The sequence below is a fragment of the Cupressus sempervirens genome, chromosome 5, assembly GCF_028749045.1.
Source record: "Cupressus sempervirens isolate cs-2001-9-10 chromosome 5, ASM2874904v1, whole genome shotgun sequence".
In the NCBI taxonomy this organism is placed as follows: domain Eukaryota; kingdom Viridiplantae; phylum Streptophyta; class Pinopsida; order Cupressales; family Cupressaceae; genus Cupressus; species Cupressus sempervirens.
The window spans coordinates 728,686,655-728,758,743 of NC_143122.1; the positions used below are offsets into that span (position 1 = coordinate 728,686,655).

A 72,089-nucleotide genomic window follows, 5' to 3' on the forward strand; every position below is an offset into this window, starting at 1 on the left:
TCCTTCTGGGAGATTTCAATATAAAATAAAATTATAATATTTTATCTAATGTGTTCTAGACTTCTAGGAGATTTATGGGAGGAATTATTTTATTCAAACACAATGGCATTCCCCTTTGAGCTTTCTATTGTTAACCCATGTTCAAAGGTGTCTGATATGTTTTTTCCAAGAAATCGTCACTTTTTGGTGGCATTGTAAATGAAGTGCTTCTCATCTCCCCTTCCTCCTAAAATTCTTCAACCTATCTCCCTTAGCTATAGATATTCCCAATAATAACTAATTAGTATGTGTTTTCCCATTCAACATAGTAGATGACATTATTGTTTATTCTCACTATTCTACACTTGGGCTTAAAGCTTGTCATCATGATTAGTATGTATAGTTTTATGGTATCATATCTGTCGTTGGCCAAGTTTCTACAAAATTGGAATAGATGATGCATATTTTGGTATTATTATTATTATTTTTTGTTTTGAACTTTATATTTCTGATTTTTTGGTGGATACCTAATGAAGACTATTCATTTGAAAAAGTAGACTTTGTATCTCATTTTCATGATTGATGAAGTTGCTCTTTATATCAGCTTTCAATGTTTTATGTTGGAGCATGTAGTCAAACTAAAATAGTAGAATCTATAATTGTAAATCATAGGAATAATTATATTCTTATATAAATAATGGAATTTTTATCACCATGTTGAGATATTTTGAATTTTTTTAAACTTATAGTGCATATGGGGCTTCATATTTCAAAACTTTCCTTCATCACATTTGGCCAAGTGGAATGTTATATTTCATATTAGTTTGCTTGAAAAAAAGAGAAAGGAAAAAATACATTATTTTTGGGTTGTGCCCTTCTTGAAACTGTGAAACAATGTTTAAATCTCCTGCATCCATTTTTCCATGGAGATAAGCAACAATACATTGAAAAATTACCCTCCAAAAAGAACAAACAATCAAGCAACCTTTTTCTATAAAAGAAAGATAATTTTATAATATCTTGACAAAGAATTTTCCCTCTTAACATTTATTTTTCTTGCAATGAGGGTTCATGCATCCCTTAAGCATGCATTACAATCCCAATATGAGACCCAAGTGATGAGTAGAGTGCAAATGTAATGGTAGTTCAATGCAATCATATGCAATTGATCATTCTCCCTTTTAAATTGTACTTTGAGTAAGGAGTTGGGATATTTGGGTTCAATATTTGCCACTTCTCCTGGATGAATATTATGAGAGAATGCATGGAAAAGGCCAATAATGGCTTAATTTTATTAAGTGGTCCTATTGAGGTGTAGGTGGAAAAGAGTTTAGCTTGTTTCTCATATAATGAGTGCCTATCCCTAAATATCCAAGGATGCTATACAAAAATTTGTGGGTTGAGGTGTTAAAAATATTGAAGACTACTTTCAGCTCCTATATTGTCACTAATCACTTGGGAAAAAATAAGCCATGATTTAGTCAAACACAAGTGCATAGGTAGAGAGCACTTGATGTTGAGAATACACTCAAAAGCATGGAAGAACCATTTATGCCAAGATTGAAAACTAGAATCATTTAACTACTTGTCATGCTTTTACATATGAAATGGTTCCCAACAACCTAGATGATCACCCTGCTCAAATTATGTTGGGTAAAAGACCTTGTACCTTTCTCTATATTTACTACTCATTCATTCTTATTTGTTTACATTAGGCCACACAAGAACTGTAGGACAAAATGTGTGAGTTTTATCTTCACAATTTGGTAGTCCCTTACTATTTTAGCTAGAATTCCTTAATTAACATAGGAGATTTATAGCTCAAGGCTATTGCATCTTACCTAGGGAATAAGTAAGAAATGGGAAAGTCACTTCACACATGCCAAGAAATGGAGAAGTTTGCAAATGAATGAATTGATTTGATTTATAGAAGGAAAGAGGTTGAAGGGTTTGTCCAATATAGAATAGAGGACTATCCAAGGTTCAAAGAATTTGTGGCTATGTAAAGTAGGGAAATAAAGAAACATTGTCCGAATTGATGGCATGAACTTACCCAATAACTCAAAAGGGAGAAGCCTCACTAAATCTACAACTGTATTGTATTAGAGTCTTATTGGTCATTTTTGCCTTCCCACCAAAATCTCCATATTTGAATTTAAATGTGGTAATGTTTGCATATTTTATAATTCAAATAAAGTGGGGTGTAGAAATACTTCATACTAAACTTTAGGTTATGTTTTATTTCCTAAGTGGCTATGCACTTTAATATTTTATGGGCCTGCAACTTCCCCCTAGTCAGATATTTTTATGATCTACAATCGTTGCTATGTTGCCATGCAGAGTTACATGACCTTTGTTTCATATGACAGTGATGGGTTGGTGTACCCCTTCCTATCAAATCTTGTCGGCATTTTGTTTATTTTTCATTGGCTAGGGTAATTACTATGCAAGGTGTGGGCTAGTTCCTTCAGTGCACCTTACTTATCGTCATGTCTTTCATCATCTATGATTGTTGCTTTGTCACTTTGTGCAGTTGCACGTTCTTTATGTCATATGACAAAGTCAAATCATGCCACATGTCTATGTGGATTTGAGTTTCTTTGGTGGGTCATCTTCTGACTACACTAACATGTCAATGTCGTGTTGTGTGGGTCACAAGGTGACAAGGAGATGAGTCAAATTGAGCTAGTGTATGGTGGTAATCTCATTTTCCTAGCCTCTGATGTGTTGAGGTCATGGGCCACATGTTCTTGGTTCTACCTTCTACCATTTCATACAAAAAAATTAAGGGTCCTGACCTTGTCACTTAGCAAAGTTGGTCAATTTTTAATCATAGTGACAAAGTGACAAGTTGACATTTAGTATGGTTGGTCCTCTCCTTTTGTGGGTCATAGTGTGATGTGGGTGAAGTGTCAGAAAGGTTGGAAAAGGACCATGTTTCTATTAGTCAATACAATGATAGGTTGGGTGTACCTTTGGGGCCATTAGATTGAGGAAGATCAACATCTCTCACTTTATCACTATAGGAAGTTTTTTAATGGGAGGTTAGAATTGGTAATCTTTCCTTGGTTGTATTAACTTATTAAATGGGATAAACCAAGGTATCCCTTATGTTGTTTGTCCTCTAGTCTAGATGTGAGGATAAATATTTTTTGTAATTCGTTTATTAAGGAAAATACTTTATTCCTCCTTAAGAGGATTATGACACTTTTTATGCACACACTTATGAATGTGGCAATCATTCACTTGGGAGTTACAAATAACTCCTCTTCTCATCTCTTTATAGGAGATGTTTCTCTCTCATTCTAAACACACAATCATGATGTAGTTCATGTAATGAACCCTATGGCTACACATTATCTCCTCTCTCTCTCTCTCTATCTCTCTCTCTCTCTCTCTCTCTCTCTCTCTCTCTCTCTCTCTCTCTCTCTCTATTCTTAGGCATTTGCCTCATTCATATAATTCACAAGGGGTTTTCTTTGCTTTCCCCTTTCAAAATCCTTTTCTCCTCCTTATGTTTTAATTATGTTCATCAAAAACTATCTTGGATTAAATTATAATTCTTTATTTTTAGTTCATTTCATTTTTATTTTTTCTAACATGGTATTAGAGCCAAGAACTAAACCTAAACCTATTGCATGCCTAACCTTTTAACCTTTTCCTCTAGATCCAAACCCCTACACCTGATTAGTAGAACACACTAACTCCACTATAATCCCTATGTTGTCATCCCCAGAAGAGGCTCTCATTTGAGGATGAACTCTTTGATTTTCATAGTATTGGACCACCAATAAGATTTCATCAAATAATGCATATGTCCTAGCCACCATATCTGTTGGTAGGAGCCCTGCAATATGAATCATTTCCCTTTCAAAATACATGTGATTACTTAACCACAACCCTCTCCTCATAGTATCCAAAAGGGTCATTTGTACCATATCCTCATCAAACTTCTTGATAGGAATAATTCCTCCCACCCATGCCTTTGAACCATGGAACATATAACTAGTGATTGCTTCATCCAATATGGCTGCATTCACAAAAATAGGATTAATATAGATCTCTGAATCTTCATCAACATCTTGTACTCAGGTAACATATCATATAGGTTTGACTACAATATGGACAATACTTGAGTTTGATAGATAGGTCACGGTGCCCTTGGCCTCGTCACTCCATCTCTTATTATGCTCCTTAATGCATGCTCCACCTCTCTAGGCATTGCTTGAAATAGTTCATCAAAATCTCTCCTCAGGTATGTTGACTCCAGTAGAAATTCCCATGTTAAAATGGGAATCATCCCTCAGAGATTTAGCACTTTGTGATCCATTTCCTCTCTGCAACCTGCATTCAAATACATAAGAAATATAAGTTTTCTTTCATGACAAAAAAGATACTTTTGCATACTCTACCTTAATATGATTTACCTTCACCTAGAATCAGCTCGACTGAAGTTTTTGAGTAAGACTCTGAATGCTTCTCTCAACTTCATCCTCTTTGTTTGCATCTTATACAATTTTTTTTCCTTTTCTATTCGATTACACTATTGATTGCCCAATGCATGTTAGGAGATTCCTTTTTGGCTTACATGCAATTGTCTATTCTAGTTATATTCCTTTGTAACTGCTAAACTTCTATCATTGCTTTAACGTCTCTGTTCATATATGCATAAAAATCAATTTTTTTGTTGTTTATGTTATATGCTTTTTTTTCTTTCATCATTCTAAAAATTTGGTTATGTTATTTTTTTAACAAAGAAGTACTCTATTTTCTTTGGCATCCATTCCTAATGATAATACATTTCTTTGATTTTTATTAGATTTCACTATTTCACTTTATCAAAAATTACTCTTTAAGACATTTGTCTTTATTCAAATTATTCATTCTACTTGAGATATATCCTCTCAATGATTTTTATTAAAGAAAAATATTGTGACTTATCATATATTTGTTTAAGTATATATGGGTTCATGCATATATACCTAGATAAATATATAATGTTATTAATGACTATTATGATTCAGAAAGTGTTATATACCTTCACAAAATGAATTAAGTACCCATGTTTACCCTCGAAGGAGTTTATACCTGATATCCATACTTTGTTTATTTTTCCATTGATCTTCCTTCGATACCTACATTTACCTTAAATAGATTATGAGTTATCCTACACATTTGCCTTCATTGTGATATTTTGATATGCACTTAGTTGCACTTTTATGCTTTTATAGCATCATTCTATGCCCATGTTGGCACTTTATGGTTTTATACCATTGATCTACTTTATTTATATGATATCTTGTTTTGAGTTGCATAGGGAGCCAATTTTTCAAGGATAACTATGTAGGTCCCCTCAGTATTATTGATACATAGTTTCCTTATCTGGCCCATGGAGTACCCCTCCATCCTATATTGGTGTACACTCATTTTATATGGAGTTTCCTTCCATTTGATCCTATTTTTTCTACTTTTATAGGATTGATATTTATATGGAGTTTCCCTCCATTTGGTCCTATTGGTTTTACTTTGAAAGATTGATATTCATATGGAGTCTCCCTCCATTTGATTCAATATGCTCTCCTTTGAAAGGTTGATATTTATGGGGTTTCCCTCCATGTTGTTCCATTTTGTTCCTCAATGAAGAGGATACTATTATTGGAGTTTTCCTTCCAAATTTAGATGATTTGATCCAATTTGAAGGCAATATGTTGTTAAACCCTCATAATCCATTCATTTGAGTATCCTAACAAAATCATGATAATACTAATTTGATTAACATTTCTTTCCTTTTACATTATTTTCATATATTAATCTGATAATGATCTGCACACTTTATTGCTTAGATCATGAGTCATGCATGTTATGGATTGATCACCCATTAACTTGCAGTGGGTTGATTCATTAAGTGGATTGTCTATATCCACATGATTAATGCAATGTTGATGCAAGTATCATTAGTTGGCCTTTTCTGTGGTCATTAATACATTATTATAATATACTTTTCATGAGAACACTAACCTGATATCAGGTTATCTCCATTACTTTGTGGTAACATGTTTTATTTTCCTCATTGTTTCTCTATGAGAGTTTTATTATCCTTATTCAAAAAGATCTCTAATTTGAATATAAGATGAAATATTTCTTGTGGATAGTTGTCTTGTTTCTTGTGTCTATGTTTTTTGGGTAATCTATCCAGGCACATACAAGACAATATTATTTGGTGTACTTTAATGACCTATCCACTTCTCTCTTGGCTCTGTGAAGATCTTTCTACACTCAAATGAGACCTTTTACATAATTGAAAATATTCTCAATGATCAAGTTGCTACTATTTAGAATTTCATTGTAAAAGTTGGGTTTAATACCCTTTGATGTAATCTCCCCAAGTAAAGATTAAAGGGGGTGTTAGAATTGGTAATCTTTCCTTGGTTATATTTACTTATTAAATGGGATAAACCAAGGTATCCCTTATGTTGTTTTTCCTCTAGTCCACATGTGAGGATAAGTCTTTTTTGTAATTCCTTTATTAAGGAAAATAGTGTATTCCTCATTAAGAGGATTATGACACTTTTTATGCACACACTTATGAATGTGAAAATCATTCACTTGGGAGTTACAAATAACTCATCTTCTTATCTCTTTATAAGAGATGCTTCTTTCTCATACTAAACACACAATCATGACGTAGTTCATATAATGAGCCCTATGGCCTCTCTCTCTCTCTCTCTCTCTCTCTCTCTCTCTCTCTCTCTCCATTCTTAGGCATTTGCCTCATTCATATAATTCAAAAGGGGTTTTCTTTGCTTTCCCCTTTCAAAATCCTTTTCTCCTCCTTTGTGTTGATCTTGGAAAGCTCTTATAAAGTATGGTAATTATGTTAAATTATGTTCATCACAAACTCTTTTGGATTAAATTATAATGATTTAATTTTAATTCATTTCATTTTTATTATTTCTAACATGTTGCTTCGTCACTTTGTGAAGTTGCACGTTCTTTATATCATGTGAAAAAGTGACATCATGCCACATGTCTCTGTGGGTTTGAGTTTCTTTGGTGGGTCATCTTCTGACTGTAGTGACATGTCAATGTTGTGTTGTGTGGGTCAAAGGTGACAAGGTGATGAGTCAGATTGAGCTAGTGTATGGTGGTAATCTCATTTTCCTAGCCTCTGACAGGTTGAGGTCATGGGCCACATGTTCTTGGTTTTACCTTCTACCATCTGATGCAAAAAAATCAAGGATAATCACCTTGTCACTTAGCAAAGTTGCTTGATCTTTAATCATAGTGATAAAGCGACAACTTGACATGCAGTATGGTGGGTCCTCTCCTTTTGTGGGTCCTAGTGTGATGTGAGTGAAGTGTCAGATAGGTTGGAAAAGGACCATGTTTCTATTAGTCAATACAATGATAGGTTGGTTGTACTATTGGGGCCATTAGATTGAGGAAGATCGACATCTCTCACTTTATCGCTATAGGAAGTTTTTTTATCTTTAGTCATAGCGACATAACAAGGTGTTGCCATGTGTGTTGGTGGGCTCAAGTTAAGTTGACATCATAGTTAAGGTTGACAGTATTGTAAACTGTCATGGTTAAGTTTAAAGGCAGTGTGGTTAGTTAAACATGATATGGTCAAATGAGTGAAGACTTCATGAGGCGGCAAAACGAAATAATACAATTGGTCCACATAGAGGTTTCTAGTTGTTTGACTAGGTTGACCTAATGACCATGTTGATTTTGTAAGCCAAAAATGGGGAAAGATTGGGTTTTCTTGCACAATTTAATCTTTTGGATTGATTTCAACCACTTCGGAGTTAATGCTAAGTTTTAATAGTGCAAAGGACACTCTTCTCACCATCTAATCATCCTTTTCAAGGATTTTTAACATTGATTGGAACCACTTTTTCACTTTAGGGTTTCTTCCAAGTGAGGGTTTCATGATTTTCATGCCTCTATAAGTGTACCATATAAAATCTAGTGTTTGGGTTACCTTGATTGTTCCCTAAGAACTCAATGATAGTAGTCATGGAGTCACTTCAATTGAAAATATCTTAGTTATGCCTGAGCTATAAAGGCAAATTTTGTAATCTTTGTAAGGGTTGATCTTTCTCTAATTCTCTAGTATTGCTTCCATGCATACTACTATAATTTCTCATGCCTCTGAGCATTTTAATCTTCTGTTAAGTTTCTTTTAGCCATTAACACACTATGCAAGTTCTCTCTACCTCTGGTTAATGTTTTTGTCTATATTCTGTAATTTGCATGATTGGATCTACTTTTGACATTTGAATGATATTAAGTGAGGACCCTTCCTATAACATTCTTTTGTTGTTTGATCTACATGTGATTTTTGAATTAAGAAAAGTCTGAATCTGTATTCTTTGAGGTTATAACTAGTTAATTGTGCATTTATGGATAGGGATAAGGTCAAACACTCTATTTTTTGTGCATCACCCCTTATGTTAGAGTAGATAGATTTTCTTTTAGGCATTACTTCTCCCTTTTCCTCTCGAAGTGTAGTTAGGTGTGTCTTGATGGTAAAGGAAGCTGACCTTCATCAGAGACTCAACCTCATAGTTCAAGTCCCATAGATTGGAGGTTGTTTCCATGGTTTACAAGGCTTTTCTTAGGTATAAAATTTGGATAAGGATGCAAAATATTCTGACAATAAGTCTTGAGTAACCATTTACATTAAGGCTTCATTGGACAATGAGGTCAGTTGGCTTCCACTCATCTTTCATCCTCACTCCTATATCTAGTTCCACATTATTCAATAGGAAAGTTAGTGGATATGGCCAAGGAAAGAGAATAACAAGAGGAGATTATAATGCAAAAAGGTTTTTGTATGACACAAGACATCTCTCGGACTATGTATAAAGTCTAGTTTTGCCAACAGTTGGTGGATCAGCTAATCCACATGTGATATACATAAATGCTACCTTAATTTTTGATTCGCTAAGTTGTTACTACAACTATGTACTATGTATTATTTTAGAGGAATAAAGTGAATCACTTGATGATGTGTAAAGGTTACTCATAAGTTTGAGGTTACATCTCCTCAAGTAATGACTACTTGAGGAAATGCAATTCTCTTGTAGTTAGATTCATTTAATTAAGAAATTAAAAAAATTTATTGTTTTATGTGGAATAACTATTATGCTTAGTGATATAATCTAGTAATGAAGTTAGTAGTTAGAATTAGAGGCTAATTGTTGGGTAGCCATTTATCATTATTAAGACCAATAATCCACAAATACTTATCCTTTGTAGATTATGGCATATGCTTCAGACATGAAAGATGGTAATAGCATTGAGAATTAGAAAAACTCAGACAAAGAAGAAGCATAAGTTAAATTGGAGCATCTTCATTCCTCCCAGCAAATTGAGGGCACCAATTGTCTCCATACAATTGTGTCGGAGGAGATCAAAGCATTAGGATATGTGCCTCACTCAGATCACTGAGAAGAAACGGTTGAGGATAAATAGTGGAAACCCACACAGGTAATACATATTATTTAAGTTTTTGGGCATATTTTGAATTTTCACTCTTACAAAGGTGTAGATTATAGTGCTATCTGATTATATATTTTGTAATAGATACTTGTATTTGATGATGTATTTATAAAGCGATGTATCTAAGTGGTTTGTAAATTTTTGTTTTTTATAAATAAATTAAATCTTGTTGTATTTGATTATTCTGATGGATTGGATTCATCTTGTTACCTTTAAAAAAATTAATATATTAGTTAATTAAGTGATACAAATTACGCCATTTTAAATTTTTTGCTTTTGAAAATAATAATAGCTTTTGTAGAATTTAAATTTATGTTTTTAAGCTTTGCAAAATAATTTATATTATAGACCTCAATTTTTTAAATATATTTTAATTATAAAAAATAGTATGTCTATATCTATATTTTTTATATTAATTTAGATTTATCTAAAATATGTGACTATCCTCAATAAAAATGTAGTATTAAATTTAAAGAACAGTTTAAAGAATAAATATTCATCAAATTTTGAAAAAAAAACAGTTTATAGAATAAATTTTTACCAAATCTTTTATTTTAGAAAATAACAAGAAAATAAAAATAAAAATCACCAAACTTTGACGTTTTTTATGGTCCAGCGCCTTTTCTTAAGTTCCACAAAATTCATTGCCAAGAATCTTTCATAGTTAACTAAATTTATCTTTGTAATTAAAATACTTTCTTTAGAAAATGTTAGATATTTGTATGATTACGAAATTCCATAATAATGTAAACTGCATGATTACGAAATTTCATAGTAATAATAATAATCGTTCAACGGGAAATCGTAAATATTATTCTATGTACAAATTTATTTTGATATCAGTGGTCGCGGGATCGAAGCCCGTACGCTCTCCGATAGAGGGTATTAAGTTAACAGCAACGTGCATGCCTATATTAAATCTTTGTAAAACATTCTAATTATAAATAAAAATTAAATAGATCAAATATCATGATTGCAGAGTTTCACCACATTTTTCCCACCACTGATCAAGATTTCTCATTTCTTTTGCCCGGACTTGGCTTTCTCCATTACATTGTTGAGTTTACCCTTGTCAGATAAAAGCTTGAAGAAATTTTCAAAAAAGTGTGCATAGTTATGCTTCTTAGTTTCATTCTCCCTCTTCCAACTTCTCATCTTCTCATCCTCCATTGATATCTTCTGCTTCAAATTTTCAATCTCAGATTCTGTCTCTGCTTCCTTCGTCCGTTTTCCCTCTCAATTCCTCCACAACCTGATCTTTCCTGCTCTAGAGATTCTCCAGACGGGCAACATGCTCTTGTTTCCAATCTTTCATAACACCCAACACGCTAAACTCTATGTTGCTTTCCATGTACTTCTCCAATCTTTGTTGAAATTTTGGGCGAGCAACATTCAACAATCCAAACCATCCGAAGCTCCATCAAAGCGGCCAAGAGAGATGGGCCCTTCTTTCGTCCCATCTAATTCATAAACAATGTTATCAACTGGCAAATAGATAATGAAAGTAAGCCCATCAATTTGAGACGTAGAAGCAGCAGCCTCTTCCTTGGCAAAACTGTTGTGAGCTTTCATATTAGCAGTGGTGTTGAAATTTCTACTGTACTCTTTCAAATTAGAGAGTTGTGGACCAATTTGCACATGAGATGGAGAGTTCATGAGTATGGAAATTATGGCCTGAGTTGGGCACGCATTGTTGAGTTGTTGCTTTGAAAAGAAGATATTCGGAAGATCCAATACAGGCTTGTTATCATTCTCTGGTAATCTATAGTTGGGCAGGAAGATAATGCCATAAATGGGTAGAAGATCATTTAGACATTGCGAGTCTACAGAATGTAATTCCTCTACTCTAACTCCCTTCACTTCCATTTCTCCAATGATTTGTGTCAGAACACCTGGTTCACATTGAACTGAACGCCAAGACATTTTCAACTGTTGGTAAATGCAAATAATGAGATTTAAGTTGCCTTATTTAGAGGGTTTTTGAGAAGTAGGGTAAGAGTGGTGCCATCAATTATAAATAGTGTATTTTTTTTGGAAATAAATGTTGAGGTAATTAGTTTATTTCAAATCCACATAAAAATTAAACGCATTTTTAAGGAAAAATTGAAGTGATTTAGATTTCAGTTAGAAATAGAGGAAGTTTTAGAAATTACTATAAGAATGTTTCTTTAAGATGATCAATGTAATTAAAATAATTTCTTTAGAAAAGATTAGATATTTGTATATATAATATTATATAAAAAGTAATTGGGATATTTCTAATAGTTTGTAAAAAATATTAAAATGGATAGAAAATCATTTAGACAATTCCTCTACTCTACCTCCCTTCACTACCATTTTTCTAATGACTTGTATGAGAACACCTTGGATAGAGGGCGATGCAATAATTTGGATAGATTTCAATTATAAATGGGGTCAGTTTTGGAAATTAAGGTTGGGGTAATCATTTTATTTGAAATGTCAATATTAAAATTAAAAGTATTTTTATGGGAAAAAAAGTTGAGCTGATTGACATCTCAATTGTAAATAAAGAAAGCTTTATAAATTATTACAGGAAAGTTCATTTAAGATTATCAATGAATTTTTTTTTTTGGGGGGGGGGGGGGGGGGGGGGGTGGCAGAGGGACACTTTTAGTAGTTCGAGGAAAATATCAAAATAAAAGGATTTAAAAGTTCCTTAATATTTTTTTAGTATTATATTTTTATACACTTTTGTACAAAGTTCATAACACTAACTTTGAGAGTAAACTTTGTATTTACAGTTATACACATAAGTTTCCTAACTTGGACACTTTAAGAATTTTAGTAAAATGTTTAAATAATAATATTTTTCCAAATATTTTTAATATTTTATTATTTAAAATTGTAGACTTGGACTTTAATTATAGGTACAACATATGATGGAATTTAGATATTAATGTTTAAGTTAAGGGGATCAATTTATTTCAAATGGACATATTAAGTGAATCCATCTTTATTCCAAATAAAAGAATGGGAGATATTGATGGATAAAAAGAGAATTTGAATGGGGAATAATTGTAGAGAATATTTTTTATTCTTTATTTGGTACAATTTTTGTATTTTATAAAAATTCAAAATATTAGCATTTTGAAGGTCTCAAGTTTCAATTTTCTCCTACTACAAATAATAATATTTAGAGGGTCTCAAATATTTATTAATTTTAGTACTTTTAATTTTTCATTTAGAACACTATATAAAGTTTTAAAACACCCCAATTTGGGAGTGAATCCCTTATTAATATTTATAAAGTTAAGAATGAAATAACAACAATCACTTGCATAATGTAGGGTGCTCTTTTTTGGATAGATGGATCACCTATATTACATAGGCAATGGTTAGAAATGGCCATGACTACGAGAGAAATTATAAGTACATTTGAATTATGGTTGCACTTGTAAGTAAGTAGGTATATGAAGGATCATGAGGGGGCATACTAAATGGTTATGGTACAATAATTTTTTTGAAAAATGTAATGGTTGGAAAATTGTAATAAAGTTATTGATTATGCCATGGGAATATGGTTGTTATTGCTCGTAAGTCATTGCATAGGTGAAATCATTGTTGTGAAGTTACACTAGGTAGATGCAATAGGTAAATATGAATAACCTACCAATAAAAGAAAGTAGTAAAGACTAACAGGTCTATTAGGCAATGTTGATAAAGTTATATAGGTAAGAACAAACATGTGAAGTCTTACTGGTGAACTAAAACACAAGATTTATTGGTGCATAGATAGACCAATAGGTGAAGAGTCAATAGGTAAAGACTTATCGATAAATAGTGGATATTGGTGAATAGGTAAATACGATAACCAATCAATCTCTAAACATGTGAAGTTTATAACAATTTTGATAAATTTCATGTTTGATCACAATGGAGCAAGATTTGGTGAATCTTAACAAAGGGTGAAACTATCTACATATATTATAGTGCATAATGAAACAGTTTATGGGGATGTGTGAATAGATTTTTTTGTGAATTCAACAAATGTGTTAGCAAATAAAATAAAAATATAGTGAACGGAAAACAAATATTGTGAATGACAAACAAAGAAAGATCAATTTGATATGCTCAAAGATGTAAGAAGGCTTGAATAAGAAATGGAATCTAGAGGAAGCTATTGAGGAATTTGGAACCCTAATTAGGTTTTCTAATTGAAGGCTAGGATTGAATAAATAGAGTCAAGGATAACAAAAAATAGTTTATAAGAATTAAGTGTTGATATGAAGAATTGTAGTAGAATCAATGAGTGGTCACAGATATGATCTCCAAGGGGACATAAAAGGATTGTATTGATAGATACAAAACATGAAGGATCTAATGAGCTCTTGAAGAAGGTACTTACATGTCAAATATTTTTTGTTTTGCTAATAAAATCAACAAGTTGCTAAGATCCTTTAAGCAAGGTATTTCTTAACATTACTAGTCAATAAATCCCTTAACTAGTTCAAGGCTATAATAGGGGGATAATATACCTTACTAGGATATTCTTTGATAGGGATTCTAGATACACATAACAATATATTAGTCACTTCTAATGGGGTAATCCATTTAGATGGTTGCAACTTGTAGCTCCTAATAGGGAAGAACTTACCTACTATAGTAAACTATTATTATCAGTAAAGAATATTAAATTGGTGATGATATGTCCTTGTAGTTGTTGGGAAATTTTTGGAAAATAAATATAAGGAAAACCTAATAAATTTTCACCTTATAATTTTGATGAGTGATTTCTGGAGCTAAGTGTGAGTGCATATTGTGATCTACTAAGTCAATTATTCAAGAGTTAAGTATTTTCTGAAGATCAAATTGATCATTTGTTAACCCAATTTGAGTAGTAGAATCAAGCGACAAACTTTGTAGAAAGGATTGAAGTTAAAGACAAGATTTCATAGGATCACCATGGAAGTGAATGTTGGTATCGCACTATTGTTTGAGATTATAGAAAATACCCTATATGAATACAAACTCTATCCTTTCAAGGTAGTAGAAGTTGATAAAGGCAATGCCCTATCATCAATTCCTTTCCAACTGATAGTAATAGAAGATGTCAAGGTATTTGTATAATGCAAAATTATAAGGCTAAGACATGTAGAGATCAAGCAGGAATATTTGTAAATGTGTGATGAGAATAGATAGTTGAAGGGAGTTTTCAAGTACCTAGTACTAAAGGGTCTAACTCATTTAGCTAATCTACTAAAGGTTTTCAAAGAAGGATGGATTAACTATGTGTTGATCAATACCATGGTAATTTCATCTAGTTGGAAGGTCAAAGACCAATCAAATTCATCAAGAATTTAATCCATTTACTAATAGTTTATTTGATAGATGATGAATAATACACCATAAGACTTATATAAATGGATGAAGTTGAAAAAATCACAAAATCCACATAAGAGAATAGACCCATGATTATTTATGACATTTGTAAATTTTATTGCCAGATTTTAAATCAATTGCTGACTAATGGACACTTGTATTGTAGGTATGATCACTAATCCCAATGGACTAAATCACTTCTAGAATCTACAGAAGTTAGTGTAGTAATAACAAAGATAAAACATTATTGAACTCAAACTTTCCTTTGACCCTTTGAAATGCTTGCATTAATAGATTTCAATGTCTTGTTTACTTTGGGTGGATTGGATATATATCAAGTGGAAAGGGTGTGGTGATGAATGGTCATGTCTCCGAATGGAGACATGGACATTCATACTCACACCCATTCGATGGTAACTAATCTTCATGATTTCTTACAAACTTAAACCAAATTAATCAATGTATTACCAATCATTAAATCTGCAACTTGATATAAAGGATAGATCGATCATGATCTAAATATCAAAGGATTAAAAAGAAGATTTCAGCATGCCTTAAATATCTCAAAAAATATATATATGTCATCGGTTTTAACTATGCATATCACAGTTATTGTCAGACCGAAGCTACATGCTTTAACAACCCCTCTTAGCTAGGGAAGATAAAGTGCTTATATATAAGTTCTCCTTATTTAAAATTGATATCATCCAAATATATTTAAAAAAATCAAGTCTAATGATATCCTTTTCAGTTATGGCGTGTACATAGATATCAATTCTCATGATATCCATCGTAAGGGATCATGGTATATCCATATTACATATCTTGTGATCACATAACACATGATATGTAGTATCATCTAACCTAGTTTCAAATATCACCTACCATGTGATATGAAGAATCACTTAACATGTGATACCTTGTTTTACATATGACCTAACATGTGATATGAGGAATCACCTAACATGTGATACCTTGTTTTACATATCACCTAACATGTGATATGAGGAATTACCTAACATGTGATACCTTGTTTTACATATCACCTAACATTTGATATGAGGAATCACCTAACATGTGATACCTTGTTTTATATATCACCTAACACATGATATGAGGAATCACCTAACATTTGATACCTTGTTTTTCATATCACCTAACATGTGATATGAGGAATCACCTAGCATGTCATACCTTATTTTACATATCACCTAACATGTGATATGAGGAATCACCTAACATGTGATACCTAGGTTTAGATATCACCTCAAAATGATATCAAAGATATGGTTTGACAAAGAATATCATGTCTCATGATATTCACCATAACTCAAATGTTAAAAGGTAATATACACTTACCATAGGAACAGTCATGATCTATTGTGATGTGTTTCAACCATCACACAATGTCTATCACAATCTAGAAGGTCATCTTCTATTTTAGGGAACTAAATCCACCATGTTATAAATCATATATCATGATCTATTATAGCCACCACACGATCTCTATCATGTGTGTAAGATCATCATCTTCTAATAACATTAACAAATATGTGATAATCGTATGGAAGTCGTCACTTCCTCATTATTACCATAGGGCCTATAAGGAATTAAATGATCTCATTAGTATAATAATAAATTAAATAAAGTTTACCTCATAAGTATTTCACCTTCAATAGCGAAACTCCCTCTCAATCACTATGATTGGGATTGTCACAATTTGATTGAACCCATCTACTCCCACTAAAGCTCGAGTTCATCAACATTTCAACTTGTTTGAAGATGCCAAACTCCCTTTTAATCTGAATTCCATATGCTTTTATCCTTGTATTTCAAATATTTCCTTTACATAAAGTGAGCCCATATAGGAAATATAACTCATGAATCCATTTTCATCCTTCATATAATATTAATTGTTTTGACTCTAGCATCCACTGATAGATTATAATCCATCTATATACACTTCCCATAATTATAATATAAACCCATCATATGCTATAGTTTTCTTCATAATGACCGACTTATGGTTCTTTAGAGTGATGAAGCCACATTGACTAGTTTTTGTTCTACCACATTGACTAATAGGAGGTCAACTAAAGTTTTTTTTCTAGTACTTAGATCATTTTGCATATGATTTGTGCATTACATGACAAGGATTCTTCTCCAAAGTTTACATTGATCATAACATCCATCTCTAACTTACTTCACAAAAAGACATTATTTGCAATCAATTCTCGCACTAGCACCTTCCATGGAGTTCTCATGAGTCAGAGGTGAATGTGAGAGAATAAACTTGGTGACAAATTTAGCATATCCATTAGGTAATCATAAGTATTGTTAGTGTTCATGTACAGGTCTACAAATTAATATTTTAAGTGTAGGAAATTGATAGCTTGAATGGATCGATGAGTCATCAGGTCAACAATCTAGAAGCCCATGAACTTAGATTTAGGTTTTAACCAAGTTGCAATGCCAAAGGCCATTAATAAATAATTTTCTATCTCAATTCTCATCTCTACTGTTGAAAGCATCCCCAACTTCCAATGAAGGGTGTATGTTTGCTACTCTTTAAGCTCACATTTAATTTCCACCAGTCTAGGCACACTTAGGATGTTGCTTGAAGAACTTCCTCAGCCTAGTGCTAGGTAAATAAGCTCACATGACCTATGAAAGAAATGAGAGTCATTCCCACCCTAACATTGTTAATAAAAAAATGTCCTAAAACACAATGGGAAGATGATCCACCAACACATCTCCCACAATTAAGAATGTTTTTCCCCACAAAAACTCAAAGTGGAAGATGTTATAACCACTTGTAATCAATATAGGCTGAAGATCTCAATTCCTTTCATGTTCTATCCTTCTAATAGATTCTACTTGACTTTTGTAAGAAGATAGTACTCACAAATCTTCTTGGAGACTGAATGCTCTACAATGACATTGAATCATCTTCTAGCTAAGAAAAATCTAAGTGGGCCTTTTTAGAAGTAATCTGCTTATTCATAAGGAAATTGTGTATGTTTTCTATGGGCAGCAGATAACTCATTCCTTCACATACTTGTGGTATACAAGGTCCTCGAAAAGATACAACCACAATCCATCAGAGAAGAAAGAAAGATTACTTTCAAATGGAATTATAAGCAATAACAGTGGCTTGATCATCCATTTGTGGAATACTATTCATTATTTTAATACTTCTAATTTGCAATCGTCTATTGTAGTCATCAATGTTTGAATAGAAGAGAGGAATTTTGTTTGCGGACTCCTCTTTCCAATGGTATAGATGTATCTCCTCCTTCTATGAATGTATTGTCACTTTCTTCTCCTTTTATCCATACCAAACCAATGTTCGATGACTTAGGTTTCTAAACTTAATACTCTGATACCATGTAAAGTTTATTAACAAATTTTAAATCAATTTTAGACTAATGCACATTGGTGTTGTAGATATGATCACCAATCCCAATGGACTAAATCGCTTCTAGAATCTATAGAAGTTAGTGTAGTGATAAAAAAGATAAAATATTAATGAACTTAGAATTTCCATTGATCCTTTGAAGTGCTTGCATTAATAGATTTTGATGCCTTGTTTACTTCAGCCAGATTAGATATATATCAAGTGGAAAGGGTGTGGGGATGAATGGTCATGTCTCTGAATGGAGACATGGACATTCATACTGACACCCATTCGGTGGTAACTAATCTTCATGATTTATTACGAACTTAAACCAAATTAATCAATGTATTATGAATCATTAAATCTGTGGCCTAATATAAAGGATAGATCGATCATGATCTAAATATCAAAGGAATCAAAAGTAGTTGTGATCATGCCTTAATGATCTCAGAAAATATACATGTCATTAGTTTTAACTGTGCATATCATAGTTATTGTCAGACCGAAGCTACATGCTTTAACAACATTTGATATGGAGAGGTAAGTTTTTCTTTGATTATTATTGTTGGTTATAAAATTTATCAATACAATCAGTTGAACAACCTTGAGGATCTAAACTTAACCTATAAAATTGTAAAACTAGGAAAGTGATATGACCAAGGTAAGATGGTAAGGTTACAACTAATGATCAATCAAGAAGATTTAACTCAACAAGAATAGAAAGAAGATAATTCTTAGAAAAATGATTAAAATATTTTTAGTGTGAAGTAAAATAAAGATATATCTCCACTCTTTCATATGCTCATTCTCCATATACATTTTTAATTTATTAATTGTCAAAAAGTTAACATACTTTTAATTATGTTATTCAATTAATTTTTATAAATTTAATAAAAAATAAAGAAAATTAAAAATTATATTTTGAGAGAAATTATTATGAAAATATTAAAGGGAAAGATTACTTCTTCCTAAATTGTCATATATAGAAATTTTATAGCACTTTCTCTAGTTTTAAGGGTTTTAATTTTTTTGCATTCATGTAAAGTAACATCTCACTCTTTTCACATTTTCAAAGTAATAGCCTAAATTAATTGATAAATAAATTGTAATACAAATATAGGCCAAAAGAAATTCTAAACTATCTATACAAAGAAAATGTGTCGTGAAAGTTTTAACTTTTATATTGGAATGGTTTTAGGAGTTTTTACTCAACCAAATGTTAGAATAAGACCCGACCAATTTGTGAAACATAGGGTTCCAAATCTTCCATTTAATTCAAAAGTAGTTTACAAATGATATTTGTGGAATCCCAATGTACAATATTTAGAAAAGGGGGATGAGGATAATAGTAGAAGAGATTTAATAGAAACATAAATTTCCCTAATTTTGGAGAATTTTGTTACAACTTATAATTAGGAGTTGGGAGAAGAGAACAACAAATGATCCAAATCAAGAACTCTATATCAATATCTCTATATAGAGCCCCCCAGCCTCTCTCCCCATGGACCTTTCTTTACTTCTGCTATAGGAGTTGTTAACCCAATGCTTAAAATGTTTTATTCTGTATACATTGGCGGTATTGGGATGGTGTTTCTCCCTTCCTCTATCTCTTACAATTGTGTCGGAGGAGATCAAAGCATTGGGATATGTCCCTCACTCAGATGCAATAATTTGGATAGATTTCAATTATAAATAGGGTAAGTTTTGGAAATTAAAGTTGAGGTAATCATTTTATTTGAAATGTCGATATAAAAATACCTCTCTAAAAAGCCTAGATATTTGTACACATAATAAAAATTTAAAAAAATTGTGGGGAGGAACACTTTTAGTAGTTCATTAAAAATCTTAAAATAAAAGAATTTACAAGTTCGTTAATATTTTTTAGTATTATATTTTAATACACATTTGTACAAAGTTCATAACACCAACTTTAAGAATAAACTTTGTGTTTCTAGTTATAAACATGTTTTTCCTAACTTGGACACTTCAAGAATTTTAATAAATTGTTTAAATAATAATATTTTGAAGTTTCCAAATATTTTTAGTATTTTATTATTTAAAATTGTAAACTTAGATTTTAACTATAAGTACAACATATGGTGGAAATTAGATATGAATGTCCAAGTTAAGGGGATCAATTTATTTCAAATGGACATATTAAGTTAATCCATCTTTATCGCAAATAAAAGACTGGGAGATATTGATGGATAATAAGAGAATTTCAATGGGGAATAATTGTAGAGAATATTTTTTATTCTTTATTTTGTACAATTTTTGTATTTTATAAAAAGTTAACATATTAGCATTTTGAATGTCTCAAAATTTAATTTTCTCCTTCTATAAATAATAGCATTTAAAAGGTCTCAAATATTTATTAATTTTAGTACTTTTAATTGTTCATTTATGACACTTTATAAAATTTTAAAACACCCCAATTTGAGAGTCAATCCCTTATTGATATTTATAAAGTTAAGAATGAACTAACAACAATAACTTGCTAAATGTAGGGTGCTCTTTTGGGGATAGATGGATCACCTATATTACATTGGCAATGGTTAGAAATAACCATGACTACAAGAGAAATTATGACTACATTTGAATTATGGTTGCACTTGTAAGTAAGTGTATATATGAAGAATCATGAGGGGGCATACTAAATCGTTATGTTACAATAAATTTATTGAAAAATGTAATGGTTGGAAATTTTTAATAAAGTTATTGATTATGATTTGGGAATATAGTTGTTATTTCTTGTAAGTCATTGCATAGGTGAAATCATTTTTGTGAAGTTACAAAAACATAACCATTTTTCCTATCTACATAAAAATTTAACATCAAAGATAAAAAACCCAACCAAGCAGTACACACTTGAAACAACAATAACAAAATAGAACAATACATCTTGAAGATAATACAAGCAACTAAGGCATCCTTTCATAGCCTATCAGTGTGCAAAAAAACTTATGGGATTAACATAATGGTTATTATGACATTTCTTCTTGTGCCTTATGGTTCCCCTTTAGCTTGGAATGACTTATTGTTTTGGTTAGATATCTACTCCCTCTATTGTTGATTCTTTCCATTTTATCATAAATTCATAATCAACAAATAAATTCTTTTATAATAATAAGAAAAAAAAATAATAGCAATAGTTCTCTAATACAAGCAACAGTTCCAGAAGATAAAAAAAAATTAATTCAACAAAACTCAAGTTGATCCAAATGACAAGTTAGTGATGCATACAAATTCTGAAACAATGAAAGAAAACATTTGGACTTCACGGTGTGTGTGTCTTGCCCTATTCATGAGTATCAAAAAGCATTCAGAAGGGCCCCAAAAGAAGTGATAGGTAAATCTGGTAGGTAGACATGCAACCTATAATTAGAGAAATACTATGATTCAAATTCAAAATGCAGTCATTTCTTGTCCTAGGAACATTTCCCACTCAAAATGAAAAGTCCACCAAGAATTGTGTTTGCCTCACTTTTATTCTTTTTTTCTATTGACCTGATTTGGTAGAAATTTTTACCAAATCAAGCAAAAAAAATTTTTTTAAAGTATTTATAGGCCATTAGGCCTTTGTTCAAAAATTAGGGGGAAATTTGCTAGTGATATATATGATTAAGAATGGACTTAGTAGAAGCACTAGTGAACCAACACTATACACCAAAGTCAATCAGGAAATTCAAATTTTGATTGTTTGCTTTTATGTTGATTATTTGATCTTTATAGGTAATCTTTCCATTGATATGTTTAAATTAAAAATGAAGAAAGGATTTAAGATGATAGATTTGGGTTTGATGAAATGTTTTCTTGGTATTGAAGTAACACAAATTGACAAGGATCTGTTCATTTTTCAAAATAAATATGAACAAAATGTTATGAGACAGTTTAGAGTGCTAAATTGTAGTCCAATCTCTACACTTATGAAAATGGGCACAAAATTAAGTAAAGACAATAATGAGACTAAATTTGATTCTACTCAATTTATAATGTTGGTTGGTAGTTTGATGTATCTGACAACAACTAGACGTAATATTATGTATGCAGTGAGTATAATTTCTAGATTTATGGATTCACCTAAGAACTCACATTGGCAAGTAGGAAAGAGAATATTGAGATACATTGCAAGGAATCTAAATTATAGCATAATCTATTCTTCTTCAAATTATTTTCAACCAGTTGGATATACTGACAGTGACTTTGTAGGAAGTATTGATGATAGAAAGAGCACATCAGGATATGCATTTCATCTTGGAACAAGTGTGGCATGGGCATCAAAGAAGCAACCTATCATGACTATTTCTTCAACTAAAGTAGAATATGTAGCTTGTACATCAGCAATATATCAAGCAATATGGATGCAAAGAGTCTTGAAACATCTAATGCATGAGCAAGAGGATTCTACTACAATCTATTGTGATAACAAGTTTGTCATCGCACTATCAAAGAATCATATTTTTGACAAGACAAAAAGCACATTGATATTACATATCATTTTATTCAACAATTGGTCATTAATGGAGAAATCAACATAGAGTATTAATGTAGATCCGAAGATCAATTAACAAATATATTTACAAAGGCATTAGCACAAGAACAATTTGAATATCTAAGAGATCAAATGAATATTATAAACTTTGATATAATTAATGGTGGAAATTAGGGGGGACTATTGGCATGTGGTAATTTCTACAGTGATCAACAATCTAGAATTTGGTATAAATTTTTCAACCACCATATTTAATATGGAAGCTTCCCACCGCCCTTCTATATACATTGTTCTCTTTCCTCTTTTTACCTGTGATTTTTGACTACCACATATTCTAGATCCTATCCTTCCTATTGTTAATGTGTTTGGTTCTAGACCTCTATGAATAGAGGCAGATGTAATCGATAGAATCATCAGACAAATAAATGATAATACAAAGCTTTCTCATTTTATTTTAGTTTTCTCTATCTTTGCCCACCTTCAAATTAGAGGGAATGTTTCGTGGTATAAAGGAAATAATTTTTAAATCCACATTTAGAAATTAAAATTTTTGAAGCAAGCTTCATGTTTTCAAACTACTATCTTGTCTCACCAAAGATTAGAATCCCCTCATCGAATATTTGCAAAAATGGTCACCAAAACAAAATTAGAAAATTATTTTACTGCATTTTGGGATTTTCCTCTTAAAACACATTCAAATATTCGAATGTGAATTTAAAATTAAAATAAAATTAGCAATGAGAATATTCAACCATAAATCAACCACTACATAAAATTAAATAAAGCCCCAGCTCTAATTTAGCCATGCCACCTCCAAATTAGTGGCACTAATGTTGGCAATTTTTTATTTTTTATTAATGAATAGTGTCCTTTTCTATTAATAAAATATACCTAGATTACAATTCAAAACAAAGGGCCATTGGATACAAGATCACCTTGCAAATGAGTTTGAAACTGAACTAATAAAATAGCCATAGTTGAAAATAGAAACTATTGATAAAAAAAAACCATATAAGGCAACTTTAGGCTACCAAAGTAGTGTCAACCAAGTGTGGTGAATCATCTTTGTCTTGAAACCCCAATCAGCTTTAGGATTGGGGGACAGTCTAGGAATAGTCCAACCATCATTAGTAGTAGTAGTAATAGTGGCAACCTTCACATCTTTGACCTCTAGCCATAGAGGAGAGATCACCAAGTCTAGGCGAGGTCATTTCCTAGAATGTGCACGATGAGTACCAAAAGGAGGAGCTAGGGACCAACCAAAACCACCACAGGGTGGGGAAGCTGAGTGACACCTCCATCCACCATCACCACCACTATAGACTGGTGGTGGGAAGCCTAGGAGCATAGGGTGTGTGAGTGGCAGCTAGAGGAGAGGTGGCAAGGATGGTGGCCACGAGCCATCAAGGTCTCTACTAAGGCATTAGGGGAAACTCTAGCAATAGTGCATGAAGCATTGCCCCAGTGATTAAGAAGCTCCTATAGGTGAGCTACCTTGAGTGCAACTTTCTTAGGTTGTACCTAAATTTGCATAATTACATTATTACAAATGCATGCCTTAGTGTACATAGCAATATTAACATTCAAAAAATTGTGTAAAAAGAATGGCATTCCTATATTTCCAAAGAGAAAATAGAATCTCCAGACTAAAGGTATGCCAAATTTGGGAAAAATTTTGAGAAAATATGGGAGAGTAACCCAATAAAATCATGTGCCAAGAAAAAGACTCAGGTTTGAATGGCTTAAAAAAATCATGGATCCAATGCCAATAATTCTGAGCATGCTTACAAAACTAAAAAATATGCAAGAAAGACTCTGGTTGTCCATAAAAGGGGCATCTAGGATTAGGAACCTCAATTTTTTTGAGTCGAGGCCCTAGGATAGGACCTTGGAAGGCCATGCACCAAGAAAAAGTGCAATCTTGGGTTTAGTTATAATATTCCATATGGTATCAAAGTGTTTTCTCCAATAAGAAAGAGAAGATTGCAAATGCCATTTGTGGTTTAGCATATCCACCATCAGAAGATGAGGAAAAAGCCATTTGTAGCCCAAAATTGGCTTGTAATTAGAAAAGGGAGTGGCAAGATATCACTTCCAATCAAGCCACCAAGGGCAAACAAACTAAATCCCTACTTTATGAACTAAGTAAATAGGGATGGAAGAAAGTAGAAGCTCAAAAGTCTACTTGTCTAAATGGATAAGGCGGTATTGTACTTGCATATCTTTTTGGGTCTTGAAACTCATTGTGACCCTTGAAAAGAGGTCCTTAGGAGTTTTGATGCCACATTAAAAAAAATGTAGAGCATTGACCACTTGAGTCTTGGTGAGGGGGGTACGCTGAATGGAAAATAGGGGAGACCACCAAATGTTCTGTTGATTCAAGAAGAGGCCATTGCAGAATTCATCTCCAGCCCATCGAAGCCAAGGCTTAATAGCCTCCCAAGATTTCCAAATTCTCTTGATGACAAAGAGCCTAGAATGGCCATAGGCTCATGCATGATGAGAAGATTTTGAAAATCAATCCCCTTCCAAGCAAGGCTGTTGACAAGAAAGTTGAAAGAAATGCACTGCCAAATAAGAATCTTCCAAGCTTCATCTCCTGAAATAGCACTAATAATCCATTTTGCACAAAGAGAAAGGCCTTTTTTATAAGTGGAAAGTACACCAAGACCACCAGACTCTTTTGGGAGACAAAAAAAATCCCAGTCCACTCTATGGAAGCCATGCTGATCAAAACCAAAGGCCCAGAGAAAATCCTTGAGCAATCTTTCCAACTTCATGTAAGAAGCTTTGGATGGAGCCCAGAAGGAGGAGTAATACACATGAGTAGTTGCCAAAATCTTTGAGCAAATCTAGAATTTTTTAGTGAGGGAGAGTAGCTTTGTGATCTAGTAGTTGAGCTTTTTACTAATCTTGGCCAACACAGCAATCAAAAGTTCCAAAGGTGATGCCTGGAAAGCAAAAGGAATGCCAAGAAAGTTGAAGATTTCCCCATGAGCAACCCATTTCCACTCAAACTAGCTGAGCCAAGGTGGAGCTAGCAAAAAATACTAATAGAAGTAGAGAATTTTATGCCATTGAATGGCAAAACCAAAGGCTTAACAAAAGGTGTTAGACAACTTAATGCATTATTGATGTTTTCTTCATCCTCTAAAGAGAAAGAAAAGAATCATTGACAAACTTTCTAGTGAATAATTGGGAGCATGATTCAAACAAGGAAATGCCATGTACCAGTCTTGAGGACACAAAATGCGCAAGTAAATAGCCAAAACCTTTCGCAACAAGGACATAAAGTGCAAGAGCTAGTGAACAACTTTTCCTAATGGAACCCAATAGTCCAAAAGCCTTAGATTGCAAATTGTTGATGGTAATGCAAGCATTAGCATCTCAAAAGAGCATCTCCATGGACTGAAGGAAATTGGGGCCAAAACCCAAAACTCAGAGGATAGCCAAGATGAAGGGCCTTTCAATGCAATCATAGGCTTTAGCAAAATCTATCTTAAAAAAGATAGCCTTCTGATTGGACTTGTATGCCCATTCCATTCCCTCCCAGACATTAATGATGTTGTCAAATATATATCTGGACTTGATGAATCCAGTTTTCTCTGGCCACAAAAATTCTGGGCAACATGTGCTTGATTTTATGATAGAGTGCCTTGGCAATAATTTTATAAGACACATTCAGAAGGGTAATGGGTCTCCAATTGCATATGTCCTCTAGATCGCCAGCTTTAGGTATGAATTTGTTATTTCCTTTGTTTATAATGGCTCCTAAGCTTTTACAATGATAGGCTTCAAGATAAACTTTGTGCAGATTAGGATCTGTATGCTCCCAAAGGTGTTTGTAGAATTCACAAGGAAACCCATCACACCCAAGGGACTTGTCATCCACCATGGAGAAGACATTTTTTCTTTAAGGTCTTAGAGGGAAAGAAGTTGCTCACAGAAAGCACATTGCTCAACTCTGGCGGTTTGGAGTAATAGAAATACACTTTCTGAGACCTTCCTCCTGAGCAACCAAATTCCCCTAGGAAGCAAACACATTCTCATAGTGATGAAAAAATTCTTGTAGGATGGTAGGGAGGCTAGATAGAACAACATTTCCTTGTTTAATCTTTTTAATCACAACATTGGTATGACAAGCACAAGACCTTGATAAAATTCCTTCAAGGCTTTGTCACCAACCTTCAACCAGTGGAGATGGGCTTTGATTTTGGCTCCACAACCAGCAAAATTATTAGAAATTTGTTTTTCATGATGAAGCTCAGCAAGCTGAATTTGTAAGTCCACATCAAAGGGCTTGAGGGTGAGGGATTCAGAGGCTTTTTTGAGGGCAAGCCTATTGGCTTCATATGACTATTTTCTAAACATAGCTAATTGTCACCCATAAATGCATACGAACTGGGTAGTTCTAGTAATGGCATCATTCCACCATTCAATCCATCCCCTTTGAGAATGCAAACATGGTTCCAAATTCCAGACACATAGGATGTGCAAGATGGTGGAAGCATGCATCAGCACTAACGTGTTGAGGAAGAACTAAGACTTGGCCACCTTTCAGATAGCTGTTTGCCAAGAAATGACAAAATAAATGGGATAGTGGTCAAATAATGTCACATCTAATAGGGGAATGATAGGTAGAACTCGATCCTGAGAAAAAGAGAAAAAAGATTGCACAGTGATCATAGCACAATTGAGGCATTTTAATATGCAGTCAGAGCCAGCTCAAAAGTTAGGAAAAGTGTGCCAAACTCTACTATCTTGGCGGTGGTTGGCATTGGGATAAAAAAGGCCAAATTTATTTCACATGTAATACCAGGCTTGTCTTTCTCCAGCTATCCAACAAAAAGGTAGAATGTCATCTTTGTCAAACACCACTTCAACCATATTAAAATCCCCACACATGACCCAAGTATCTAGAGGCAAGTTGTTAGCCAACCAACCCCACATCTAGGATCTTTCCATAGCACCATTAGATGCATAAATATTAATGACTCCAAAAGAATGATTGTTAGTGGAAAGCAAAAGCCAAATAATTCTATGTGTGGGATCAAAACTATGCAAAATAATAGTAGAATGAAGGTGAGGTGATAGGAGAGTAACTACACCTTGACCAGCTTCATGCTAGGAAGAAAAAATCATGGTATCATGCCAAATTATGCAGCATGCCAAAGAAAGAATGAAACTAGAAATTTTAACTTCTTGTAGATAGAGAAAATCTAAATTACCAAGTCTATGATGGACATCCCAAACATAGTACTTTTTGGGGATGTCTATGAGACCTCAAACATTCCATGATAGGAAGTTCATGAGAACTCTTCCATATCATCATCATCCTTAAGAGAGGAGTAGCTATTCTACAAGAAGGTAGAAATATGGTTGAACTCAGATAGAAAACCCTCTGGACTTATAGCCTGATATTTCACCTCTGGTATCTGCACACATCTAGCAGCAATGAAAGAATGTTGCATCACTAGTAGTGCTATGGAAGAAGCAGTATGAGGAGTATGCACCCTAGCTAAGGCAGAAGCCTTGGTAGCTACCTTAATCCCTTGTGTAGCAGTAGGGTTTGAAACTTGTAAAACTCTGGGAGTACTTCCTTTTTCCGCCGCTTGCATCCCTATGGTGATTGGAATTGATGCTCCTATAGGCATAGGAGGAACTGTAGCGATCATAGCATAGGACTACTTGGGGGGCAAGGGATTTGAGGGAGCCTTGCCTTTATGCCCAAAGTAGCCCATTCTTATTTCTTCCCTTCGACTTGTTTGAAAGGAACCTCTTTAGGCATGGGCTTGACCCTAGGCATAGCCAGAGGGCAGTCCTTGATTTTGTGTTTTGTGGATTGGCACCTATAATATGTGCTGGGGAGGTTCAAGTAAAGCACCTTCTGGGGGAAGGTTTTAGTCCCAATCTGAATTTCCACATAATCCTCAAGATCCATGAAAAGATCCACATCTATGCAAATGCATTGTTGCAAGTAGGCATTAAAATTTTTCTCAAGCTCCTTAGTGACAACTTGCCAAAGGCTTTGGCAATGGACTCAATGAAAGGCCAACATGGCAGGGGTAAACCTGGGAACTCGACCCACACAGGAACCCTAAGCTTTTTATCATCTAAGATTGTGAAGTCTCATCACCATTTTTGAAAAAGAAGCAAAGAAGAATGCAAAGACCAAGGACTGTTGTTAAAGACCATATTTACTTGCAACGAGTTAGGGAAGAAAAAAAAAAAAACCTTTGGTACGGTTTAGCACAGTGTCAAGGCAAACTCCACGAGGAATTCAACTCTTGTTAACCCATTCTTGGAGCATAGCTTCATGGGGAGTCCTACCCACAAAATAACCCATCAAGGTGTGTTGTTCTAACCAATCCCATGCAGCATCAAATTCTTCCAAAGGAAGGATAATGTTAGGATTACCTTGTGAAAAACCTTTAGGAAAAACTTATTTGGACATTTGTTCAGTGCCGATGCCATGGTAGACTAAAGCAGCAATTTTGAACACCAAAAACAACTAGTTCACCATTGGTTAGAGCCATTATATCCTAGCCTAAAAAACTCCCATAGCCTTAAAAACTCCCAAACATAATGAAGACAAATTTAATAAATTACCAACTTTGATAAAGTCCATCCAACCAAAGTGAGCGCTCAACACATAAGGAAAGAAGAAAGGTGGATGGGACATGGGGGAGCAGGGTGACGTCATGCCCCACCCCGCCCCCCCCCCCCCCCCCCCCCCATGTACATTCTAACTTGCATAAACAAACTTTTGTTTTTTAAAACCTTATTAAAAATTCATTCCAAATCTGACCTCCCCCAAGGATGGGAAATGCATTTATGTTAAAAAGTTTTATAGGTAGAAAAATAGGATTTTTAGGATATCTACTATAACTATGATATTTTTATTTTCTTGATGTTTATTTTAATATTGATTTTAATTTTTAATATAATTTTTTTAATAATCAGAAAGGATCTTTTAAGAGAATCTTTTGATTCTCTGTTCCCAAAAGAATTAATTTGAATCATCATACAAAAGGTAGAGAGTTTTACTCTCTTAAAACACTTTTTTTTTGAAAATTTATCTGAGTATGGATTTTAAAGAAATGTATATTTTTTTTTGATAGATTTAAAAAATAGGTTTAAAAATTGCAATACCATAATTATTTGTTCTCTATATAACTTGGATTGCAATAATTCGATCTTTGTCACAAATTTCTTTATAAAGCAAACCTATAAGGACTTGTAATAACCTTAACATAATTATCATTTTGAACATATAAGGAGCATATAAGTGACTTGGAAATTTGCTCAATTAAACCATCATGAAAACTTCTTATTCCTAATGTGCATCCATCTAATGAAATTACAATTAAATCACAAGACAAGCAATTATACTCAATCACTAATTTTATCTGGAAACCTGATTCAAGGGCTCAGCCAGGAAAGAATCAGGAAGAAAACCCAGCTTCGTTGCCAATCCAAAAAAGTTTGAAAATACAATTACATAGGATTTCAATCCTGAATTACATCACTTAAATTAAATTTCCTTCATGACCCTCATCAAAGGTTCCATATCAAATTCTGCAACACATTACTATGAACCGAGGAGGAAACAAATATCTGATCGAGTTACAAACAAGCATAACCAAGAGACAATCAAACAAGCATAATCATACATGGTTTACACAATAGGATTTACACTGAATCAAAACTAGGGAAAGGTGGATTCTTCCAACAAGGAGAAGTCAAGCACAACACCAAACAGATGCCCAATTGGTTCTATATACCAAGAACTTCCATTCTTCCATTTCAACATACCAAAATCATACAAGGTTTGTGCTCATAGGTAGGGGCCCATAACACCCTACCCTTTCTCCCTCTTCTCATCTCGAGAAGAGACTCTACACTGGTTGGAGTCTGACTAAACAGACCTTTCCCAAAATTGGTCACTTTTGCCCTCTCCAAGGGTGAGTAATACCAAAACACGCATGCAAGAAAAATCTCAAAATTTCAAACATAAATAAGAAAGGAAATAATCCAAAAATAACATGATTTTCAAAGCTTCCCAACATACCCACAAACATACAAACATTGAAACAAAAACAAGGTAGCATAAGCATGAAACAAGAATAAAATCTAAATAAGGGAGATGAGAAATCCAACCTTCACAAGGAGGTAATGGCAATGAACAAGTTTGAGTAGAGTTTCCCTTTTTTCTTCCTTCAATCTTCAAGAACTCCTCTCTAAATTTAGAGATTTGGTAACAACCTCCACAAGACCAAGAAGGGCCTCTAAATAAGCCTCAAGCTCAACCACCAAAGGGATCAATAACTACCCCCCACCCACTTGCAATTCTAGAAACTCCTAACTCAACCTACACTATGATTAAACCCTAAGTGGAGGTGGGGTAATGAAACTCATGGTAACCACAAGCAATTTTCGCACAATGGAAAAAAGGGACTTTTTGAGTGATCTCCAAAGTCAACAAAAGGGGCTTAGGGGTTGGAAAAGACCCCTAACCCATACCCATACCCCTTGGGTATAATTATTTCATGTTTTGAAGCCTTAGGAAAAGGTTTAGAGCTAAACAAAAGCTAGGAAATAATTAGGACCAATTAACAACTCTAAAAAGTAGATTAAGCACTAATTCAGATTAAGGATGACTAAACTCGATTAACAATCAAATTAGCAAACTGACACTCACTTAAACCAACTAAGGTCCAAAGGGTACTCAGCTAACCCTAATCAGCATGCTGAAGATCATACACAATTCATGAGTGTCAAGTGACACTAACAAAACATAATTGCGAGACATTCACATTTACTGAACACGAAAAGATACATTCATACATCTCACAATACAATACTTGAATTATGAACAACAAGGTTTACAAATTTAGCACACAGAGATTAGTTTTGTTCCTCTCTCAGTTTCCTTGACTAAAATATTTGCACACTCATTGCACACATCAGTAGTCCTGAAAATCACATGTACATATATACGTATCAGTAATTCTCATAAATTGAAACATACATTAATAAGGGTTTCTTCATCCTACTTAATTCTTAACCATTTAAAAACTCTTAAATCAAAGTATCAATCCTACATTTACTGATTTCATCAATATACATATACATAAAACATTAAATAATGAACTCAAATATCTAAAAATAACATCATACAGCATGAAATAATATAATATGTTCAAGTATCTGATAATGTCTCAACATCTCGAGTCATGAGTAACAAAAAGATAAAGTAATAACTAAGGCTACGAAGGGTCGGGGCGAGGCCTCACATCCTCCCCCACTAGGCATGAACTTCCTCCTAGAGTTCATCAAAAGACAAGGGTATATAGATTGCATCCGTGCTACATCCTCCCAAGAAATCGTGACCTCATCGTAACATTCCCACTAGACCCTAACTTGGTCCAGCTCTCAATCTTGAGGAGCTAGGGTCTATTATGAAATAATATGGATAGTCTTTAGCACTAACTAGCCAACCAACTCCACCTGTAGCCTCAATAACTGTACCCTGATGTTCAATCTGGCAGAAACTCTATGGAACTTGCCCATGTCTCCAACTGTCAGCTCTGAAAAAGCCCCTCTCTGACCACTCGATGACTGCCCCTGCGGAGACTCTCTAGCTATATGACCCATGCCACCACAAGCGTAGCATGGCCCTTTGGTATAAGATCGTGTACCCTATGATCCTGACTACTGTGGGCCTCTTGATTTGCTAGACCCACTATATCAACCCCTGGAAGACTACTGAGTCTGCACTGCCTGTGACTATGGGGTATGTACTTTCTGATCCTACTGTAACTGCCACTGCTTGGGCTTAGAGCCCTGATTTACCTATGAGGGTTCGTATTGCTACTGCTGAGACTGTTGGCCCTTAGAGGACCCTGGTGTATAGTTTTGATTCCATTTCCAAGGGGGTTTTTGTAGGGTAGAGTTTTGGTTCTAAGACCAATCCCATGATTCTTGTCTACCCTGGGTATCCTCTGCCACTAGTACTATCTCCACTACCTGTCTGAAGGTGGTAGGGAAGGCCATCTGAATAAGACTTTGAAGTGCAAAATTAAAACCCATGATAAAATGATGTACCCATAGTTTCTTTTCCTTCATGCATTCCACATAAGGAATGAGCTTGAGAAACCTACTCTCATTTTGAGCCACTGTAAGACCTCTCTGATAAAGATAATGGAACTCCTCTATCTATTTTTGTCGAAAATGCTCTAACAAGTACCTCTCTCAAAATCTTTCTAGGAAAGACTCCCATGTGAGGGTATCCATCCTCACTCCACCTATGATCTCCTCCTGATGCCACCAATTGGAGGCATCCCCTCTCAATTGATGAACTGCGAGGCATGCATTTAGATTACTCCCATATGGTCATAATCCAAAGCACTGCTGTAGGTGCTGCAACCATGCCTCTGCTACTATTCCCTCAGTGGAACCCATAGATAATGGTGGCCCAAGTCGAATCAATTCCTTGATATCATCTCCTATATGTCTAGGAGGTCTGACAAATGGGGGTCCTCTCTGGTGTATTGAATCACCTTCATGCTCATCCTGCCCCTCTAACTGTCTTGGTGGGGGACTCCTAGTCCTCTCTCTACCTCTGGGCCCACCTCCTCCGGGTCCCTCTACTTCCACTATTGAAATCTACTGATCTGGCTGAACTATCGGTACTACCCTCTATTGAACTACACTGATCAAAGTCTGAAGTGCATCTATAATGTCCTAATTTGGGTTCAATGGTGTTGGAGGTGGAGGTGGTGGTGGTGGAGGTGGTCCATCCCCCTGTCCCGCTCTACCACCTCTCACCCTACGACCTCTGCCTCGTTGGTTGTTTCGAGTAAGAGGAATGCCCAAACTACGAGGGCAAAAACACACACAATTTAATGTTTAGTTTAAGTTTCAGAAGCATAAGTGTTTAAGGTTCCTAGTGTTGAAACATGGGCACTGATATTTAGCTTGTCATGAACAACATTGTAGGGTTTCAATTTTAAATTTTTTATGGATAGTTGTTCAACATACCAATTTCATTGGGAGCCGCTATCCTCCTTACAAATTGCACCATTGACTATATTTCAAATAAAGGAAAATTTTTAAAATGTTGAGCATTTGATCTTTATGATCTATATATTTTGTGATCGCAAACAACAAAAAAATTGTGAAAATTTAGAATGAACAGACAAGGATAAGCTCCCGACAAATTGCCAAAAAAAATGCCAAAAAATAAAACAAATTTGTCAATTATATTAGAGGTGACTGTGAGAGCAATGAGAAGAAGTGGTTGTTAGCTAAGCTAGGGCTCAATCCCTAGCCTGTGTCTATTGTGTGCCCCTTTTTGCTATTATTCTTCCCTATTCTTTTTGGGTTAATGGTTTTTGGAAAAATTTAGTGTGGGATTTGATTCTTCAAGAACATTTGAAGAAAATTTTAGATTGGGTTTTTTCTTGTTTGCATAGCAGTGCCTAGGATTTCTTCTTCGTTACTGAGGATGGATGGTTCTTCTCCAATTGTGCATGCAATGAGATTTGAATCATTTTTATTCAAGGAAGAGCTCGAAGATGAAAAAATATAATGGTTGTTTTTCACATAGCCATGATCACCATGTTCTGGTTACTACTCCAGCAGCAGTGATGGAGGACATTAAATTGGACCAAGCATGCTTTGATATGCAAATTTATTGGAATCTAGATTTCCTAATCTACTCTTGAGGCATGGATCCACTATTCATGGTAGGTGGAAGGAGATATGGAGATCATGCTAGTAGGGAATAGCTATTATTTTCTTGTATTCTCATACATGTCTGATTGTGATCATGTGTTGGAAGGAGGCCCTTATTTCTACAACCATGTCAAGTTATTTGTCAAACCCTAGCATTCAAGATTTAATTAACCTAAGGATATCCCTTCAACAGTTCCAGTTTGGGTTTGCTTACCTTGCCTTCCCCTGGAATTCTAGTGAGAAGAAATCCTCTGTCAAAATGCTACTTTACAAGGAAAGAAGACTGTAATTGTGCATCAATTCCTCAATAAAAAGGTTATTTCTTTTGCTAGAGTTTGTGTTAAAATTAATTTGAATAACCCATTACCAGATTCTTTGGATATTTCTCTTGGGGCTTCCTCTTGGGTGCAACAGTTAGATTATGAATCCCTCCGTTTCTAGTGTTGGATATGGCATGAGAATGGTCATTTAAAACATCAATGTCGGTGCAACTTGACTTCAAAAGGAGTGAATGGTTCAATGGTCGGCAATGGTGGTGGTTTGGAAGATATTGTAAGGAAAGGACAAGCTTAGATGGATAATATGACCAAGGGGAAGTATCATTCGAATGCTACATGAAAGGGAAAGGCTCAAATGCAGGATAAGGATGGATTTACCCCTGTTCACCCATGAGCTAAGGGGTGTGGTCAGAAGAGGGCATTGAAAGATAGATTATCTGATTTGGGTTTTAATCACTTTGAGGTGCTAGATAGAATGGTTCTAGAGGAGGCTATTCCTCATAGTGTCTCTTTTGACCTAATTTTCTAAGATGAAGGGCTTTTACCTAATGATGCTTATGGGGCATCTCTGGTTGTGGTACATCAGAACTATGAAGTCCCTATAGCTCTTATGTTGGATTTTGTTGTGACACCTATGGTTTCAACGGATAATGATGTTGTTCTGGCCAACTTGGTTAAGGATATGCTAGCATCTGGTAAGGGTCAGGCGTCTCCTCTCCCCTTAGGTTTGTTTCCTAGACCCTTTAGGTGGGTTTCCTTTACTCCTCCTCTAAGGAGTGGGCACAAAACAAACCAAGAGAAGATTAAACTCACAAGAGATATATTCATGGAATCTAGGTTAGTGAAACCATTGGATGCTCATTTTCCTCATTCTACTCAATGATGATTATTCTCTCGTGGAAAGTTAGGTGGTTGAGTAGTATCCCTAGACAAAAGGCTATTTAAATTCTAGTGGTTGATCATTCTCTTAATTTTTTGTATCCAAGAGACTAAGCTCTCTATGGAGTCTATGGTCCAACATGCCTCTAGTATTTGGACTCGTGGGCAATGCTAGTGTGTTAGGGCTAGGGCAGTGCTGGTGGTTTGGCTATATTTTGGGATCCATGGAAAATTTCTCCCCTTGGCTAGGTGTCTTCTCGCTTAGCTCTCTCTATGGTGTCTTCTACTTTGGAATTAGGAGAGTAAATCATGATTACTAATGTGTAGGTGCCTGTTGATTTTGTGGAAAAGGAGGAACTTTCGAGGCATATTCAATATGTTAGAAATTGTCACCCTTTTCATCCTTGGGTGTTAGCAAGGGACTTCAATTCAGTCTTAAGTCTAGAGGAGAAGCAAGGTGGTTTGGCTAGATTGGGGCCTTCTTTTACTCTTCTTCAGCAACATATATCACTTTTGCATCTCTTTGATGTTAAGCCTTTTAAAAATCTATATACTTGAAATAATCGAATGACTAGGGTTGATGCTATCTCAGAACATTTATTTCTGGTTAGTGGCACCCTTAATCTCTCTTCAAAAATCCTAAATTGGAGGGGTTCTCATAATTGGCCAATTAAATTTTTTGCTACTGGGGCTTCTATTCCAAAGTGTCCACTGTTTAAGTTCCCATTGATGTGGCTTCATGACTCCTCTCTTTTTTATTTTGTTTTATGTTGGTGGAGAGATGGCACTCCTGCACATGGTATAGTTATGTTTTCATTTTTTAAAAGGATTCAACATGTTAAAAGGCAACTCAAGATATGGAATAAAGAATTTTTTGGGAACCTTCATTCTATGAAGAGGCTTTCTTAGAAGATCTTGATGTCATCACAAGGCCGATTAGAGATCGAGATTTCTAAGAGGATCTTGGAAGGGCTGAATACCTTGCTTCTAGAGCTCTAGAAGAATGGGAACTTCATGAGGAAATTTTTTGAAAGAAAAAGGATAGATTTGATTGGCTCCAGGAAGGTGATCAGAACATTACTTTTTTCCATAAAACAGTGCAATCTGACCAGAATTAGAGAAATATCTATTCTTTAGTTAGTTCTAATGGTACCCAACTAACTTCCTTATTAGCTTTATTCTATGAGGCTACTTGGTACTTTTATACTCTCTTCTTTGAGGACTCTCCCCCTACTGATAATGAAGAAAATATTATTTTTTCTTGTATTCCTTCCCTTATCACTCAAGAAATGAATGATTATCTCATGTGACCAATATCTTTGGAAGAGCTGGAGCAGGTGGTATGTGGCATGCCTAAGGGAAAGGCTCCTAGTCTTGTTGGCTTTCTAGTTGAGTTCCTTTAGGAATTCTGGGACATTATTAATCATGATTTTTTTGGGGTGGTTAAGAAATTCTATTCTAGCAAGCAAATGCTTTGGGCATTGAATTTGAGTTTCTTGACTCTTATTGCAAAAAGATAGGGTATTAATCAATTGAAGTTTTTTTGACTAATTGCCTTATGTAGTGTGGTTTACAAAGCCATTACTAAGTTGATTGTTGAGAGAATTAAAATTTGGCTCCCCATTATTATCTCAGAGAAACAAGGTGGCTTTCTTGTTGGAAGAATTTTTTTGGATGGGGTGGTTATTGCTATTGAGGCCATTCACTCTATGACTAGTTTAAGGAAGAGAGAAATGTTTGTTAAGATGGATATGGCTAAGGCCTATTATGGAGTTAAATGGACTTTCCTAAGGAATATTCTTCTTACGTTTAGATTTAGCTCTGATTAGGTGAGTTAGATTATGAGTTGTGTTACTTCTGGGTCTTTTTCAATTTTTCTTAATGGTCAACCTTCTTAACTATTTGATGGCTCCAAAGGCCTCCACCATAGTGACCCTCTCTCCCCATATCTATTCATTATCATGGATAAGGGCTTGGGAAAATTCATTAAGTATCAGGTGTCCTAGAATTCTATACAAGGGTGGTGGTGGGGTAATGGTTTACCTACTCTTTCTCACCTTCAATTTGTTGATATTCTTCTCTTGTGGGTCTTGCTAGGATTAAGGAAGCTGAAGCCTTTCGACATACACTAGATATTTATTTGAAAACTTCAGGACAAAAAGCTAATGAGCACAAATCTTCCATTTACTTTTTTAACAATCCTAATTCTATTTAGCAAAGGGTTGTTGATATCCTACAATTTCAGATTGGGTCACTTCCTTTGACTTATCTTGGAATCCCTATCGTTGTTTCTAGGCAACCACATCTCTTCTAGAAATGTTTGATTAAAAAGCTTTAGGATAAGGTAAATCATTGGACCTGTAGATGGATTTCTATTGCTGCTTAGGTTACCCTTCTTCAATTTTTTATCCAAGCTCTTCCTACTTATAGAAGAATGGTTCACACTGCTCCTATTTACTTTCTCAAGGAGTTTTTGGTCTTTCTCAAAAATTCCTTTGAAGTGGTAATTTGCATAGCACTAAATGGAGTTTGATTAGTTGGGAGACTGTTTGTAGGCCTAAAAAGGAGGGTGATCTTGGTCTTTGATTAGCTCTCTTGAGTAGTCAAGTGTTGGCTGCTAAGCTTTATTAGTGATGGTTCTTTGCACAACATCAACATTGGGCTTGTATTATTACTCATAAATATTTGTGTGGTGTTGATCCTTTCTTTTTTTCTACACTTCCTCTTGAAGGTCATTGCTCAATGGTCGGGCATACTCTGAAGAATTGTGTTGTGTTAGTCAAGAGACATTTGTTCTAGATATGTAAGGGAGGCTTTGAGCCTTTTTTTTCGTCTGATGTTTGGGATGGATTCCCATCCATATTGTCCATATACCCATATCTTTAGAATCTTTGTGATTCTTTTCATGCTATTGGATGGGATAAAGTGGTTCATTACAAGACTCCTTATCAATTGGGACCTGTTGTTTGTTATAGATGGAATCACTCTTCTAATTGGCCTCCTAGAGGCATAGATGTAGATCATCAGGAGCTTTCTCAAATTTTGACCTCTAGGGAGTGTTCCTCTTTGCTAGGTCTAGATATTTTGGCTTGGGGAGGTACCTTGTCTAGTAAATATCATGTCTCTGCAAGGTATCATGAGATAGCTAGACAATTATTTTGGGATGCTATGGTCCCTTGGTGGAAGCAAGTTTGTAATAATGTTTCTTGGTCCAAGTGCATTTTTTTCATATGGCTAGTGGCTCATCGCCACTGTCTTAATGTTGATTTTAAGGCCCCTCTTATTTTGTTTTGTATGGTAATGGGTAGGAGTTTGTCTCCCATCTTTTCTTCCATTGCTTCTTTTCTACTCAGCTATGAAACCTTTGGTGGAGTGTTTGGGGTTGCTCTTGTAGGCATGCTTCCTCTTTCCCTAAGTTCTAGGCTTACTTGGGTGGTGCTCCCTCCAATTCTTCTCCTCTCCATGCTGCTTGGATTGCTGGCCCATCATTCATTCTATGGCATATCTAGATGGAGAGGAATTGACAAATATTCCAAGATTTTTTGATTGGTGCTCTGCATCTTTGGTGGAAGATCTTTAGGATGAGGTTGTAGCTCAAAGCTATCCAAGCCCTACTGTAATTGGTTGAGTGGCTCGTTGTAGTTTCGGTGATGTTAATTTTTTTTTCTTAGTGCATAAGGGTGACTAAACTAATAATTTGATGGAAGCTTAGGCCATTTTATATGTTATGGAACAATGTTGTTTGTAGGGATGGTGCAAGATTATCTACGAGACTGACTCCCAAATGGTGCTGAACTTGCATTCCTCATAGGAGTTTGATTATGTCAATTGGTAGCTAGACACTATTGTCAGTTGGATTCTTCTCTTTTGTACCTCTCTTGAGTTCACTAGGTTTACTTACATTCCTCATGAATGGAACAAAGTTCCTGATTGTTTAGCCAAATGGGCTTTTGGTCATGCTCTGGGTTAGAATATTATAGGTGGGGGGCAACTTCCCTTTGAGATGGTGCAAGAATTTGATGAACTTGTTGCTTAGGATAGAGCTCCTTGTTGAGCTCTCCTTGTTGTAATCATTTCTATCTTAATAAAATTTTACCCCTCTTTTTCCTAATTTCAAAAACAAATTAAGCACTAATGACTCTAAAGTGTATGATTACAAAATTTCATAATAATAATAATAGTAATCTCAACAAAAATTGTGAATATTATTTTATGTACAAATTTATTTTGATTAGTGGTCGTAGGATTGAAGCTCGTGCACTCTCTGACAGAGTGTATTAAGTTAACAACAACATAAATTCCTATATTAAATCTTTGTAAAATACTCTATTTATAAATAAAAATTAAATATATCAAATATCATTGCATAGTTCAACCACATTTTCCCCACCACTCATCAAGATTTCTTATTTCTTTTTCCTATACTTGGCTTTCTCAACTACATTGTTGAGTTTACCCTTGTTAGACAAAAACTTGAAGAAATTTTCAAAAAAGTGTGCATAGTTATGCTTCCTAGTTTCATTCTCCCTCTTCCAACTTCTCATCTTCTCATCTTCCATTAATATCTTCTACTTGAAAGTTTCAATCTTAGATTACGTCTCTATAAAAATCATCATGAGGCTTCCTTCATCCATCTTCCCTCTCAATTCCTCTACAACTTGATCTTTCCTACTCTGGAGATTCTCCAGACGGGTAACATACTCTTCTTTCCAATCTTTTATAACACCCAACACAGTCAACTCAATGTTGTTTTCCATGTATTTCTCGAATGTTTGTTGAAATATTGGGTGAACAAAATTCAACCAATCCAAACCATCTGAATTTCTATCAAACCAAATAAGAGAGATGGGCCCTTCCTTCATCCCATCTAATTCATAAACAATGTTATCAACTGGAAAATAGATAATGAAATTGATCCCATCAATTTGAGACATATAAGTAGAAGCCTCTTCTTCTTTTGAAAAATTATTGTGAGCTTCCCAAAGTACATTGTTATTTGTAATAGAAAGAGATTTGAGTAGTGGTGTGTTAAAATTTCTACCGCACTTCTTCAAATTAAAGAGTTGTGGACAAATTTCCACATGAGATGGGTAGTTCATGAGTATTGAGATTATGGCATAAGTTGCACACACATTTTTGAGTTGTTTCTTTGAACAAAAGAGATTCACAAGATCGAATACAAGTCTATTATCATTCTTTGGTAATCTGTAGTTGGGCAGGAAGACAATGCCATTAATGGGTAAAAGGTCATTTAGACATTGTGAGTCCAGAGAATGTAATTCCTCTACTCTAACTCCCTTCACTTCCATTTCACAAATAATTTGTATCAGAACACCTTGTTCACATTGAACTGAATGCCAAGATATTTTCAACTGTTGGTAAATGCAAATAATGAGATTTAAGTTGCCTTATCTGGAGGGTTTTTGAGAAGTAGGGTAATAGTGGTTCCATCAATTATAAATAGTGTATTTTTTTTTAAATTAAGGTTGAGATAATTAGTTTATTTGAAATTCCGACATAAAAATTAAAAGCATTTTTAAGGAAAAAGTTAAAGTGATTTAGATTTTAGTTAGAAATAGAGAAAGTTTTAGAAATTCTTATAAGAATTTTTCTTTAAGATGATCAAAGTAATTAAAATGCCCTCTTTAGAAAAGGTTAGATATTTTTATACATAATATTATGTAATTTTTTTGGGACATTTCTAATAGTTTGTAAAAAATATTAAAATGGGTAGAAGATCATTTAGACAATTCCTCTACTCTACCTCCTTTACTACCGTTTCTCTAATGACTTGTATGACTTGTATGATTTATTTGTCTCACCTAAGAAATAATAAAATAATACATGATAATAAATTAATACATTGACCTAAGTAAACTTAAGTAAAGTGTAAAAAGTAAATACTTATTTACACCGACACCTCCTTAAGTACAACTTAGGGGAATGCACTTAAGCTTATGAAAGGTAGGATGAAATGAAAGATGGGCCCCAACTAATAGGCCATGCTAGGTACCCATGTACAAAATTTAATGAAATCTCTCATTAAGTGGAGAAAGAGGGAGAACCTCATGGGAAAAATGATCCCCCAAAAATAGAGATGAAAAGACAAGATGCATGAATGGATGGAGTAATCAAGACCCTCCCCCACCATTACAACATACATCAAGTATATACAAAAAAATTAGTATAAGAAGAAAAAAACCCCATAAGAGGAAAAAGTGCCCTCATAATAGAGAAGAAGAAGAAGAGAGACAAGATAGTCCCCCACCCCCTGAAATGTAAAGTGTCAATCAGTGATAGTTGCTCCAAGGTAGAAGCTAGTCCATCAGTGCTAAATAATGTTCCTCCCCTTTGGAAGAAACAATGGAAAAGGTACAAGTTAGACACTTTCCCTATGTGTAGAAAGAATGTCAATGATGATTGGTGTCTCTGAAACTTGCTTAACTATCCCTATGTTGATGCTACTGGTTGCCCCTTCCAAGACTACTAAAAAGAATGAGTGCAAATCTAGCAAGGATAGATGTAGAACTTGTCCCAAAGAACCAACTATTTCCTGAAATGATAAAGAGAACTCCTACAACTATTGTACATAAGGATCCACAATCATATTAATCTGTGAAGATTGATAATGTAGATAATGGACAAGAGGGTTAGGGTGAACCCTCACAACAATTGAAGAAGGATCGTCATCATAAAAGAGAAGATGTATATCATCGATGATATCCCCCAAGTTTTCTATGTATGATTCCAAAAAAAAACCTAAAATATCTGCTATGTAGTCATCCCCTATTGCTAGAGCTAGAAGACAAGGTGTACCATGTTGTGTTGGACCCATCACTATGGCAATATATGCATGTGGAATGTGTCAATGTTGCAACTACAAACTACAACTATCAATAGGATCTCACATATTTGAATCTATTGAATCACTATCACTACTGTCATTATCAATTTCCACAATGTATGAAGTACGAAGAGGATTAGAGGATAAGCTGGGTGAACTTTCCTCAAAGTGAACATTCCCCTCAATGAAAATCTCATGTGTCTTAGGATCCATAAGTCTATATGCCTTAACACTCTCTTCATGTCCGATGAAAGTACAAGGCCTTGGTGGTGGTGCCTTACATTCCCTGGAAGATATGTTTGCCCATGCTAGACAACCAAAGACTCTAAAGTTTTTCACAACTAGTTTTATGTTGCACCATGCCTCAAAAGGAGTCTTCCCATCTAAGGCATTATAAGGAGACCTATTAAGTATGTGATTGGCACTACTTATAGCTTCAATTTCAAATGTAGGATCAAGAGACTTAACTTGTATCATGCAACTTACCATAGATTTAAGAGTCTGTAACCTCAGTGCTGCAACATCTATCTTATGTAGACTGAATGTTGGTGGATTTTGAAGATCAATACCCTCAAGTTTACAAAAGTATTTAAGTCTTGTGTTCACATATCTTCTTTCATTGTTCATCCCAAGAACCTTGATGGCTTTTCTTGATTGTTGTTCAACATGAGTTTTGAAGGCTAGAAACTTATCCAACCCTTCATTCTTGTGATGAAGAAAGTAGACCCATGTGTAGCATGAAAAATCACCAATGAAAGAAAGTATGTAGCAACCCTAGCTTAATGATCTCATTGGAAAAGGACCTACTAGTACCATGTGAACCAACTAAAGAACAACTGGTGCTCTTGAAGACTTCCCTTTATCAAACTTCTCCTGTAGATTCATATCTACTGAACATGTTGAACACTCACCCTTAGAATAGTTAATTATATGTAGACCTTGCCCATGTCTCTTGAACAAAGTTGCTAAACATAGTGGAAGGAAAGATGACCATACCGCTCATGCCATAATTTAGTTTGTGAATAAGATTGAGTTAACAAGGCATGTGAAGGAGACTTAGGAACAAAGTACGAAAAAGAATAAAGCCTTTTTTGATGATTGACTTTACCCGCTACAACCAATGAATCATCTTTTAGATTTTTCACCATTATAGAATCAAGAAGGAACTCAACTTGTTTACCATCTCCAAGGTGAGTGATTTGGTAAATTGAGAGGAGACTAGAGCTAAGGTTTAGAACATAGAGAACATCTTTGAATTCCCCATTTTGCATCTTCACATGTCCTTTCCCTTCAACTTCCATTTTTGTATCATCTCCTACAAAGATGTGTGGTACCTGTGACTGCTTCAATGAAGAAAAGTCTCCCTTTGAAGAACCCATATGATATGAGGCACCTGAGTCAAGAATCCATTTCGATAACGAACTGGAACTTACCATAAGTACTTTCCATTTTCCCTTTGAGGTGGGTGGAGTTGAATCCTTGGAAGCATCAGCACATTGATTTTGTTCTTCTTGAGTAGGTTTTCCAGCTCATCGATTCTCTTAGTCTTGCAATGATACTCATCATGATTTAGTTTCTTCCAATATGCACAAATTTTTTTGTCCTTTTCATTGTTTCCCATTGTTTTGGAAGAAAAACTGCCTTGTTGTGAAAAGGAAGAGCGTTGTGTCTCAAATTGTGGTTTTTTCTTCTGCTACTTTTTCTTGTTGTTGTTAGAACTTTTTCCACTTTTACTTGATTGGTTCTCATCACTAGCCACATTTTCTTTAGTCTTTGATTACTTGAGAATTCTCATATCTATCAACTTGATTTGTTCAAAAATTAACATTTTTAGAAATGCATCAAATGTAGGCCTTTGGAAAGAACTTTCCATGGTCATCCTATGAGTGTTATAACTCAAAATAAAGGAAGCATACTATAAAGGTAGTCTCTTCAAGATGTGATGAATCAATCGATCATCCTTTATGAGATTACCACAATCTTTAAGGAGTGTTCTAAACTCATTGGCTTTGTTGATCTAATCTTGAATTGTGTCAAAATTCTTAGGATCCAATAGAAGTAGATTGTCCTCAATCTAGAATCCCTTTTCCTCATCCACATTACCATACAATGCTTCAAGTTTGTCCCAAGTAGGTTTGGCTTCCTTGAAACTAAAAATGTGGAAGAAGAGATCTCTATGTACACAACTCTTGATAATTCCTAAAGCCTTTTGGTCTTTAATTTTCCAATCAAAGAGTGTTGTAGCATCAGTGGGTTTTGGAATTGTACCATCAACATAAAGATTTAGACCTTTTCCCATTAATCTACTCCATAAAATATCTTTCCATGTAGAATAATTGTGTTAGAAGTGGACCTTTAAACAAACCCATGATGCAAAAAATGAAAAGAGCACAAGAAAGAGACACAAAAATACAATATAGACCCCCTTATTCACTCAATCAAAGAACACACCCCCCCCGGCCCAAAAAAAAAAAGAAGAAGAAGATGATTTTGTCACTTTATATGTAATGCGTGTAAAATAGGCCACTTGTCAGAAATTAAAATGTACAAAGTGGACTTATGATTTTGTTATTTGCAACTACCTTTTGAGACTCAAATCTATCACTAAGTATTGTAGCTCAGATATAGAATAGTTTTGAAAAGTAATGAAAGCAATACCATGTAGAAAAGGCCCTAAGTCTTAAAGTGATATTTTTGTCCACACAACCCTGTAATTTGATTGCAGATCTGAAAAGTAGATGAAAAATTAAACACTTTCAAAAAAAAAATAGAACCTATTTTCAAGTCAAAATGAACCTGTATGGAGTGTTTCAAGTTGCAAAATGTAAGATTAGATAGATAGAGTCACCACAAAATGTAATTTCTAACAAATCCATGCACCAAAATAAGAAATGAATAGCCCCACTAAAAAGTACAAGAAATTTTACCCAAAATAAAAAACATTACACCTGATTTGGAGTCTAGATGACTGAGTTATACCCTTCCAAAGTCAGACTGCCAAATCAAAACTACATTTGGACAGGGGTCTAGGAGGAATCTACAAGGTTAAATTTGACATTCAAATAATCATCATAGCAATTAAAAAGTTCTTGAGAATGATGTTCAGATGACCATCAAATTTAGTACCATGAAATGATGATGTTAGCAAAAAAAATCACCCTTGCTAATGTGGCAATACAGATTGTTAATTATATGTACAGTCTTGACACATGGCAATATACAGTTGGTATGACCTATCCTATGTGTCACTGACATATAAACTAATGAAAGTTGTTGGAGTTGACATAGTCGTATCCAAGTTGGCAGACAGGTGTATAGAGGGTATCCACGTGTATGCAGAGAGGAAGCTACAGCTATTGCTGCATGGTAGGTTGTGTGTGCTGACAAGGCACGAGGTGGCTCTGCATAGATGTTTCGAATACAACTAATGTGGCCTTTCAACTGGTAGTCCACATAGTGAAGAGTGCGATGCTACATAGCAGACACGAAAGTCGTTGCAGTTGATAGTTGGATGCCACATGTTGCAGTGTTCGCAAGTATTTCTTGTCGACATGGCCTTCGCCAAAATATTCTTGATAATTGCCAAAAAATATGCTAGGAGTTAGGGAGTCTAGTGGTCGAGGTTAATGGTTTTCAATTGGTGTTTTTTATGGTGCCAATTTAATTGCTATGGGTGTCAGGTTTTAAAACGATGGTGGGCAACGATCCCACATGTATGCAAGGTAAATACCTATAAGACTTTTTAAAACCCAATAAAAAATGCTTACAAATAAAGAGGCACCAGTGCCAGATTCTAGTTGGCCAGTTGTTGTAGAGTTTTCTAGATTTGTTCAAGGTCAATTATGATGTGAATGCAACCAAAATAATATGATTCACTCACCTAAAATATTGAAGGAATATTCTAAAAATATTCCCTATAGGGAATAGGGTGTCACTACTTGGTTCTTGCAAAAAAAAAATTCCGTGCAGCCCTAATGGGCTGAATTTTTTTTGAAATCATAGAGAAAATTAATTTGATCTAAAAATAAAACTGCATATCTAAATAATGATCATACTAGAGTTGCAAATTGGACCTTCGGGTGTAGATTTACAAAAAAAAATTGCCTCAAAATTTACTTTGGGCCAACATAAGAGAATTTATCACTGATTTTCAGCAAATCGACGTTCTGGATGCAATGGTGAGGTCCATTTTTGGCTCTAGATGCTCCCAATGATTATGATACTCCAGATTTGGGTTGAGGTATTGAAGCAACAAGATGGTCTCAAACATATATGTGAAGATGAATTCTCCAAGCTTTGATACCATGTAAGAATTTGCCTTAGGGAAAAATTCACCCAAAGTCAAGGAACTCAAGCACAAGCATAAGAATCGACTAGAAGAGTATGATTAGAATAATAATATAGTATTCAATTCAATGTGAAAGTACACTAGGAGTGCTTCCTCTAGAATCCATCTAAAATGCCTTGAAGTTAGCAACATGATAGGTCATACAACTAGGCACATGTCCACAAAGTTTGGGTTATCCTCCATTAAGCATACAAGTGCGATGATGAGAGGATAAGCCTACAAAGGTGTAGTATGCAAAAGTATTTTGTATATTCCATGTACTAGAATAGGAGTGCAAATAACTATGTTTTCTACATGACAACTCAATTTATTATGCAAACTCTAGCTTTGTAGATACCATGTGCTAAATTAGAGTTGTTTACTCTAGTGTTGTCAACATGACAACTCATAAGAGTATGCAAACTCCTAAGTGTCTCACCTAAGAAATAATAAAATAATCTATTCACCTAAGTAAACTTAAGTAAAGTTTAATAAGTAAATACTTATTTAGACCAATTTGCTATCCTTTCAAGGTAGTAGAAGTTGATAAATGTAGTTCCCTATCATCAATTCCTCCCATAGTGATACTAATAGAAGATATCAGGACATTTGTATAATGTAAAATTATAGAGCTAGGAGATGCAGAGATCAAGAAGGAATATCTGAAAATGTGTGATGAGAACAGAGAGTTGAAGGAAGATTTCAAGTACCTAGTACTAAAGGGTCTAACTCATTTAGCTAACCTATTAAAGGTTTTCAAAGAAGGGTGGATGCATTATGTTTTGATCAATACCATGATAATTCATCTAGTTGGAAGGTGAAAGACCAATCAAAGTAATCAAGAATATAATCCATTTACTCATAGGTTGTTTGGTAGATGATGAATAAGACACCATATAACTCATATAGATGGATGAAGTTGAAGAACTCACAAAATCCACATAACAGAATAGACCCATGATTGTTTATGACATTTTTAAAGTTCATTACTAGATTTATCTCGATTGCAAACTAATGCACAGTGGTGTTATAGGTATGATCACTAATCCCAATGGACTGAATCACTTCTAGAATCTATAGAGGTTAGTGTATTAATAACAGAGATAAAATATTATTGAACTCAGGATTTCCTTTGATCCTTTGAAGTGCTTGCATTAATAGATTTTAATGCCTTATTTACTTCAGGAAGATTGGATATATATCAAGTGGAAAGGGTGTGGGGATGAATGGTCATGTCTTGGAATGCAAACATGGACATTCATACTCAAACTCATTCGGTGGTAACTAATCTTCACTATTTGTTATGAACTTAAACCAAATTAATCAATGTATTATCAATCATTAAATTTGGGGCCTAATATAAAGGATAGATTGATCACAATCTAAATATCAAAGGAATCAAAAGTAGTTTTAATCATGCCTTAATGATCTCAAAAAATATATATGCCATCGGTTTTAACTATGCATATCACAGTTATTGTCAGACCAAAGCTACATGCTTTAACACTCCCTCTTAGCTAGGGAAGACAAAGTGCTTATATATAAGTTCTCCTTATTTAAAAGTGATATCATCTAGATATATTTAAGAAAATCAAGTCTCATGTTATCCACCATAAGGGATCGTGGTAAATCCATATTACATATCTTGTGATCACATAACACATGGTATGAAGTATCATCTAAGTTAGTTCTACATATCACCTAACAAGTGATATAAGGAATCACTTAGTATGTGATACAGATCTTGTTTTACATATCACCTCACAGGTGATATGAGGAATCACCTAACATGTGATACCTTGTTTTACATATCACCTAACATGTGATACCTTGTTTTACATTCACCTAACAAGTGATATGAGGAATCACCTAACATGTGATACCTTGTTTTACATATCACCTAACATTTGATATGAGGAATCACCTAACATGTAATACCTTGTTTTACATATCACCTAACACATGATATAACGAATCACCTAACATGTGATACCTTGTTTTACATGTCACCTAACACGTGATATGAGGAATCACCTAACATGTGATACCCAATTTTAGATATTCACCATAACTCAAAATGTTTAAAGGTAATGTGCACTTACCATAGGAACATTCATAATCTATTGTGATATGTTTCAACCATTGCATGAGGTCTATCATAATCTAGAAGGTCATTGTCTATTCTACGAAACTAAATCCACCATGTTAGAAATTATCTATTATGATCGATTAAAGCCATCACACGATGTCTATCATGTGTGTAAGATCATCATCTTCCAATAACACTAACAAATACAAGTCATAATCATATGGAAGTCATCACTTCCTCATTATACCATAGGGCCTATAAAGTATTAAATGATTTCATTAGTACAATAATAAATTAAATAAAGTTTACCTCATAGTATTTCACCTTCAACAATGAAACTCCCTCTCAATCACTATGATTGGGATTGTCACAGACTGATTGAACCCATCTGCTCCCACTAAAGCTTGAGTTCATCAATATTTTGACTTCTTTGAAGATGCCAGACTCCCTCTAAATCTAATTACATATCCTTTCATCCTTGTGTTTCAAATATTTCCTTTTCATAAGGTGAGCCCATATAGGAAATATGACTCATGAATCAATTTTCATCCTTCATAGAATATTTGTCGTTATGACTCTACCATCCACTAATAGATTATATTCTATCTGTTGGAGTTGAGGAAAGCCAACTCCAAAGATGCCAAGATCACCTGCATGCGAAACCTGTCAAAGAGAAGCCATAGAAGGGAAGAGCATGGAGCACGGGCAAAAACCCTAAACGGACATGAGAGACACCATGAATGCAAACACAATGAGAAATGTATTTACAATAAGAAATGATGTGATTGCTTGATACAATGAGAGAGAGCCCGAATATAAAGAGCTCATGGAAGCTTGTAGAACAAGCTGGAAGGTGGTAGAAGATAAGTGTGACAACTTAGAAGGGAACAAACTCCCGTGTTGTCACCAACTAATCACAACATGCATTAAATATAAAATATTAAATAAATGCATGACCTAAGTAAGCTTAAGCAATAGAATAAGCGATTAAATTTGACGGTTTGGTGGCTGTCACAGCAAAAAAAGAGTGCCATGTGGCATTGCCACATGGAAGTACTGACGTGGCAGGGGTGACGTGGTGGGTCCATGTGGCAAGGTGCCACGTGGCGCCCATGCCACGTGTCACCCCCGCAGTGGCTACAGATTGCTGACGGGCTGCAGAGTTGTCTGAGCGGCACTGGCGGGCAGAGACAGCCGCAGGGCGGCGGAGCTGGGAGGAGGTGGCCACAGGGCAGCGAAGACGGAGGAGCCGCCGGCGGAGGGCGGCGGACGGGCGGCAGCCAGGAGGAGGCCGGGCCGCGGCGGAGAGCGGGCGGTGCTGCCTGCTGCAGGAGCTGCAGGCAGCGCGCAGGTGGCGCAGCGATGGCCCCACGGTGGCGCGGCAGCGGTGCGCCCGGAAAACACCTTTTTAAAATTTTTTTATGCTCTGCGTCCGTACGATCCGTACGGCAGCGACCCTGGAGGCCTCAAAAATTTGCCAAAATTGCCCTTTCTCCAAAAACGACAAGTTTTATATGAATCCTGACTACAAATGGCCTTCCGGATCTAATGGTGATGTCCGTTTGGTCCCAAAGTGCTCCGAAAAATCACTGATCCCCTGATTTGAAGAAAAAATGCACAAACAAATTAGGGTTTGTGACTTCAAATCACGGCTTCAAAATTCTTTAACGAAGTAGCAGCAAGAAGGCTCTAATACCATGTTGGAGTTGAGGAAAGCCAACTCCGAAGACGCCAAGATCACCTGCATGCAAAACCTGTCAAAGAGAAGCCATAGAAGGGAAGAGCATGGAGCACGGGAAAAAACCCTAAACGGACATGAGAGACACCATGAATGCAAACACAATGAGAAATGTATTTACAATAAGAAATGATGTGATTGCTTGATACAATGAGAGAGAGCCCGAATATAAAGAGCTCATGGAAGCTTGTAGAACAAGCTGGAAGGTGGTAGAAGATAAGTGTGACAACTTAGAAGGGAACAAACTCCCGTGTTGTCACCAACTAACCACAACATGCATTAAATATAAAATATTAAATAAATGCATGACCTAAGTAAGCTTAAGCAATAGAATAAATAATTAAATATTAATTATTTACTCTAACACTATCTATACACACTTCCCATCATGATAATATAAACCCATCATATGCTTATGGTTTTCTTCATAATCACTAACTTATGGTTCTTTAGAGTGATGAAGCCACATTGATTAGTGTATTTTGTGTGTTTACCACATTGATTGATAGAAGGTTAACTAAATTTTGTTTTCTAGTACTCAAATCATTCTACATATGATCTGTGCATTACATGATAAGGATTCTTCTCCAAAGTTTATATTGATCACAACATCCATCTATAACTTTCTCTATATAAGAAATTATTTATAATCAATTCTTGTGTACACATTAGCACTTTTCATGGAGTTTTCATGAGGGGCACATGAATGTGAGATAATAAACTTGGTGACCAATTCGGCATATCCATTAGGTAGTCATAAGTACTATAAGTGTCTATGTACAATTCTGCAAAGTAATATTCTCACCATAAGAAATTAATAACTTTAATGGATCAATGAGTCATCAGACCAACAATCTTGAAACCCATGAACTTAGATTTAGGTTTTAACCAAGCTATAATGCCAAACACCATTAATACATAATTTTATATCTCAATTCTCATATCTATTTTTGAGAGCATCTCCAACTTTTAATGAAGGGTATATGTTTGCTACTCTCTAAGCACACATTGAATCGCCATCAATCTGGGCACACTTGGAATGTCACCTGAAGAACTTCCTCAACCTAGCACTAGGTAAAGAAAGCCACATGACCTATGAAAGAAATGAGGGCCATTCCCATCCTAACATTCTGAATAAACAACATCCTGAAACACAAGGGGAAGATGCCCCACCAACACATCACCCACACTTATCAATGTTTTTCCCCACAAAAACTCTTAGTAGAAGATGTTATAACCACCTACAATCAATATAGTCTATAGGTCTCAATTCCTTTCATGTTCTATCCTTCCACTAGATTCTACTTGACTCTTGTAAGAAGACAATAGTCACAAATCTACTTGTGGGGTGAATGCTCTACAATGACATTGAATCATCCTCTAGCTAAGAAAAGTCAAAGTTGGCCCTTTTAGAAGCAATATGCTCATTCATAAGGAAATTTTGTATGTTTTATCCTATCAGCAGATAACTTGTTCCTTCACATACATGTGGTATACAAGATCCTCGAAGGAATACAACTACAATCCATCAAAGAAGAAAGAAAGATTACATTCAAATGGAATTATATGCAATTTAATAGTGACTCCATCATCCATTTGTGGAGTACTATTCATTCTTTTAACACTTCTAATTTGCAATCATCTATTGCAATCATCGATGTTTGAATAGAAGAGGGGAATTTTGTTCTTAGAATCCTCTTGCCACTGATATAAATGTATCTCCTCCTTCTATAAATTTACTATCACTTTCTTCTCCTTTTATCCGTACCAAATGAATGTTCGATGAATTAGTTTCTAGAATTAATGCTCTAATACCATGTAAATTTTATTACCAAATTTTAAATTTATTGCAAACTAATGCATAGTGGTGTTGTAGGTATGATCACTAATCCCAATGGACTAAATCACTTCCAAAATATGTAGAACTTAGTGTACTAATAACAAAGATAGAATTTTATTGAACTTAGAATTTCCTTTGATCCTTTGAAGTGTTGAATTAATAGATTTTGATGCCTTGTTTACTTCAAGAAGATTGGATATATATCGAGTGGAAAGGGTGTGGGGATGAATGGTCATGTCCGTAAATGGAGACATGGACATTCATAGTCACACTCATTCGGTGGTAACTAATCTTCACGATTTGTTATGAACTTAAAAAAAAAAAATCAATGTATTACCAATCATTTAATTTGTACCCTAATATAAAGGATATATCGATTATGATCTAAATATCAAAGGAATCACAGGTTTTAACTATGCATATCACAGTTATTGTCAGACTGAAGCTACATGCTTGAACAACATTTGATACCAAGAGGTAAGTTTTTCTTTGATGATTATTATTTTTTATAAAATTTATCAATCAAATTGGTTGAAAAACCTTGAGAATCTAAATTTAACTTATGAAAATGTAAAACTAACAAAGCGATATGACCAAGGTAAGATGGTAAGGTCACAACTAATGATCAATTAGGAAGATTCAACTCAACATAATATAAAGAAGATAATTCTTAGAAAAATGATTGAAATATTTTTAGTTTGAAGTAAAATAAAGATATATCTCCACTCTTACATATTCTCATTCTCCATATACATTTTTAATTTATTAATTGTTAAAAAGTTAATATTCTTTTAATTATATTATTGAATTAATTTTTACAAATTTGATAAAAAAGTCAAGAAAATTAAAAATTATGTTGTGAGAGAAATTACTATGAAAATATTGAAGAGAAAGATTACTTCTTCTTAAATTGTCAAATATAGAAATTTTATAGCACTTTCTCTAGTTTTAAGGGTTTTAATTTGTTTGCATTCATGTAAAGTAACATCTCACTCTTTTCACATTTTCGAAATAATAGCCTGAATTAATTGATAAATAAATTGCAATAAAAATACAAACCAAAAGAAGTTCTACACTATCTATACAAAGAAAATATGTTATGAAAGTTTGAATTTTTATATTGAAATGGTTTTAGGATTTTTCACTCAACCAATCATTACAATAAAAATCGACCAATTCCTAAAACATAGGGTTTCGGATCTTCCATTTAATTCAAAAGTAATTTACAAATGATATTTGTGGAATCCCAATGTACAATTTTTAGAAAAGGGGGATGAGTTTTGATAATAGAAGAGATTTAATAGAAACATAAATTTTCCTAATTTTGAAGAATTTTGTTAGAACTTATAATTAGGGATTGGGAGAAGAGAACAAAAAATTATCCAAATCAAGATCTCTATATATCCCCCCCAACCTCTCCCCCCATGGACCTTTCTTTATTTGACTCTTCCATATCCTCTTTATTTCTCTCTATATCTCATACACATATACAAGAATGAATCTCTCTCTCTCTCTCTCTCTCTCTCTCTCTCTCTCTCTCTCTCTCTCTCACACACACACACACACACACGCGCACACACACACACACACACACACACACACACACACACACACACACACACACACACACACACACACACACACACACACACACACACCGACACACACACACACACACACACACATTTATCATCACTCTTTATGGCTCCCACTCTCTATATATATAATCTACTTCTATTTTTTTTCCTCGATATATCTCTTTCTTTTTAAATCTCCCATCAATACAGGTACCCCCTTATACTAATATCTCTCTACCATTGTATCTCATATACCTCCTTATACTAATATCTTTCTACCAATGTATCTCATTTCCATCATTCCCTATATTTGTGTCTCTTACATGACTCTATTTTCTTATATTCTCTATATATACATATATAATCTCTCTCATTATGCATCATTTTATATATATTTATCTTCTTACCATTATGTTCAACTCTCATTCAAGTTATTTCTACATTTCTATTTCCTCTCTTTATACTTATTTATCTTCTTCTCTATCTAATTCTACCTCTCTATCTACCTCCCATTCCCTACCTATCTCATTTCCTATTGGAAATAATTATGTTTTAATTTCGTTATATATTTTTCACCTCTTCAATTCTTCTCTCATCTCTATATACCTATTTCTTTTTCTATATATGTCTCCATTTATTCTCTACTCTAGTTATACTTATTTGTTTTTCTTTATCATCTACTTGTACCCCTTTATCTATGTCTTGAACCCTACCTATCTATTTTTGTATTGGCAAGCAATGTTATTTCACTTACAATTAACATGCTGATATTTTACATTACAACATATTTTTTCTACTTTGATCCATATATCTCTCTTAAATATCTATCATTTTAATTTCACTTATTTCTCTAATATGATAACTATCCTTTCCCTATTCATTTCTCCCTCTTGGTTCCTATCATTGTTTCTCCTATTTATCTGCCTCTATTTCTATTCCTCTCTCTTTATAAATCTCTATAATTCTCTATCAAAATCATTATTTCACTCCCTCTTTATGCCTCTAGTCTACCTATTTGTATATATACATCCCTCTCTATTTGTATCTATGTTTCCCTCTCATCCCGTCTAGATCTCTCTCCATCTCCTCTTCTCTATATTTCTATCCTTATTTATCTCTAATTGTATTCTTCTCACTTCTCCCTTACTCCTTTATCTATTTATATGCATGTCTTCTACCTTAAAATATACTTATCTATTCACCTCTCTCCCTACTCTCTATCACATTTTGTATCCATCTTTATCACTCTATATCACTTAATTAATATAAAATTCTCCCTTTTTATATATTAATTTATATATATCCCTCTTTATAGTCTAACACCCTATGGCCTATATGTCTTAAATTTTTCCTTCTCTTCTAGGTCTCTCCCTCCATCCACTCTCTTGTCTCCTCTAGTCATCTTTCTCCCTATACCCCAAATCTACTGTCCTCTTCTCCTCCACATAAATCTCACTATTTCACTTTAGTCATCTCTATCTCCCTTCTCTTTCCATCTTCTTTGCACACTCTCCCTATCCGCCTAACTATCTTTATAAATCTATGTCATTTTAAAATTTTACTCTCTCTCCCCACCTTCCCCTCTTTCTCTCCCCCCCCTCTCTCTCCCCTTCACCTTGTTTATATGTACATTTTGATAATTCTTTATTACTATCAGTCGATATCATTATCTACAAATGTCTCTCTATATCTATCTCTTCTCTTTCCTTTATACATATCTCTCTCTATGAATATTTCTATATTTATCTCTTTTTCATATTTATTTTTCTTTCTATGATACATATATATATATATATATATACACTTCTCTCTATCTCTATATTTCTGCTATTACAATTAATTTGTTGTAAAGATAATAATTAAATCATAGGAAAGAGCCTACTGCAAAGTGGTAAATTATGAATGTTTGGAAATGGTTTTGTGAGTCTATTCTAGATTTATAAATAATAATAATAATTAATCACAACACATAATAATAATTCATCTAAAATTTGAATTCATTAGATTTTCTTAGATACTTTTTGAACATTCTGGAAATAATATTTTATCATAGTGAAGGTCTGTTGAGTAGAAATTTGGATATGTCTGTGTTTTAGAGAAAAACTAAATCAATAGAGCCTAATCTTGCACACTACTCTTTTAAGTTCAACCTAATTTAGAAATTAACTTTAAAATCCTAGCATCCAAATATGGCGAAAAGGGTTTATTGTGGTAGAAGCAAAAGATCATGAGAATATCAGGATTTTGCAGTGAAAATCTATGATTTAAAAACTAGTTAAGAAAAGAAAAGAATTCAAATTTGAAATTCAAATACAGTGAAAACATTCATCCATGAAATAAGCAAGGGCACAAAATTAGTTGCGGCACTTCTAAATCAGCAGCCCTGATGTTGGAAATTTTGAAATGTATAAAGATACAGAATCTCTCCTCTCTGCTTCACAAGACTACAAACGAAAATTGTCCAACAAATCAAAAGTGCAACATTTTCATAGCATAAATGGATTGATCAGCAAAATTTTCTGGCAGGAGATTTTCAATTGGGTACCTAAGAATTTTCCTCGAGAAATTTGTGAGCACAAGTTTGGAAGAGGATATGTACTTAATGTCATGCTTACAAAGTATTAGTGTTTTATTACTATCTATGTGCATTCTTGGATGGTTTTTCTACCTTCCTCTACCTCTCTTAGTATTCATGATGGTTTACATATCAGAGATGGAAGATGGTAATTGCAATGAACGAGTTTATAATATCTCCGACATGCAAAAAAAGTCTGAAGGAGGAGAAATTGAAGGTTGGAATGGTACTCGTCATGACAATCAAAAAATCTCAAAAGAGGAAGTTGAATTGCAACCTCTTTATTCCTCCCAGAAAATTGAGGGCTCTGATTCTCTACAAATGGAAGAGATAAAAGCATTGGAATGAAAACTAGCTACTGACAAGGATGATGGCTCAAAACCCACACAAGTAATATATTCATGCTTTTTTCATTCGTATCATTTGAATAATTATATTTAAAAGATCTCTCTATTTGTAGATTTTAACACTTCATTTCTTATATTTTGCAATTTTTTGAATTGCTCAAATTTTGGAGAAAGAGAGAGAGACCATAAATGAAGGCTAAGTGTTGGTCACTCTCAACGGTGACTCCTAACAAGTTGCATCTAAGATATAATGCCTTTTACATTTTCTTCTGCTACTCGTTTACTAATGTACAGTTACATCTGATAATGTATTTTCTATTCTACAACTTCATCTCATAATTTTCTAATAGCTCAGCACGTCTAATATGTCTTATAAAACATTTCAGCAAATCTTATTTTAGAATGGTTATCAAATGATGTTTAGTAATTATCAGTGATGATTTTACTAATAAGATTAGAATTCTTAAAATACCTTTTATATATATTTAAATTAAATATTTTATTTTATTATGTTTAGGTACTGCATTTAAGGAAACTTGATTTTTCATGGGCTCTTTGTGAGTCATTAAATTTCCTACTCCAAAGACCTATTGCTAGTGATTTATATCATTAGGTATAATTCATTTTATTTAATCATTTGAACTAAAAATTAATTTATAGATTATATTTTCAATTTTTAAAATTTAATATTTGTCGTTATTCATTCTAATTGATTTATTGATGATTATATTTTTTAGGGAAAGTGTTGACTCTCTCTCACACACAAAAGAGATAGAACTATTGTTCATTTCTTCATTCAATTCTCTTCCAAGTAATTGTCCATTTCTTCATTCCACTCAATGTCTTCAATGTATATAACTTTAGTTTTAATTAATCAAATCTTTCTAAATGTAAACCTCCAATATTGAACATCCAAAAAGATAAAAATAAAATTTGTTGTTGCAATTGGTTGCTAGGATAAGTCTTGCATTCGCCAAGACTTGATTTTTGACAGACTAACTGAAAACATTTCAATTTCAATATTAGTTTTGAAGAAGTTATTTTATAGATCTCAGAAAGTAATTTAATTGTTAGAAATGGGTACCTTCAATCTTTGATATTTACCCATAATTAACAGATAGGTTAATGGCGTGCAAGGTCTAAATTTGTTCATGTAGTCATTTCTCACTTTTAAATTTTTAATTGGTTTTTTGTAGTAAGGTGGAGATAGATTTCCATTGTTATTGAATCTTCCCATCGACTCTTCACATTGTAGCTCTAATGATCTCTTTTTTATATACAGAATTAAATCATGGTTTTTCAATAGTTTAATTTGTGGGTCAGTTTATGTGTTGAGCTAAATAAAGGATACATAAAATAAAGTAAAACTGAATCAAAAGATGCAAGAGTGGACATAGAGTTTATAGTGGTTCATCTAGCTAATTTGGACTACATCCACTCTTCAAGCAAGGGAATTTCTCTTATTCAAATAAATCACAAGTTACAATGAACAACGTCATCAACTATCTTTTCTATTCTATATCAATAATAGTCAATGGAAGCCAAAAGGGTTGAGGAGAGGAAGTGTTAGCAATGGTTAGACTACACATTCAGAGCCATTATATAATCCCTTGTGAGAACAATTACAATCTCCCACTTAAAGTCCAATTAGTGCTACAAAACTATATGTGTTGGAATTTACAAATGGGAAGATTTACTTCTAAGGGGGGGGGGGGGGCGGTGGGTGAATTGGAAGTAACTACCTTTAACCTTTTAAAACTTTTAGCTAAGATCATTCATATGCATCTACCATATCTATAAAAGTAAAGACATCCATGAAAATAGATAACACAAGATTTGGTAACTCAGAAACCCTCCAAAATGAGAAAGTAAAACTAGGGTGGGGATGACACCCACAAATTATCACTACAACAATATGTAACTATTTAAGATTACATAGTTTGACCACTTCCAATGATCTATCCTATTAAAGAATTTACACACTATTAAAAGAGACCTGGTTAAAGGATTTATAAATAGTCACTCAGAATGTTACCCTATTAAAGGATTTAGCACCTTGTTTAAAGGCTTACAACATGGATGTTAGACCAACCTATCATCTTTGTTCTGCTTGAAATCTCTACCTAAAGTGCTGATGTTCTCTTGTAACCAACTAAATTCTACAATACTGCTCTTCTTTCTCTAAGTCTTTTACACCTTTCTAAACTTCACTAGCATTCTCCCATATAACTCTCTTACACTCACACACACGAATTATGGGATATCAACCTCCTTTTAAAGGATTCAAAGCCTTAGGGTTAGGTATGAATCTATGATTAGTATTCATCCTTCTTTTGCACTCAAATCTTTACACTTTTCTTATTGGTTGCATGCTTTCTCCATTTTTCTTATTGGTTGAATGTTGATTACATAGGGAATAAAAAAGATTTCATCTTATCTTTAAGATCCTTCAAGATTCATCTTAAGTTGCCACAAAAAAATGGTTTACATCTAATTTTGTGAAGGCAGAAACTCATATGCTAATTATGTGTTACTTGAAAGTTACTAAGTGCTGATGCTCGATACATATAGGATTTTTGTCTCACTTGGCTTCTATAGTAAACTCTATCTTGCTAAACATTTATACTTTTCTTGGCACCTATAGTGACTCGACATCACTTATCACTCGACAGTTGAATCTTGCTCAGCACTTGAATTTCACTTGGCACTTGTTGAATTTTTGGCTCGGCACATACTGTGGCTCGACATCTATATCATACTCGGCATCAACTTAGAAATTGGTTAAGTGTGTTGACACTCAATTTTCAAAACCAATTCGAGACCAACAATCTCCCCCTTTGACATGAGTGGAAAAAATACTTAACTAAACATTATTACTCTAATCTCTATGAGTATAATACACATCTTGTTTGGCATATGTACAAAACTTCAAAGACTTTTTCAAAATTTTGTAGAAGACTATACACCTTAAAACTTGTAACTCCCCTTGAGCTAATGTGCCATTTCTGTAACCAAAATTTCTTATTCTGAATTTGTCTCATGTTGTTTCCATTTTCTTCCTTATCATTCCTTTGCTTCTATTTCTATCTTCTCTGTGTTTGCTCCCCGTTTCACACATCTTGCAATTTGTATTTTTTTGGCTATATCTCATTATTTCTCCTCAAAACTCAAAATTTTAATATCTCCTCTATTGGGTATTCTTTCTTTTTTGGGTCTCTTTTATTATCTCCCCAAATTATTATATCCTACCCTTTATCTAAATAATATATTATCTCCCGCATTCTTATTATCTCCTATCTTTATTATATCTCCACCTTTTTGGCACTTATGTCAAAGGGTCCTAAGAATGAATGGAATACTTTGCCAAAACAAAATTATTTATCTCCATCATTATCTTCACAGAAGTGTCCCAGTTGTCCAATGCTATTTTTAGTGCTTTGAGTTGGATGGTTGTCTCTACTGCAAGATGTAATAGGCCTTCTAATGTAGAAAGATTTGGATCTTTCTTCAAAACATTTTCTGCATATGCTACTTCTGTATGCAATACTTCTAAGTGTGGGGTGATTGCAGACTATATCTATATCAATTTGGCCTTAATATTAGCCTTTTGTGTTGTTAATACAGCTAACTCCTTTTAAGTGTGAAGTGTTGTGGAAAAATGCTTCACACTCTGAGTTGGATCCTTAGGTAGCTATGTGCTTAATATCTTAAGGTTCCTCTCTAAGCTCAATATTCTCTGGCTAGTCTCCTGTGTGAAATATGAAGAATCACACAACTTGGAGTACAATGAAAATATGTTCTCAAATACCATTTTCACTTTCTAAACTTTCTTAGCAAGTTCCACTTGTGATAGTGCTATCTCACTAGATATTTTCTTATTGACTTTCATTTGAAATTTCTTTTTAGACCATTCCAATAATATAACATTGGTATCAAGATCTTCATTTTGTACATAGTCCACTATGTTGGATAGTTGCTCCATAATGGGATTTGTTTCATCAGGTACTGACAAGCTGAATGCATCAAGGAAGATGTCTTTGATTTCTATTAATGCTTTCAATTTTCTATACTCATTATGATTATCTCCTACTTCTTCTTCCTTTCCAGTGCCTCTTGCACTTCATTTATTTGTACTAAGTTCATTGTCTTGTAGTCATAACTTGGTATGACTATCTCTTCATCAAGTGCAAGGTCTCCATAGTGAAGTACCCTTTCTACCTTGGTGGAGCTCAAGCCTAGTGCTGATATTTTTAGTGGTATTGCATCAATACTTAGCTACTTAGTAGGAGTCCTCGTAGTAGGCAAATTGACCAGTGTTTGTATTGCCTATTGTTCTTTCTCCTTAGGGGTTTTCTCCTCTTCCTTGTCTTCTTCACTTCTACCTTGATCAATTATAGTAATTATAGGAGTTGCACCTTGGCTTTGTGTTTTAGGATCAATGGTATCTTCTTGTCCTATCTTTTCCTTAGTTTGCTCCTTGGCAGTTGCTGTGCAATCAACCTTAGCAAATGTGTCTTGTTCTGCTTGCTCTTATGGTTGACCATTTGTAGCTACAGGAGTTTGTGAAGGTGGCTCTTTTGTATTCACCTTCTCCTTAGTTATTTCAACTACATCTTTTTTCAATTCTTCTAGACTCACCAAAACAAGATTTGTACACAACTATGATTGTAGAGTTGTTTGGTGAATGATCTTTCTAAGATCCTCTACAATCAATGGATTACTATTCTGACTTGAAGTAGCAAGAACATCCTTTACAATTACAGTTTCTATAGATGTAAGTGATGCATGTGGAGGACTAGGTGGTGGCATTTGTGTATCTTGGACACTTTGTTGTTGTTGCTACTCCTCAGTTGTTGCCTCATCACCACTTTATGTTTTAAACACGAAGGAATTTAAAACTATGTCGCTCGACACTAATGTAAATACCTTAAAATTGATGAAATTGATTAAACTAAGTTGAATCTCTGTTGAAATTTTCTCAAATGTTGTATTCTTTTCTTGGAATTCACTTTGCTCTCTTCTTCATCATTTCTCTTTGTTCGTAATGAAGAAAAATGGTTCAAAATATGATCATATACCCTTATTTTGCAGCATTTAATGCTCAGTCTGATTACAGTTCTCCACTCAGGTTCTTAAGCATTTCTACATTACTTAGCTTCCATTGAAGTATCCCTCACTCAACTTCTACTACCAACTTGGCTACAACTAATCATTTGGCTTCTACTAACTTTGGAAATCAACTCAGCATGTATACACAAGGATAAAAGGTTCATATAGATATCAAATCGATACTAAAAATGTACAAAACAGTTTTTGATGAAATTCCTATCGGACTTCCCCCAAAGAGAGGGTTTGAACACTCTATAGAACAAGAAGAATTGGAAAAACCATTGATAACAACTCCATATTGACACCCTAGGAAGTTCAAATAAGAAATAGAAAAGATAATTCAAGAATTACTGGAAATGGGTCATATTCTACCTGGCAAAAACACCTGTGCTTCTTCTATAGTATTAGTAAAAAAGAAAGATGGCACCATGAGGATGTGCATAGACTACAAAGCCCTAAATAAGAAAACAATAAAGAATAGGTATCCCATATCAAGGATTGACGAATTAATGGATGAATTACATGAAGCATGCTACTCAAAAATTGATCTAATGTTTTCATATCACTAAATAAGGATGAGGAAGGAAGACATTCCAAAGACTACTTTTAGGTGCCACTATGAGCATTTTGAATTTCTAGTCCTTCCATTTGGTCTCACCAATGCACCAACAACCTTTCAATCTTGTATGAACCACATCTTTTGGAAACACTGAGAAAATTTCTACTCATATTTTTTTATGATATACTTATTTATAATAAAACATGGGAAGAACATTTGAGACATATTAAAGAGGGTTTAAACATCTTTGAGATAGAGTTGTTATATGTCAAAATGTCAAAATGTGAATTTAGATCAAAAGAGATTATATACTTGGGATACAAAATTAGTACAAAAGGAGTAAGTGTGGATGAAGAAAAAATCAAAGCTATCAAGGAGTGGCGAAGACCCAAAACCCTAACCCAACTAAGGGGGTTTGTTGGGTTAAGTAGCTACAACAGACATTTTGTAAAAGGGTTTTTGAAAATTGCATCACCCCTTACCAATTTAACAAAAAAAGGACTATTCTCATGGAATGGCATATTCCGACAAGCTTTTAAAAAACTTAAAGAAACTATGTATACTTGCCTTGTTCTAGCGATTCTAGATTTCAACAAACTTCTTGAACTACAATGTGATGCATTAGGAGTTGGAATCAAAGCAGTACTTAGGCAAGGAAGACAACCAATAGCCTTTGAAATTTGTATGCTCACTGAAGCAGAAAAACATTACTCAATATATGATAAAGAGTTGTTAGCCATCATGTATGCTCTAGAAAAGTACCAATAGTATCATTGTTAAAATAGATCATAATGGCTTAATAATATTCTTAAATCAAAAGGATCTTAATGATCGACAAGAAAGGTGGGTTAGCAGAATCCAAGCTCAATGATCGACAACAAAGGTGGATTAGCAGAATCCAAGCTTATGATCTTGATATAGAACATGTTAAGGGAATTAATAATGAGGTTGTAGATGCCCTCTTAAGAAGATCCCATATCAATAATATCAGTAGAATAACCAAGTACTAGAAGGGAGACATTATAGAAAAATACATGAAGGATCCTCAAACACAAGAAATATTAAATGGAAAATTACCTAGTGAAGATTTCAAAGTCTAGGATAGTTTAATCCTCTACAAAGGAAGGGTATATTTAGCCCCACAATTAGAGATTAAAAGAAAAATACTTAAAGAATATCATGACAACTCATTAGTAGGTCATCAAGGATACTACAAAACATACAAGCATATAGAGAGAAATATTCTTGGAAAGGGTTAAAGAAAGATGTACTAAAATATGCACAAGAATGTATGATGTGTTAATGGAATAAGGTGGATTTGCCACACCTTGTAGGGTTACTACAACTGTTACCCATTCCAAATAAAAAATAGGAAAGCATATCAATAAATTTCATCTACTAGAATTCCAAAGATCTAGGGAAAATACAACATATTTGTGGTCCTAGATAGACTTACAAAATATGCACATTTTTTTTCCATCTCAAGGGAATACAAAGCACACCACATAGCTGAATTATTCTATAAAGATATTTTTAGATCCATAGACTCCCTCAAAATATTATAAGTGATAGAGACATCAAGTTTCACAGTAAGTTCTAGCAAGAAATCTCCTGTTTAGCAGGCACAACCCTGACTCCTAGCACAAGTTATCATCCTTAGACTGATGGACATACAAAAATTGTCAATAAATTATTAGAAGGTTACCTTAAGAACTATGTTACTAGACATAAAAGTTCTTTGATTAAGTGGTTTCATTTAGGAGAATATTGCTATAATACTACTCACCTTATGTTAATAGGAATAAGCCCCTTTAAAACACTCTACGGATATGAAGCTACATCTTTTGGGAACCTAATAATACAAGAAAGTTTAATACCAGGAGTACAAAATTTTGTTAAACAAAGTATGGACATCATCAAAACCTAAAGTAAACTTCCATCAAACAAAAAATCAACAAAACCTTATGCAGATAAGTAACAAACCGAAAGAACCTTTACAATTGGGGATCTAGTATTCTTACAATTGCAACCATACATACAAACACCAATCAAGAAAAATGGTTCTAAGAAGTTGAAGCCACGATTCTATGGACCCTATAAAGCACTTAAGAAGATTGGTGAAGTAGCATATGAAGTCAAATCTCCCCAAGATAGCAAGATACATAACACATTCCATGTTTCCCTTATCAAAAAAGCTTTAGGACAAAAAGTAACTCCATGTGAAGAGTTACCCCCCTTAGACGATGAAGGTCAACTCATTCTAATACTAGCAGTAATTCTAGACAATTGTGAGAAAAGAATGAGGAATAGAACCATTACTAAATTCCTAATTAAGTGGGTGAACCTATTTGAGGAAGATGCTACATGGGAAAATAAATGAATGATTAAGTTGCCTAAGGACAATAAAATTAGAGAAGTAAGGACTGAAATGAGCCTCGATTAAATAAACTATTACCAAATATTTGTAAGTATAATATATCTTATAAAGATACATTATAATATATCTTATAGGGATCTTTCTAGAGGAGATTTTTTCTAAAGATGAAATTATATAAAATTTCTTATAATTTTGTATTATATTATTATAAAATATTATGAAGTTAATGATGAATCATGATGTAGAATCTACTACTATAATATATGAATTCATTTAATTAAAAACCTAATTACTAAATCTAAATTTAAAAACCACAACACCATATGAAGAGTTACATCACTTATGATTCGAGCATATAAAATATGGTGGACGAGAGTATAGCGAAAGAAAATTAGAAGAAAAGGTACGACCAAATAAGAAATCAAGAAGGAGGTTGTGCACATTCCAAACATATATCAAGGAGAGTTCACACCAACCATTGACTAGGCCATATGCAACCCAAAAACATTTTAGAGATCACACTCAATCATTGACCACATCCCAATTTTCTAGCCAACACAACTACAGTACAGAGCTATCAAACCAAGGAATCAAGGAAGTCAAGGATATATAGTTACATAGAGTATAGTTCCACCAATCAAATCCACCCATACAGAAAAGATATGAATAATTTAACTAGTTAATATGGACCATCTCACCAAGGCAAAGATACTATGTATTAATATATGATGAGTTATTAAGATAGCATAAATTTCAATCTATTTTTGAATCTTATTTATATACAAGAAAATAATGGTTATCTGTTAAGATAAATAGAGTTTGGTGGGAAGAGAGTGATCTTATTAATTTAAGGTCAAAAGAGTCCCTCTAGGAAGAGAGTGATCTTAACATGGTTATAAGGCCGAAATATTCTATAGATGTTAACATATACATATGTGTCAAGGGTCTTGGATAGAGAATATCTCTTCTAGGAAGGAGCTTAATGGGAGTGCTTCGTAGAAGAGGAAATAGTAACCAGGGATCTAAGGATGCTCAAAAGGGTTATTAATCCAAACATGGAGATATCTTTAAGGTTGGTTTAGGAGAGAGCATAGAATAATGAATTCTATTTTATTGTTGTATAAATTATGACATTGATTTTGCAAGTATTATTGTCCTTGCTAGCGAGGACATTACACAAATGTTAAATTTTTTACCACTCTATTGGCTGATCATTTTTTATTGTCTTCAAAGATGTGTCCTTCCACTCTAGAAGAAAAACATGAGATGGATGGTATTCCTTATTCTTCAATAGTTGGGAGTTTAATGTATGCAATGGTTAACATGCTTCCAGATCTTGCTTATGAAGTGGGAGTTGTAAGTGGTTTTAAATGAGTAATCCAATTAAAACTCATTGGCAAGCAATTCAATGAATTTTTCAGTATTTGAGAGGCACTTCCTCTCATGTTCTATGTTTTAACACTAAGACCACTTATATTTGCAGATATGATAATTTTGATATGGTTGGAGATTTAGATAAAAGGAGGTCTACAACAAGCTATGCATTTACTTTTGTTGGGGCAACACTTAGCTAGACTTTTTGTAAGCAACAAGTTGTTGCTCTTTCCCCTACCAAGGCCAAATATATTGCTCTTATTGAGAGGACTAAAGAGTTGATGTGGTTACAACGATTGATTGGAGAGTTGGGATTTCAGAAATCCAACTTCACTCTATTTTTGGATAGCAGGAGTGCCATTCATTTGGCTAAAAATTCAACTTTCCATAGTCACACAAAGCATATAGAAACCATATTTCACTTCATTTGTCAAGTTCTTGAAGAGGGAAGACTACAGTTAGAAAAGATTGATACAAAGATTAATCTAGCTGATGTGTTTAGAAAAGTTGTACCTCGAGAGAAGTTTGAATTCTGTTGAGCTTCTCTTGGCATTGTGATGCCATAGCTCGGCATTTTCACGCCATAGCCATAAGAATTCCAAGTAGGGGATATATTTGTGTAGCACTGACTGGACTTTAAGTGGGAGGTTGTAATGGTTCTCACAGGGGAAAATGTAATGGCTCTAAATGTGCAGTCTAATCATTGCCAACACTTCCTCTTCTCAGCCTTTTCAGTTTCCATTGAATATTACTGATATAGAATAGAAAAGGTAGTTAATGATGTTGTTCATTGTAACTTGTGATTTATCTAAATAATAGAAATTTCCCTTCTTGAAGAGTGGATGTAGTCCAAATTAGCTAGGTGAACCACTATATAATTTGTGTCCAATCTTCCATCCTTTGATTTAGTTTTACTTTATTTTCTTTATCTTTTATTTAGCTCAACACAAACCAATTACCCCACAAATTAAAGTATTAAACAACCATAATTTAAATGTATATAAAAAAGAGATCATTGGAACTACAACATCTAGAGTAGATGGGAAGATTCAATAACAATAGAAATCTATCTCCACCTTAATACGAAAAACTGATTAGAAATTAAAAAGTGAGAAATGACTACATGAACAAATTTAGACCTTGCACGCCGTTAACATATGCATTAATTATGGGTAAATATCAAAGATCGAAGGTACCCATTTCTAACAATTAAGTTAATTCCTAAAATCTATAAAATAACTTCTTCAAAGCTAATATTGAAATTCAAAGGTTTTCAATTAGTCTATTAAAAATCAAATCTTGGCAAATGCAAGGCTTGTCCTAGCAACCAATTGCAACAACAAATTTATTTTTAATTTTTTTGGATGTTCAATGGTGGAGGTTTACATTGAGAAAGATTTGATTCATTAAAACTAAAGTTATATATAGTGAAGTGCACGTAGAAAAACACTAAGTAGAATGAAGAAATGGACAATTACTTGAAAGAAAATTGAATGAAAAAATGAACAATAGTTCTATCTCTTTTGTGTGAGAGAGAATCAACACTTTCCCTAAAAAACATTATCATCAATAAAACAAATATAATGAAGAATGACAAATGTTAGATTTTAAAAATTTAAGATATAATCTATAAATTAATTTTTAATTCAAATAATTAAATAAAATGAATTATACTTAATGAATATAAATTATTGTCAATAGATCTTTGGAGTAGGAAATTTAATGACTCACAAAGAGCCCATGAAAAATCAAGTTTCTTTAAATGCAATACCCGAACATAATAAAATAAAATATTTAATTTAAACATATAAAAAGTATTATAAGAATTTTAATCTTATGAGTAAAATCATCACTGATAATTACTAAACATCATTTGATAACCATTCTAAAATAAGATTTACTAAAATGTTTTACAAGACATATTAGATGTGCTGAGCTAATACAACATCATTAGATGAAGTTGTAGAATAGCAAACACATTACGAGATGCAAATTTAAATTAGTAAACGAGTAGCAGAAGAAAATGTAAAACACATTATTTCTCAGATGCAACTTTTCAGGAGTCTTCTTTGAGATTGACCGACACTTAGCCTTCATTTATGCTCTCTCTCTCTTTCTCCAAAATTCGAGCAATTCAGAAAACTGAAAAATATAAGAAATGAAGTGTTAAAATCTACAAAGAGAGATCTTTGTAAGGTAATTATTCAAATAATATGAATGAAAAAACATGAATATATTACTTGTGTGGATTTCGAGTCATCATCCTTGCCAGCAGTTGGTTTGCATTCCAATGCTTTAATCTCTTCCATTTGCAGAGAATCAAAGCCCTGGATTATCTGGGAGGAATAAATAGGCTCCAATTCAACTTCCTCTTCTGAGATTTTCTGATTGTCATGATGAGTACCATTCCAGCCTTCAATTTCTCCTCCTTCAATCTCATTTTGCATGTCAGAGATATTATAAACTCCTTTGCAATTATCATCTTCCATCTCTGATATGTAGATCATCATGAATACTAAGAGGGGCGGAGGAAGGCAGAAAAACCATCCAAGAATGCACACAGATAGTAATAAAACACTAAGACTTTGTAAGCATGAAGTTGAGTATATATCCTCCACCAGACTTGTGCTCACGAATTTCTCGAGGTGAATTCTCAGGTGCCCAATTGAAAATCTCCTGCCAGAAAATTCTCCTGTGCAATCCATATATGCTATGAAAATGCTACACTTTCGATTCGCTAGACAGCTTTCGTTTGTAGTCTTGTGAAGCAGACAGGAGAGTTTGTGTATCTTTATACATTTCAAAATTGCCAACATCAGGGCCGCTGATTTGGAAGTGCCACAGCTAATTTTGTGCCATTGCTGATTTCATGGATGAATATTTTCACAGTATTTGAATTTCAAATTTGAATTCTTTGCGTTTTTAAACTAGTTTTTAAATCGTAGATTTTCACTGCAAAATCTTGATATTCTCATGATCTTTTGCTTCTGCCACAATAAACCCTTTTCACGGTGACAATTTTTGCCATATTTGGGCGCCACAATTTTAATTTCTTCTTCTGAGCTTCTTTTAATGCCATTCCAATCTCGCAAAATCTGCCCATTATCTGCATTCACATATCCGCAATTCTGATCAGTTAACAATGAACGGTAAACATGCAGTTAAGAATGCTAAACTCGTGGTTACTACCCATGCCACTTGATATGTATATTTCCGGCAATAATCTAAACAAAGTTTCATGTACTGTGTTAAAGAAACCCTCATGAAATTTCCCATCTTTCATCCATTTAATACAAACTTATCGGTTCTTCAACATTCTGAAAGCCCGATAATATATAGAGGGATGAAATGAGGTGAAGAAAATGTTCGGCCTTCCTTCGGTCGGTTGTTTGGATAAGTGAATGGTATTTTGGACGGACTATTTGACGTGACATATTCTTGCACAGTCATTCCACAGGTGCTACCGCTAGGAAAAAATTTATCTCCACGCGTCGCCCAGATGTGTTCCTTTGCTGCCTTTCCCCGAATGGCCTAATTTATAGCTTCCTATTGCAGCTGATTTAATGGTAGGGCTGCCATCTGTCTCACCTAGGGCTTTATTTGTCATATACTTACCAAGGGAGCAGGCCTGGAATTTGAGGGCAAATAAATATGTTTAAAAATTCTAAATATTTAACAATATATATTAAATATTTAAAGAGATTAAAATACTACTAGTTTAAAATCATAGTTTTTTTTAATATTTAGAAAAGTTATTAATTTAGAGTGAATTTTTAAAAATTATATGTTTTGTTATAAAAAGTATCAAATTCATTAAACAAGTTTCTAGGTTCATAGCATGTTCTATTGTAACTTAAATATCTGTGATGCATTTCGAGCTTGTTTAGTTTAGCTTTATCAATCCCTTTGTATTTTTTTTCTCAAAATTTCCCAAGATTGTTTAACATAGTTACTTGTTGCTAGTTCTGAAAACATTGCCTATATTAAGGCCAACTCTATCAAATCAAGGGATTTTGCATCTTTCCTTTTTTTGGTCTTTCAAATAGGTGTTGTAGTTGTTTGTGAGGGTGAAACTTTGGGTCACGTTGGTCGCATCTACAAGCCCACTGAACATAGGATCTCACAAATGATTCAAAATCATAACAGTCTTTATCTTATTTCCCCATATATCACGGTTTCAACAATCAAAGGATAGTAGATACTGGCATCTCTTTCTTTCCTTCATATCGTGTCAGGTCCCCCTACATAATTAATTTCAATAGCTAAGTCGAATTCAAAAGCTTTCGTATAATTACAAACTACAAGCTTTATTGAATATCATTACTCATTCTCTTCACAAACTCACAACTACTAGTGATCAATAATTTTTTTTTTATAACTGCACAATTTTTTAAAAATCCAATGTCTTCTGGACAATCTAAGGCTATATAAAATTCTTACTTATCATCTCTTGCTGGTTATACTATAATCATTTTGAAAAGGGAATATGTAATGGCTTTGAATGTGCACTCCTTGCTAACTCTTCCTCTTCTCAGCCCTTTCATTTTCCATTTATCTTAATAAGAGAAGTTCCCTTGCTTGAAGAGTGGATGTAGTCTAGATTACCTAGATGAAACACTATAAACTCTGTGTCCACTCTTGCATCTTTTGATTCAGTTTTAGTTTAAGTTTTACTTTATTTTCTATATCTTTTATTTAGCTCAATACTTGGTATTAGAGTTGGTTGAGTTCATTTGATTTTTTGAAAATTGATGAAGATTTACAGGCGCCATGGATGAGGCAGATAAGTGGAAAATTGAAAAGTTTTCTTGGCAAAACTTTAGGCTATGGAAAGTGTAGCTAGAGTCTTTACTCATCAAGAAAGATTTACAACCTGCATTACTTGGAAAAAACAAAGGGCAAAGGATCATTCACAGAAAAAGAATGAGATAAATTGGATTTGAAAGAAAGGGCAATGATTTTCTTAGGTCTCTCAAGTAACATGTTGTTTAACGTTTTAGCTGAGAGGACAACAAGAGAGCTAGTTGAAAAATTATCTTCATTGTATGAGATACCTTCAACATTGAATAAAGTTTTTATATTGAAGAAGTTATATAATCTAAAAATTAAAGAAGGGGGAGTGATGTCGAATCATATAAATGAGTTTAATTCATCAGCCAGTCAACTCATTTTAGTTGGTATACCATTAGATGATGAAATAAAATCCATTTTATTATTATATTCACTTCCAAATAGCTGGGAGTGTGTATTAATGGTTTTGATCACTTCAATAGTAGCCAAGAGCAAGCTAATATTTAATGAAGTTGTAGCCACATTACTTAGTGAAGGCATGGGAATGAAGCACCAAGAACCCTCTTCTAGTGATGCTCTAACTATTGTGAGCACAAGCAATATAGGAAGTGTATGCATGAATATGCGGCCTCTGCTAACACACACACTTCAACATGGTCTTTATTTGCAGATTCATCTCGGAATGAACATTGGATTGTTCATCTAAAAATCAGCTGGCAAGGCGACTGCTGCCTTCTATCTAAAGGGAATTGCTTGTTAGATATCCTTAGATTTGAGGTGTTAAGGAACCAGACCCTCTAAGAATGAAGGATTTAAGAAATAAAATTAATCTATATGATTATGCAGATTAATCTAGAATGAGAAATGCATTCTAATCTAAGAACAAGTAAAGGAAACTGGATTAATCATATTCATATTATGATAAATG

At 34.0% G+C, this 72,089-nt stretch overlaps 1 pseudogene; it reads right to left on the reverse strand.

The window, feature by feature from the left end:
- Positions 1-10,881: 10,881 nt before the first annotated feature.
- Positions 10,882-11,412, reverse strand: LOC149558034 (ubiquitin carboxyl-terminal hydrolase 2 pseudogene; annotated as a pseudogene).
- Positions 11,413-72,089: the final 60,677 nt, after the last annotated feature.